The 72,089-nt window shown below is 35.0% G+C and overlaps 1 protein-coding gene and 1 pseudogene across 3 annotated transcripts; one reads left to right on the forward strand and one right to left on the reverse strand.

The window, feature by feature from the left end:
* Positions 1-1,621: 1,621 nt before the first annotated feature.
* Positions 1,622-19,697, reverse strand: POU1F1 (POU class 1 homeobox 1). 3 transcript variants are annotated; one of them, XM_003893807.5, is made up of 6 exons: positions 19,413-19,689; positions 16,417-16,566; positions 7,741-7,965; positions 5,493-5,657; positions 4,678-4,738; positions 1,622-3,510 (listed from the first exon to the last, which is right to left on the reverse strand). In XM_003893807.5, exons 1-6 carry the CDS (start codon positions 19,552-19,554, stop codon positions 3,300-3,302), a joined length of 954 nt encoding a protein of 317 aa, XP_003893856.1. In that variant the 5' UTR covers positions 19,555-19,689; the 3' UTR covers positions 1,622-3,299. The 3 variants fall into 3 exon arrangements, with proteins under 3 accessions (XP_003893856.1, XP_003893855.1, XP_009196624.1); XM_003893806.5 differs by having other exon boundaries at positions 16,417-16,488; positions 19,413-19,688; XM_009198360.4 differs by lacking the exon at positions 5,493-5,657 and having other exon boundaries at positions 19,413-19,697.
* A 44,359-nt stretch (positions 19,698-64,056) lies between these two features.
* LOC110742467 lies at positions 64,057-65,827 on the forward strand (annotated as a pseudogene).
* The last annotated feature ends 6,262 nt before the right edge of the window (positions 65,828-72,089 follow it).

Genomic DNA, 72,089 nt, shown 5'->3' on the forward strand with positions numbered 1-72,089 from the left:
GGTACTCTTATTTTAGACACTCCTCTGTTAAAACAGGAGTTTTAACATGTTAAAACAGACCAGGTTTTCCTGGTCTCAAAAGAGACCTGTGATGACTTGTCCCTTTGATGCCATTACTGTGCATGAAAAGGTGTTGGCAACTTCAGAAACAGATCAACCTTCCAATTTCCTCTCTGTAGAAGGTGAGGATTCAAAACCATTCTAAGCTTAGTTGTTTTAGTAGTCAGCTGGATTGGTGTTGCCTTAGAGGAAGCCTGAAGATTGTGAAGCCAGATTTCAGGTTCCCTATTGTTGGAACACCACATTCCCCCAACAATTTGAAAATACACACATCCCCCAACCATCCCCAAACACTGAAAATATTTCTTTGACTGGACAAATCCTTTCCACCTTTAGAGATGGAAAGGTAAATTGTATGAATGAGTTTATCAGCTACCTTTACTAGGTAAAGTTGAATGTACCAAACTAGTAGAAATGACAAACATCTTTCTTCCATTTTAATGGACAACTCTGCTGAATTCCTGAAGACTTAAAGAGCTCACAAATATATAAGAGGGAAAGACTATGGCTAAAGTCAGCCTTTGTCATTTATTCCCCAAAGTATGAACGTACCAGTCTACACAGGGAATTATATGTCATTTGTTTAATTGAGGTTTAGCATTCTAAATGGCATTAACCATTTTCTGTTCTGAAAATTAATCAAAATATATTAAAGTATTATTTTAATGTAGTTAGAAAGTAGTCTCAATACAAATGAGCTTTGTATAATACAAAACAATACAAATGAGTTACTGGTACTTACTGGTTGGGAAGGCCTCAGGAAACTTACAATCATGGTGGAAGGTACCTCTTTGCAGAGCGGCAGGAGAGCGAATGAGAGCCCACCTAAGGGGAAAGCCCCTTATAAGACCATCAGATCTCATGAGAACTAACTATTGTAAGAACAGGATGCGGGAAATCGTCCCCCTAATCTTCACTTGGTCCCTCCCACCACACGTGGGGATTATGGGAACTACAATTCAAGATGAGATTTGGGTAGGACACAGCCAAACCATATCAGTTAGCAAAGAATTGCTATTTCACTGGGCACAGTGGTTCATGCCTGTAATTCCAGCACTTTGGGAGGCTGAGGAGGGAGGATCGCTTAGGTCTAGGAGTTCAAGATCAGGCTGGGCAACATAGGGAGACCCCCGTCTCTACAAAAATTTTGAACATAACCAGGCATGGTAGCGTGGCAACTGTAGTCCCAGCTACTCAGGAGGCTGAGGTGGAGAGGCCAGGAGACTGAGGCTGCAGTGAACAATAATCATGCCACTGTACTCCAGCCTGGGTGACAGAGCGAGATTCCGTCTCAATAATAATACTAATAATAATACTAATAATAATAATTTGCTATTTCAATAGTAAGTATTAAAATAATTTATTTTAGGGAAAAACATAGTTCCCAATACTGGTAGTGTCTAAACTTGAAAAGAATAACCTTATGGATGGATGTTTAATGATACTGATTATGATCTAAAATATATTGATGATGTAAGCATATATACATGCTTATTTTTGTTACATAAAGAGTAAACATTACCAGAGGAATCATATTTAAAATGCAAAACAATCACTAATCTAGATTTATACTGCATGACGTTTTATTTCTATTTGCAAGTTTCAAAGTGCATATATACATTTTTGCATATATACATATACATGTATGTATACATGATCTGGCTTTTAGCAAACTAAAGAATTCCTTCCCCAGTTAATGTGTTTTAAGTAGGCGAAGAAATATTGAGTTATCCAGAGAAGGAACTTGAATGGCTGTGTGGCTGAATAATTTGGAATTTACTCTTAAATAAGAATGTTGTATTTCATATCTTTTGGATGCTAAATGTGTGCTTAAGCATGGATGATTAGGCCACTGAAAGCTGTTTTGTTAGTTAAATGTCTATCTTTGTTAGTAATATATCAAATTTTACCCATCCAATTGATGGTGATTATGTATGAACATACATACATAGTCTATGTAGATTATGACCCATAAAAATGCTGGGTCTTTAATAATATCATAAAAAGAGACTGGACAGTATCATTTATTTTCTAAGCATTCTAATTCAACAATAAAATTTGGTCTAATTATTACCACTTTTGTTATATTAAAATAAGTTAGATAAACATAGCCAGCAGATTTACATTCCAAATGCAAAAAAAAAGTCACTATTCTAAGTTAATATCACATTACAGTTTGCTTCTACTAGCATATTTCAAGGTAATGCATTCTTAAAATTTAAATAAATATGTTCTTTTCGATACAATTCTCAGAATTAAAATTAAAATCTCAATATGTCAAACATTCTTACAAATAGTAAATCAGATTCTAATCAATTATACCAAAAGTGATCATGTCTTGTTATAGAAACCTGGATGATTTTCCAGATTGTGAGATTTCAAAAACATTATAATTTAAAATTAGGTGATGCCGTTCACATTTGTAGCTATTGTTAACATTGCACTCCTTCATTTAACAAATATTGCATGCCTAATATGAGCAAGAACTTTCCCAAGTCCCGGAGAAATCACACCAAACAAGCCAGATCTCTTCCTGTCCCGTTGCAGCTTATAGACTAATGGTTTGAGGCTCAAGGATCCATAAAGCATTCTTTTCTATGGCTACACATCAAAAAGCTAATATTTAGGAAGAATAAAAAGATCAAAAATTAATGTTTCTACAAATCTCTTTTGAAACAGTTCTACTTCAAAGTATCAATTCTGATTGAAGCTTATTCCTTAAAGGTAGTAATAAAACTATAAGACACCTCCGGCTCTAAGTTCAAAACTTTTAGTTCAGACAAACTAGTAGAGTTGGTAGAAAGCAGAACATTGGCTAATTAATTTTCGAATTGGATATTTCTGGCGATGTGCTTTACATATGTGTCATTACTGACTTAAATGTTAAAAAGCTAATACACATCTTTGGAAAAGGAATCTATAAACTCATATGCACACTCATATGTCAGTGTGTGTGTGTGAGAGAGAGAGAGAAAACAGAGAGAGATCGTTTTATTACTGTTAATATATTTGGCTTAAAATGTATAATCTGGCTTCTGAGAATAATTATTTCAAGTAAATAACATCACTATAATTTAAATTGTTGGTTTCTTTTTTAAAAGAAGTGGAACAGCAAAGCTTCTGTAAAAGCTATTGATATAAAAGGATTTTAAGTCAACCAAGTAATTTCTGTTTTTCTTGAGGAAGAGAAAGGAATGAAACAGGAAAAAAACAAAAGGCTATTATGCAGTAGAAAAATCTTATCTGCACTCAAGATGCTCCTTAGAAATAGAAAATAAACTCTGATTCAGACTTGTTTTCACCCGTTTTTCTCGTTGCCTCCGGTTGCAAAACCAAACTCTTACTACTTCTTTCTCCAGATTCAGTTCTTCAGCCATCCGCATGATCTCTTGAGAAGAAGGTTTATTCTGTTCTCCAAAGTGTCGCTCCAGAGCATCTTTAGCAGCGATGCTGGGGTGGGGTGGACATAAGGGGTGAAATTATGTTGTTTTTAGTGAAGTTTGTGGCAGATCAAAATTAAGGTTGAATTTCCTAAATATTAACATGAAGAGGAAACTAAAAACTCTGAACATACTTGCAAGACACTTTACAAGGAAAAACGTATAGTTTGTTAAATGTGTAGATGTTTGGTCTTAGGCAAGGTAGAGTTGCACCAGAGTCACAGAAAGAATTAAGTAAGGGACCCAGGCTTTCTATGTGTATCCCACTTTGTGCCACCAGAGGGCACTGAGTTCATGAAAAGAAAATGAACATTTTCCTAGCCATTTCTAAATATCTCCCCAAAATCATTTAGGGCTGTTTTCAATAAAGAAAATCTCTAGTGAACAACTGACCAACCAAAACAAAACCTGTCTTTTAGTATTTCCTAAGCATGTCTCACAAAAACTACAAAAAGATCAATGAACAATCTTTCTGGGTTGAAATGCAAGAGGTCATGTTGAACTTTAAGAGACCGAAACACTGATTACTAGTGTCATATTTTTAAATACTACAAACACCGTGGATACTACATTGCCAGAGCAATAAGTTATATCTAAAAGGGCAGAAGATATGGCCATTTCTCTTAGAAATGATTGTTTTCTTTCTGTTTGTATTCATAATTTCTGGAGCAAAAGTGTTCTTGAATCAAACAATACATAATTTTCCATCAAATGTTAAAAATTATTAGCTCTCCATTTCTCACAGTTATTACATTTTTTTTATAACCCATCCTGTTTCTTCATTAGACTGTATTTACTTTTATTTTATTTTATTTTATTTTATTTCATTGTTTGAGACAGAGTCTCGCTCTGTTGCCCAGGCTGGAGTGCAGTGGTGCAATCTCGGATCACTGCAACCTCCGCCTCCCGGGTTCAAGCCATTCTCCTGCCTCAGCCTCCTGAGTAGCTGGGATTATAGGCACCCGCCACTATGACCGGCTAAATTTTATATTTTTAGTAGAGACAAGAGTTTCACCATGTTGGCCAGACTGGTCTCGGACTCCTGACCTCAGGCCCACCTTGGCCTCCCAATTCGCCTTACATTTCTATGTTATGTTACACCTGCATTACACTCAAATGCTCATTCCATTTATAAAATATCAGTTTTGTCCTCAGTAACTTTTAATATAAAGAATACCTTATAGTTGTTCTTCGTTTTCTTTTCCTTTCATTTGCTCCCACTTTTTCATTGTACAAAGCTATATTGTGGAAAAGAGAGATAATTACAAATACAAAGTAGACTCTTTATAAAAAACTATCTGATTTGGATTTCAATTTGTTTTCATAAAACAATGCAAAATAAAAATGCCAGACATTTTTGTCTTAAATGTTTGCAGTCTAAGTCATTTTCTATTACAGACCTTAGTGAAAAATATCAACGCAGAAATAAATGTTAACCTCGCAAAGGCACTTTCTACAAATAATATCCTCATTTACTTTTGTTGGAATGCTTGCTGTAACTACTCTCAAACCTCACTGTTTATCCAGCTCTGACATTTGTATGAGTAGATAATTGTATCTCATTAAGTTGCATATCTAGCAATTGCTTATATTATTTACTCGGAAGACTCGTGTGTGCAAATGTTTTGTGTACACTAATATTAGGATACAAATGTGATTCATATATAATTTCTCTAGTATAAAAGAGAGGAAAAAAATGGATGTGTAAAAAAATAAGCATTTTACCCCTTCATGCTAATGCCAACTTACCTTGTAAGCTTTCCTTATATAGGTTATTCTCTCCTCAATAAATTTATTTCCATACTTACATTGCCCTTCCTTTTTTGTTGTTGTTTTTAGTGTGATATAACAAAATGTTTGTTTTTCATCTCAAAGAGAAAAGGAGGAAAAAAAAAATCCCTCAAAATTCCTGCTTTAGCATTAATCCTACTGATTGAAGCCATTATTTTTAGGTTAAAACATAGCACTGCCTTCAGAGACACAGTTTAGTACCTCCTACTTGCTCAGCTTCCTCCAGCCATTTAGATAATATTGCTTTCAGTTTGCATGCATTTTTAAAGCTGAGCTGCAGATTTTCAAATCGGCAGATTGTTGTTTGACTGAATTCAGAGCCATGCACAGCTGCCAGGGCCTCCCCAACATTTGTTTGGGTGTATCCTGTGAAGGGACAATAAAGACCATCAGCTCCAACTTTCCAAAAAATGTTAATTTTGGTTCATTGTCACACAAATCTTTGTATCTTTGTCAACTATTACATACTGTTTTTTAACTATATAGTCTTGGCAAATCAGAATTATTTAGTAAGATTCATTATACTTTCAAGTACTTGTCCAATACTTCAAAACATATTTCTTCTAGTTAATAAATTACTTTTATCTACTCACCAAAATAATTCAGATAGAAACATCTGCCATTCATAATATTTAGCCAGTGTTTAGGTGTATCCTAAACACTTTATAAGGCACTTGAAAATTACAGCTCTTTTTATCATTATTGTTAAATATCAAATAATATATGCTCAAAAATCTTTAATATATTAACTATAATGCATAAAATATATGGTTATATATCATAAAATTTTTTATTTCAACTCTAAAAGATTCAATGATATTGTTGAAGGGTACTAAATAAAACGAAGAATTATTCTGCTTTCCCTAAAACCGTGTTTATTAAGAGGTTATGATTACACATTTCACATATACCTCTGAGCCCGTTTTATAGTTTTTGGTATTGCCTCTGTCTTCAGACTAATGATCCTTATTGTTTGTCCGAAACATTTTTAGAGTACAGCTGAAATAATCAACATATAATTTGAAACATTCACAGTAATATAAATAGCAAACTGAAAATGAATTTCACAAAGATTCCTACTACTGTGTTTATTACATGTGATAGCTACATATTATTTCAGGACCTAAGGCTATATACCTATATGTATAAAATGGTTGCATATGATGCCCATCAATAAATATTCTTATTAAATTACCTATGGTTCATTCTGCAAGTGCAGAGTTTTGAACTGTTATTTCAATCCATTAAAAAATATACACAACTTTATGCAATTTAACCAAAGTTAATTGTTATAGTTGTTTTATTTTAAAAACACTTCAATAGAAAATGAGCAAAGACTCTGAACAGACAGTTCACAGAAAAAGAAACTTAAATGATTGTCAAGCACATTAAATAATACACTTTACAATCATAATAAAATAAATTTTAAATGAAATAGCAGTGAAATGTCACTTTGACCTGTCTGATGTGCAAAGATCTAAAAGATTAACAGCATATTTTTTCCTTCAACCACCATTTATTTATTTTGTGTTCTAGTTACACTCTTCTAGATGCTGGAGATACCATTAAGCAGAAAATAAAAAGAAATAGATTTTAAAAACTCATGCCGTTTTGGAGTCTATATAGCCTGAGCATGTTGAAAAAGATTCTCACGGTGACAGTAAAATTTGGTACAGCTTCTCTAGAGACCAGTTTGACAACATCTATCAAAATTACCAGTACACATACTTTTGATCAAGCAATTGTGCTTCTAACATTTTTCCTGCACATTTATTTATATGGGTGCAAAATAACATTTATAGGGTTAATCATCGTGGCCTTGTTTCTAACAGTCAAAGATCAGAAACCACCCGAATTTCATCAGGAGAGGACTGGTCAAATAAATTGCAGTATATTCATAAAGTGAAACTTGACAGCTCCACAAAGGAAAAAGAGCTCTAGAAAAATTACTACTGAAAACTTCAAATCATACTTAAGTTGGGCACAATACATATATTTGCATATCTATCCATGAGCTATCATTGGAAAGATACACAAAGAACTAACAACAATGATAAACAGAAAAAACAAGCAGAAGGATACATGTCACTTATACTCTTTTGTACTTTTGAATCACATAAAAGTATGGCCTCACACATTTCACTACATATTAATATATCAGTATGTATGGTTCAAATAAAATATAGATAAAAATGGGCACTTCGAAACTAAAGTTGAGGTGGGTAAGTTTTGAAAGAGTATTATTAATTTAAAAATTATGTATTTAGGCTCTTAAGAAATTATCAATAAACAAAGGTTTTTGGAGGATTTCCATAACAATTAACTACGTCCACAGTAGAGATGAAGAATGACAATCTTCTTATACATTTGAGTAACATATAAGAGATTTAACAGCAATAAAGATTTGCAAACCAAGCTCTTTTTCCTGTTGCCCTTAACAAGCACATACCTAACTTAATTCTTCTCACTTTAAATTCGTTGGCAAACTTTTCGAGTTCTCTGATTTCTGGAGAATCCATGTCTATTGGCTCTTCCACCAATTTACTTTTCCGCCTGAGTTCCTGCTTGAAATCAGCAGCCGTGGGGTCCTCTGCCAGGAGAGGCTGGTGTATAGGAGGAAATCCATGACTCAAAGTGTGGTCAGGAAATTTATAAAGACAAGGGGTTAAACTACCTGTGAGCAAACAAAGAAATAAAATGAAAAAGACCAATTGTAATTCTTCCTTATTTCTATATAAGAAAGGATTTTGCCTGATTTAGCCCATTATTCTGCTCTAGCCTGTCTCAGTACTTAAAAGGTTACCTTACATGTAGTCTTCTGAAGAAGAAGTCAAAGTAGCTTAGTAGAATTGAGATTATTTATCTTCTACCTTCTCCAGAGCAGCAACACCAAAGATAGGGTTAAAGGAAAGAAGCAGGGGACTGCGAATAACTAAAATAGAAACAAACAACTTCTCTCGGAAGTGTACGTTTTCTGTCATGTTTTTCTCTTAAATGACACCTATTCCTGGGAATCTGAGGTTGAACTCTAACCAGAATCTATGCATGGAACTCTGTTTTCTTAATTCATTGAACAAATAATGGGTGATGTTTGTTGTAATCATGGCACTAAATGCTTCAGCTCAGTGCTATGCTGAGAAGTTTTCTTGTGATTGGGAAATTGATTTCACAATATAAAAATGCCCCCCTATTTAATCAGTAAAAACTTGATTTTATTAGGAAAAATCACATCTTTTTTAATTAAATGAAGGCAGGCAGAAAAAGAATGATAAGAATATAAAATATATTAATATGGCTAAATAGGCTTGAGGAATGATTAAACATTAACAAAAGGTAACCTCGAAAGTTCTATTAAAAAGTCACTAACAAGATTTCTTGAAAAATATACAATAGAATGGAATAATTTCTTGATTATTATTTAAGGAAAAGCAAAAATAAGTAGCAAGAAAGTTTGCAACTTTATATATGATAAGTAATTACCCATAAATGATAAAGCATTGACTCTATTGAGTGGATACGTTAAATCACAAAAAATGTAAAAAGGTCTGAAATTATTACACAATTGCTTCCAGACTTCCTTCTTCATTGGAAGAGTCTATCTCAGTTGGGAAGTATAGGTGAGAGAGTCGTATATAAGCCAAATTCCAACACATTTTGTTTCTTGTTTTCTTTATCAATGCATTACAGTTTTTATAGACAAAGATTTTACTTTAATTTATATTAAATGACATGTCTAGTGTGCCTTCTGTATCCATGGGTTCTGCATTCATGGATTGATGCAACAATGGATTAAATACATTTAAAAAATAAAGTAAAAAATAACAACACAAGAATAAAAATGATACAAATAACCCAGTATAGTATAACAATTATTTACATAGCATTTGCATTGATTTAGATATTATAAGTAATCTAGAGACGATTTAAAGTAGAGAATGTGCCTAGATTATTTGCAAATACTACACCATTTTATACCAGGGACTTGAGCATCCAAAGATTTCAGTATCCTTGGGGGTCCTGGAACCAACGTGCCACATACATAGAAGGATGATTGTGTAAGCAAGGCATTTTTATACAAAAATATTGAGTAATTAATCCTTTTCTTATAAGTATAAATATTTTAAAATAAATTACTATGGAATACATGCAATAATGATTCTTAGAAACTTACTGAAAAAATGCATCCAGAGTTCATGCCACCTATAATTACTCTACACATACATTCTCAAGTCAAAGACATGAGTAATAGTGTATTTTCCAGAATACATAAATCTTACATTAATATATCAATATGTAATGAGCAAAGAATACTGCAACTCAGCAAATTGTTGGTTTATATTATTTATATAAAAATATGTAATTATAAAGTGCACCCCATCTAAAAGGGCATATTATTTTTCTAAAACAAAGTAAACATATAAATGAGAGGTTAAACAAATCAGCATAAAATAAATTTGTCTGCTTTAAAGCTGGGAAAAAGATGTGAAAGAAACAATTTTTGTCTTTAAAAAATTCCTGCTACTTTTACAAACTAAAATTATCCAGGTTTACTTTTGTAAAAGCCAGTCAACTATCCAGTGTATGCTTTATTGTGTGGCATCTTGATCAGACCAGAGAACATTCTTAAAAACAATTTGACCAACTTTCCTTTTATTATATAGCTTTTCTTCAAAATGTTTATTGCTGTGGGGTTCATTTTTAGCTTTTTATTAATTTTAGTTTTCTGCTAAATTAAAAGAAGGACTAATAGATGTAAAAAGAAAACTGATGACATTTATGTTAGCATCTATTTAATCTGATATTTATCTGAAGAGTTGTTTTGTGCTTATACTTTCAGAATTGATTTGCACATATATTTATAAAACTTTCACTTCTTTTATTATTAAGGTCCATCAGGTATCACTTAATACATTTAATGATAAAATACCCTGAGAAAGAGTACAAAGAAAAGCCAGGCTACTGTTAGATTTTGTACATTTAACATATTTTAAGACACTTTAGATGACTCATTTAACCTATGTCAAATTATGTTTATTTTATATAAACAATTTGTGTGTTTTTTACATATGCATACTATAAGGTCTGAATTTGTTATCAAATTTTATTATTATTTTCAATTTCTCTTGCTGATCATAATCATGTACTGCTACAAATCTTCTATGCAACACTTTGTGTTGCGTTAATTTCACATTTGTCATCATATTTGTCTTTATACAAAAAAAAAAATGAGTCAGGAAAGATATATATTTTTCCCCATAATTTACAATGTAGAAAATTTAAGTAGAAAGAAATTAAACAACTTGCCTTCAGTGCCCAACGAATTAACTTTGCAGTTTAAACCAGAACTAAAGTCTAATAAGCATTGCAGCAAGCCACATCAAAATAATTGCCTGGTTCATTTTCCAGGCAGTTTATACTCACTAAATTAAATAACTTCCCTTTAAAAGGTTTTCTCTGCATTTAAACACCTTTGGCTATTTTAAACAAATGCTTTTAGACAAAATATATTACAATAAAATGTATATAAAGTGTGTCATCCCTATTTCCATAAAATTATTTATTTATTTATTTATTTTTGCTTATTTATTCTTTATTTTTAGAGACGAGGTCTTACTCTGTCTCCTAGATTGGAGTGCAGTGGTAAAATCATAGCTCACTGCAGTCTCAAATTCCTGCCCCAAGCCGTCCTGCCACTTCAGCATCCTAAGTAGTATCTACAGGCATGCGCCACCATGCTCATCTAATTTTTTAAATTTTTTGCAAAGATGGGATCTCACTGTGTTGCCCAGGCTGGTCTCAAACTCCTGGCTTCAAGCAATGCTCCCACCAAAGCTTCCTAAAGTGCTAGGATTATAGGTATAAGCCACAGAACCGAGCCACAAAAATTGAAAGGTAGTTTACACATTGTAAGTACTCTGGTGAAGTGGACACACAGAAGACAAATTTGAATGGAATCCATGGAAAGTACACAGAAAATAGCATTCTCCAAGGTTTGGCATCCAGAACAAGAAGCAAAATGTGATGTGTGATACAATTTTTCTTTTTTTCCTTTTGCTTTTGGTTTCTTTTCTTTCTTTTTTCTTTTTTTTTTGGAGACAGCGTCTTGCTCTTGTTCCCCGGGCTGGAGTGCAGTGGTGCCATCTCAGCTCACTGCAACCTCTGCCTCCTAGCTTCAAGCAATTCTCCTGCCTCAGCCTCCTGAGTAGCTTGGACTACAGGCGCCTGCCACCACGCCTGGCTAATTTTTGTATTTATTTATTTATTTTTTTATGTATAATTTTATTTATAATTTTTTGTTTAGAGACAGGGTTTCACCATTTTGGCCAGGCTGGTCTCAAACCCCTAACCTCAGATGATCCACCTGCTTCGGCCTCCCAAAGTGCTGGGATTACAGTTATGAGCCACTGCACCCGGCCCACTTTTATTTTTCATTATATGAAAATATCTACAATTATCTGCAAGGTCACAGATTTCCTGGAACTCACTTCACACAGAATTTCATCATAACCATTTAAAGAACAGCCAAATGAACTTCTGTTTCTAGCATCTGAGCCTGCATTTGGGGGAGTGTGGAGAGTGATTGGGATGAGTATGTTTCAAATCTTTTTAAAACCTAGATTACTGAAAAAGGTGGAAATAAGATGAAAGATGTGGTGAGTCATGTGCAACAGAGGTCTCATCAACATTTTCTGAAACATGGGTAAAGAAAAATTATCTTGAGGCCTGGACAGCACACACACACATAGCTTGGAAGTGTTTGCACACTGTAGTTCCAAATACATTTTCACATTGAAGATTAATTCACCAGAGCCTTTCTAAATTGCTGTGTATGCATTTCTGTGTGACAGAGGAGGGAGAAGAACAGAGGTAAATCTTTTAAAGCAGGCAATGGGGGTCAGAGATAGGACTTGCCTTACTAGGCGCTGACTCAATGTACCATAGCATGGGACAAATTGATCTTTGCAGCATGTGGTTAGCTTACAACATCATCTCAGGTTACTGGCTTGATGCCTTAAAAAAACAAACAGGGGAAGCAGAGGGACACAGTAACATACACCACCCTGCTGTGCTTGTAACACGCACAGGAACATGTATCTGAATATTTGCATATATTCCCCTGTGCTCCTTAGGCATAAAAATTCAAAGGAAATTATATACTTCCACTGTGATCTTTTCACTAGTGTGCACTGGTAAATTCTATCCATGTACAACAGGGGCCCATTGGCTGTTTGGTTTAATTTGAAACGCCTATTTCTTTACATACAGCCTGTGACTGCTTTCCTGCTACAATGACAGAGTTGAATAGTTGCAACAAAGACTAGAAAGGTTGAGATATTTACTGTCTGGTTTTTTACAGAAAAGGGTTGCCAACCCCTAGTCCGGAAGTGAAAATACATCATGTTACTGCTACCAAAAGACCTTTCATGATGCGGAAGTGAAAGATCTTCAGAATTACTTGTTTCCTTAGAGTTATTACAACCAGAACAATTTAGGGCCAAATAAAGCAAAGAACTAAGGAAAATAAGTAAATTAAGAGAAAAAAAAATTCAAATTTCAAAAAATGAAAAGATGGGTTCCCAAATAGACTATACCCCCTGTCATTTGTCAGGCTGATTTCCATTTTCTTTTGCGTTAGCCCATGCAGCGAGAATATTTTCAGCCATAACAATCTTTTCTTTTAATATCCATTTCTCATCAATAAGAATTGGATGCTCATCACCTTGTTTAAGTCCCAAACTCTTGGGACTTAAACCTTGTTTAAGAGTTTGGGACTTAAACGAGGTTTTCGTTTTGTTTTGTTTTCCCCTTGAAATTAATTTTTAAAGCAAGGACTTTCACACCACTTCTTGGTTTGACCACTACATCATGTAAAGAGGGTGGGTTTAACATTCATTACAGTGAGGTTGATTTGCTGTTTCCACAGGACAGCGGAAAGGGTGAACCCTCATTGAGCTTGTTTCCTGAATTGTACTCTGCTTCAGATACTGGAGAACAGAAACTATCTCTCAGAAACCCAAAAGTCAGGGTTTTGAGAACTTTTTTCTGATATTTTGTTTTGTTTTGTGTTTATCTAGGAGAGACTTTGAACAGCATTTGTAATTCTCGATTTTTTATTATTTGTACTGTAAGGTGTTGAATTTGAATTCTCTAAGTTCTCAGGAGTGAAAGGACAGAAGGAATGTAGCTGCAAGAGTATCTGAAGAGAAGGTCAAAAGAGAACTCATTTTGAGCTGACACAAATTTGCTACTACTCAATCCCAATAGAGTTGTAGTACCCACCACAACTTAGATATGAAGAGACTGAAACTCAGAGGTGCTAAGTCATTTGAACAATGTTAGTAATTAGTTAATGGTATGGATAACTCATTACTCTCAATTAGTCATTCTCTTTATTTTTCCTGCACCTGGACTATTAGGTACGGTGAATTCATCTGATCATTAAAATTCTACCTACCAACCTGACAAAATATTAGTTACAGCTCTTCTTTTCCTGTGAGTTATTAATTTAATGAAATGCTCAAACTAAATGTAAGCATCAGAGTATGGGTAATGACATAACCATATGAAAATAATTTCATATCTTTTAGAAATATAGTTCTTTCTGTAGTTTCACTTTTATATAGAGTATGTGACACCATGTCATTGTTGTTGTTAAGACACTTCTGTGGATTGTATGGAAGCGGCTGATTTGATTAATGCCTTAAGACTTCTCAGAAAATTCAAACGACATAATCAAGTTTCTATTGTGTACTTTATATATTTCTCTCTTATTTACCTTTTTTCTCTTATTTCTGAATTGCTGTATTTTGTAACTCAATTTATGCAGGTTTACTGTGGATAAAGGCAAGAGAGTTCAGATTCTCCTAGATTTAATCTCTCATGAGGCAAATGCTAATACTGAATGATGTCCCCGTATAGACATTCTGACATTTAAAGCATATCACATTTTAACAAAATTTTTGAGAGAGATTTAACAGTCCCTCTCAAAAATATTCAAATATCTTTTTGCTTGTGATGGTGAGTTTTTCTTTCACTCGTAAAATATATTTAATTTTAGACCACAGTGATAGCTCCAGACCTTGGTGTAAGACTCGTGCTGTTGATGTCACTAAGCCAGGGTTTTGAATCATTTTGAAAGGCTCTTCCGGGGGCCTTTTCATTTTAATTGTAATGAGGAAGCGGTTCATGGAAGAGGGTTTGCTGAGTTCCTGCTGGAGGAAACTTGTATCAGAAAGACATGAGCTGCCAACACTCTCCATGTGAACATTGGCATATTGGCTCCAGTCCTGGGAGCAGGAAGGGTGTTAGAATTCTGAGGCCAGCAGCAAACTCCCGAGGCCAGGGGTGGCCCTCTCTGATTTGGCGGGGTGGGAGGTGGTAGCAAAACTATCTGACGGTATTTGGGCAAGAGATTATTGGCTGCTGGTCTGTGACTGGTTTTAATCTCGGTGCCAACCTCAATCAACTGGCAGGGACTGCCTCTGTGCTGGGTTAAGAGAGAAACTGACGATGTACCTTGGTTCCCGGGAGTTCCTGTAAATGAACTGTGAGGTCTTTCCTCCAGGAAATAACAGCATGTGTTTGTCATTTCCTGTCTCCTAATCCAAATGTTGTAAAGGCCACAGAAAGCATTCCACCCGCACCTCTAGTAGCTAAACACATTTGTTTTACTATTTTATAATGAAAGTAGTTCATCATTGAGGAGGGCTCTTCTCATTAACTATGAATACTATTTAAGCATGTTGATCATAAATAATCCATTTCCAGAGAGGAAGAAAAAATATGGCTTTATTTCTTAATTATTAAAAAAAGATATCAGAATTTACAGGTCATCATTAAGAACCCCGATCTTCATTTAACCATAAATGTTAGGATACTGGTTTATTAAGGAGAAACTAATATTTTCCTGGATTATTATTTTAAAGTTTTAATGTTTTATTTAGTCTTAAGTAGACAAATTTTGAGACATCAAAGGTTAAACAATTTAATTAAAATTAAACTATTTGCTCCATTTTACTTGAAAAATTATAGGAATAAATCAATATTTGCCTGCTTGTTTTTTTTTTTTTTTTTTTTACTGCTTATCTGGATGATAACAAAACACAAGTCAGTTAGAAAAGATTTCCCTAATAGATGATTCCTTTATCCAAAGTGTCTCCCTCATTATCACACACATACACATGCACACACACATTTTCTCACACAGCTTTAGTTTATCATCAACAAGAGTTCTTTTCAAAGAATTTCTTTAAAAATAAACCAACAAATGAAAATCCTGTGCATAATAAAACTGCACTTTTTAAAAATGATTAAAATCTTATGTAGCCATGCCATGAAATTAAGCAAGAATTTTTGATGAATAGATCTCATAAGCCAGATCTGCCTATTCCTCAAAAACTGTGCTTCGATGCCTTTCTAGAAGGATCAATAAACAGGTAGCTATACTTGATACAGTCATACTTTACTTATTTATAGGAGAAAAGTATGTAACTTCAATGATTTCAATCTAAGACTCATTCAGAAGCAATTCAGAAAGGGCTGCTAAAGCCTGAAACAGCTATCACTAAAGCCCCTGCCAATCACTCTTAGCTTCAATCAATGTCTTATTTACCTTTATGGACCAAATGTCCAGAAGGAATATAATGATGAGGGGAGGTGTTCTGTACACCTGTGCTGTCTGATATGGGAGTCACTAGCCACATGTGGTTATCGAGCACTTGAAATATAGCAAGTGCAACTGAGAAACTGAATTTGAAATCTTATTTTATTTTACTTAGTTTACATTTAAGTTTAAATAGCCACATGAGGCTAGTAGCTACTACATTTTTAGTGAAGGTAAGCCTGCCAATAGCCTCAAGTTACAATTAACAGTCTTTGAATAAAAACCATACAAAGCAAACTCAAGAAGCACAGCAGTTCAGGGACATGTGAGTAGGGAAATTAGGTATAACCCCTATGGTCTCTGCGGGTGTCACAGGAAACAAGAAGTGGTGATTTTTAACGGTAATTTTCAAAGTTAAGAAATTGAATTTCATGCCACACTCTGATCACAATTATTTCAGGCCCAGAAAATCCATCTAATTGTCCCCAAATACAATAACATGTAAAAGACAACTTTTCTTACCTGCCATCACTCCATAGGTTGATGGCTGGTTTCCATAATGACAGGAAGGAACAGAATAATGAAGTCCCGTTGCTGTGTTTCCCAACGTTGTCACCAAGAAATGCGTGCACAAACATTTAGGAGTTTGGATCAAAGACAAAATAGATGGGACTGGTAAGAAAATGTATAAGGATTCAAGACACATTCATTTTATTTCAAAAATACACATTTATGTGGTTCTTAAAGTTATATACCAATATTTTTTCTCATTTTGGGTAAGTTCTGTGATGAATAGGTTAAAACTAGGGGGGATCACAGTTTGTCTCATGTAATGAGATAATAAATCATCAAAACGAACTTCATTAATTATCCTGTGCTCTGTGCTGTAGTGATGAGTGCCTCATGAAGGGGTGACTGAGCAATTTGGACCTTGTTTTTTGGGAGTTGTAGAATTCTTGTAGGTTCTGTTCAATGCAAACATTGCAACTTGCCGACTAGAAGAATAGTCCTTTAAAATTATTGTGTTGCATGATATTATAAAGCAGTCTGTATGAATGAATACAGAAACTATCTCTTGAACAGTGTATTTTTGCTTATTTGTCTGATGAATTTGCTTCATCCAGGTGGAAATGGCAGAGCAACTAACATTTTATTAGATACAATCATAAAAATCTCACCAATTCAGAGTGCTATTAAAAACCCGTAACAATATATGATCTATTTATTTTGATGTTGAAACCATGAGGTTGTAAGTTGTCTGCATATACACAATTGATACAACCATTCCAATGATAAAGCTGGTCAAAAAATAAGTTCATTCATTGGGTGACTTAACATCCATAAAGCCATAAAGCCATATATAAACGTAACTATTCATAAATGGTTGTATGCTTCAGGAAATCAATGTGTATTTTGAAAGTAAATTGGAATTATTAGACTTTTATTAAGTTTTAAACACAAATCATCAAGTTGAAAGGGAGTGCAAAATATTGACAATAAAACCACTGGTCAGTATTTCCTTATATATTTTATTTTCTCAATTTTTTCCTTCATATTTTGAATATATTGGTTAGTTTTCATAAACATAACTATCTTCTTTAATAAATGAGATGTTATAAAGTACAGTTAGAATCCTTTGAGAACACCGATATACAATCTAGTGATTAAAGACAGACTTCTCTTCATAAAGTAAAATATATTACTTTAAAATAAAGAAAAATGTTTAATTTTTAAAAATCTGTATGGATTTTTATTTTATAACTTATAAGTCAAAAGAACTAAAGTCATTTTGCAATATAATGATTACATATAAAAGTCTTACTGTGCATTCCAAAATTAAACAAATTATCATTAAGCACATTTATACTCAAGTGTTCCCATTTAAGTCAGTGTTTCTATAATAGTTCCTTAGAAAATTAGATGTATATGATTAAAACTTCATTAAAATATTATAAATCAATGCTATTATCATTTAAAACATTTGTAGGTCACTTTTATTAATTATAATTTTTTTTTAATTTTAAGGCTTAAATAATGTTTGTGTTTCAGATTTTAGGAAGTTAACTACAGGATAGGTGAATTTACTAAATAAATTGTTACTTATTTTTAAGTAAATAAATGGCATTTTGAGCATAAAATTAGATTTTACTAGATTATTACCTCAATTCTGAATTTTATTTTCATGCTGGCCAAATTATCTTCAAACACAGAAATAATGTATTATTCTCATTATCCTCAACCTACAGGATGACCTACTATTTAAAATATATGATTAGCTATGTGTTAATTGCTTAAATTTATTCATAGCATATATTTTTGATAAAAAATCTTTATTATCTTTTCCAAAAATTATGCTGGAGGATACTTCCTATATTACCCTTTACATTAAATTATAGAAATCTTTGGTGGATTTCCGTAATTTAATTTAAAAGGTAATATTGAAAAATTTCTACATTAAATGATTTTACCAAAGTCTAAATATCTGGCCTCTAGATTCTTTAAAATCCAGAAGATTGGTGCCAAACTTACACATATATTTAGAAAGTGCTTAATAATAATAAAAGATAGAGCTTAAATCCTTCAAATCAGAATATAAATGTATCAACTCTAATTTTGATTTCTAAATGTATATAATTTCATTCCTAAATATGAGGCAGGTTGCATTTAAAACAAATGGAATGTAAATATTATATTGCTATTCAATGGAAGAAATTTACTCAATTCAAGTCTTTGTCCATTTGTAAATCAACTTTAATACACTTTTTTACTGCATAAAGAATGAACACATTGGCAAAACATACGTATTTGGCTGATTGTGTTGACCCTTTGAATTCTTAAGTTTCATTTTTGTTTTAAAAAGTTATGTGACATAAATGTTAAAACATGGTTATAAGTGAAGTAAGTCTCTTCAGAACGCAATCTTGAGAAAATTTACCTTAGTTAATGGGCTTTAAATGCCATGTTATTCGTGGCTATAATTTCTTATCTTATGCTAAAAATATGTTAAATAAAACTCCATTATTTTATTCTATGAAATCCATTGTTGTTGATATTTGGATTTTTCTGTCATGTTTAATATAAGGTTTATAGCTGTTTTTAGATTGTAGTAAATGTAATTTAACAACCAAATAAATCTTTAAGATAAAGAAGTAGCACCTTTTAAACATTGCGTTATTTTATAATATTCATCTCATTTGCTCCTTATTCTATAAATATTTCCATTAAATGGCTTTTAGATTTAAAATGTCCAAGTTCACTCTTTCCTTATGTAGAAAACAGATTTTCTTCCTTATAACAAAGCCAACAATGATTTAAATGACTATACTTACTAATATTTCTTTAAAAAATCTTTGGCATGTTGACTTTTTAGATATGCTTAATACTTACTTCACTTAAGACAAATTAAATTGGAGGGGTAAAATGAAAGAAGCAAAAAGATTTTTAACTACCAAGATTCAAAGCATTCATTCTGAAATCTTTAGGCCCCGCCAGCTGTAAACTGTCATAGGACTCAGTACCTGTAGACATCACATTGGTGGCATGGTTGGAGACTGGTAGACACTCGGCAGCACTGTGATGCATTATCAGAGGCAGGGTTGCAGAGGCGTCAGAATTCAGGGGTATAAAGGTATCAGCCGAAGTAAAAGCTTGGCAACTCATTCCCACAAGAGAGTAGAAAAATAAGGAGAACCGCTGCTCCCCAAATCAGAGTTTTATTATATTACTGTCTCAAAGGGCCGATTCAATTCTCACTACCTGCATATATACATCAGGAAGGCTCTGAGGCACCAGGAGGGTGCGCGCTAGTATTTATATTGCAAGGAAATCCCTTTATACATGTTAATAGTCTTTTCCCAGGAGTATTGCTTTATCAATCCGAACCGTCTTCCTTTTTTACCCAAACATAATCCGTGGCAGAAAAGGAAGCTGATTCTGGGGTATAGATGGAGGGGAAGGGAGAAATCTGAAACCTTATTTGACAACTTCAGTAGTTCAGACCTTTTAGAGAGGAATCAACAACTTTGAAAACGTGTCCCTCAAAAAAAAAATGTCACTGTAAACTGAAAAATAGTAGGTGTCTTTTTGCTACTAACACGATTGCGAATGTATAAATATGAGATGTTTTTAAACAACTTCTCATTAAATCTGTGATATAACATGAAACAAAGTGCACACTATTATACATAACTTTAAGAAACTGAATATTTAAGATTATATTGAGAGAAGCGTATAAGACTAAATATGAGAAAACATGTTGTCAATTACTGATTCATACTCAACAATGCACAGCTTTTACAATGAGATCACTTGGACTCGGGAAGGGGAACATCACACACCGGGGCCTATTATGGGGAGGGGGAGGGGGGAGGGATTGCACTGGGAGTTATACCTGATGTAAATGACGAGTTGATGGGTGCTAACGAGTTGATGGGTGCAGCACACCAACATGGCACAAGTATACATATGTAACAAACCTGCACGTTGTGCACATGTACTCTAGAACTTAAAGTATAAAAACAAACAAACAAACAAAAAACGATGACAACCAATATATGTTTTACTATATTAGAATTGGAAAATGGAAAAAAATTGGATAAAATACAGTAATGATAGGTTATTGCAAAAGTGATTACATTAATGGCAAGAACCGCAATCACTATTACACCAAAGTTAAATACAAATAAGATATGGGTAATTGTATCTTTACCTCGATTTCAATTTACTCATCAAGAACCCAACATTTAGTAAGCTGTAACTAGATGCTGACAGTATTCTAGGTATTTATACAGTTATGTCATGCAAATCTCACAACATCTATGTGAGTTATGTACCTTGCCATTCTCACTAAGCTAGACTCTGCCAGAGGCTGAGATCTCGGTGGTTCCTCCACAAAGCCTGAGATAACCATGGTAGTTGCTAACTAGATGCAAACTTCTCACACAAAATATATTGACTTTATATGAGAATAAAAAAAAATACGCTACAGCCAACTATTTCAAAGATAAATATCAGCATCAAAATTTTACAAATTATGAGTATATAATGAGTAAATAAAGTACTATTTATGTATTGTATGTTAAGGTAATATAGCAAATAGAAGTAATTGAACAGGAATAGATATTATTGATGTGAGTAGACACTAATTTTGTACTATGGAATATTTTAAGATAATTTGGAATTGGTTGCTTTGTGTCAAATTTAACATTAATATTGATATGACATTTTCAAAAAATTGAACACTTTGTCAGTAAGTAGCTGGTATTTTGAAGGAAAATATATAAAAGCTTGCCCAAATCATTAGATATGGAATGAAAATATTTATTCTAAAAATGACATTTTTTTCATTCCGAATTCTATATCTTTGAAGCTCTATTAGTCTTTTCTAATGAGAGAAAGTTTCAAGTAATCAAAAGCATTATTGAACCCTCGCAGAAATCTGATCGTTTTCAGACTTCACATATACAAAAAAGTGATTCTCAGTATTCTATTTGGAGTTTCTGTTAAGAAAATTAAATAAAATATGTTTATTGGGTATCATGTATGTTAAAAATTAAATATTTATAGAAAATAGATTTTGAAAATGTCCCTTAATAATTTTACTATTGTTATATAGAGTCATTGGAATATGTTGTTTATGTATGTTGTTTATGTTTGTGAAAAATATACTTTATGAAGTATACTGAAGATACTTTATGAAGTAGCATAAAATCTGCCTAGCAAACAATATAAAAATTTCCCAGTTATTTACCATGATATCTAAAAATTTTTAAATTGCAATCTTAGAATTTCTTCCATAATGATTTTTAAAAATTAAACACCTGTTCTGTTAAAATGAGGTAAAGTCAGGAAATAAATGTTTTCATTACAGTCTTCTACTATATAATATGTCCATAGGATTACCTGGAATGTACCCCTTTAAGATAGATTCTTAAAAGTAGAAATACTAAGCTTAAGTCTTACAAACTTTTAACATCTTGAAAACATTACTAACTTGCATTTTCGAATAATTAATTATATTATGAATATGATGTAAAATATCAGGAATAAGTCAAGCAAAAAAGAATTGCTTATTATTAGGAGACTCGGGAGTTCCTTGGCACTCACAGAAAAGAAGGAAGTCAGGCCACAGAGAGAGACTGAATAGAAAATGAGGGCACACCTCTCTGACTCTCCTAATTGCTTTTCTTTTTTTTTTTGGTCTCTCACTTTTTTCCTTCTCTATGGAATAGCTTATGCTGATTCTCCATCCACGATCACCTCAAAAATCTCCAGATCACGCCTTAAACTTCAAGGAGACAAAGAGACTCTCTTGTAGCTTCTCAGTCGACATTTATGAGATTTTTTTTTTTTTTTTTTTTTTGAGAGTCTCACTCTGTCAGCCAGGCTGGAGTGCAATGGCGTGATGTTGGCTCACCGCAACCTCTGCCTCCCGTGTTCAAGAGATTCTTCTGCCTCAGTCTCCCAAGTAGTTGGGATTACAGGCGCTTGCCACCACACCTGGCTAATTTTTGTATTTTTTGTGGAGATGGGGTTTCACCATGTTGGCCAGACTGGTCTTGAACTCCTGACCTCAAATGATCCACCCACCTCGGCCTCCCAAAGTACTGGGATTACAGATGTGAGCCACTGCGCTGGGCTGAGAGAAATATTCTTATTGGCTATGACTTTTTGGTAAGTTCCAGAAGTATAAAGGTGGCTCCCAGTGGTCCACACTTATGAATGGGGAGGATTGTCCTGGATACATTCAGATGTTTGTAGACAAGGAGGGATAGAGCATTGTCTTGGAAGACACCCTTAAAATATGACTGATGCTCTTATACCATCTTATACTAGCATTAGTGGTGCAAAATTCACAATTGTCTGGCATTCTCATTGTTAGTAATAAAGTGTAAATACATATGCCTTATTAATCTGATACGATAATATTTTAATCTGAATTTTTAATTGCTAATATGCTCTGTTTTCGTATTTATATTTGCTACCTGTATTTATCATTTCGTTAATTAACAGATTCTAAATTTTTTCCTTTTATTTAAAGGCCATTCAGTTTTATTATCCATTTGTGTCTTTTACAAATACACCAAAAATTTTAATTTTCATTGTTTTGATCATTGTATGATTAAAATTTTCTTAATGTCTCATCTTCTAAATTTATGCTGGACCTTGGTATACATAGTATTTTATGTAAGAGCTAAACATTTAGTTCATTTTTTGCATGCATTTTTAATGATTTCAGACTTTAAAATTCTACCTTATCCAAAGGCTTTTTAAATTATTTTTACTTTTGTTATTTTGGCACCTTAAGAAATTTTCTATTGACATTTTAAGCTGCCATATTCAGTATGTTTCTAGAGCTCATTTATAATCACTTACATAATAATGCAAATTGTAGCTCAATTTGAAAACTACCAGATAAATAAGAAGAAAATTCTGCTTCAATCTAAGTTGATAAAAGAAAATATACAGAAGAGAAGTCTTCACCAGGTGTTTTTAGCCTAATTCATTCACTGTATTTCCTCTTAAATTAAGCAAAGGATTGATTTTTTTAAATACTCTGAGTTTCCAAAAAAAATCACATTTTGAGAAAAATATATATAACCCCAGAAAAAAATCCTATGTCATTCTAATATAAAGACACATGCACACTTACGTGTATTACGTGTATTGCTATTCACAATAGCAAAGACTTGGAACCAACCCACATGTCCATCAATGATAGACTGGATGAAGAACATGTGGCACATATACACCAGGGAATACTATGCAGCCATAAAAATGAATGAGTTCATGTCCTTTGTAGGGACACGGATGAAACCGGAAACCATCATTCTCAGCAAACTAACAAACAGAAATCCAAACACCGCATGCTCTCACTCATAAGTGGGAGGTGAACAATGAGAACACGTGGACACAGGGAGGGAAACCTCATATACTGAGGTCTGTCAGGGGGTGGGGGCTAGGGGAGGGAAGGCATTAGGAGAAATACCTAATGTAGATGACGGGTTGATGGGTGCAGCAAACCACCATGGCACGTGTATAACTATGTAACAAACCTGCACATCCTGCACATGTATCCCAGAACTTAAAGTATAATTTAAAAAAAAAAAAAGGCTGGGCGCAGTGGCTCACGCCTGTAATCCCAGCAGTTTGGGAGACTGAGGCGGGCGGATCACCTGAGGTCACGAGTTCCAGACCAGTCTGGTCAACATGGCAAAACCCCATCTCTACTAAAAATACAAAAATTAGCCAGGTGTGGTGGTGGGCGCCTGTAATCCCAGCTACTTGGGAGGCTGAGACAGGGAGAATCGCTTGAACTCAGGAGGTGGAGGTTACAGTGAGCCAAGGTTGCGCCAGCCTTGGTGACAGAGCAAGACTCTGATAAAGTCTCTGATAAAGTCTGATAAAGTCTCAAAAAAAAAAAAAAAAAAAAAAGAAAAGAAAAGAAAAGAAAAAATAAAAATATATAACCTCAGAAAAAAAAATATTCAAATCTAATTATCTCTGGGTTATATATAAAATTAAAACCTCTTTTCCTCTTTTTATTATTCATATTTATGTTTTCTAATTTTTCTACTTTTTTTGAGTTCAGAAGCAGTATATATATTCAACATGGAGAGAGATTCTGTAATTAAACTGTCTGGCTATAAATCCAAGCTTTATATCTTAGTAGCTACATATTGATGGATAAGTAATTTTACCTTTTAGTGTTTTTGGGTTATTTTATCTGTAACACGGAGATAATAGTAATATTCAACCCACTTACAACAATGTCTGGCATGTAATAAACTTTCAATAAATGTTAGCAATTACTAATTGCAAAGCTTTTTAACTATTGGTTATGGTTAGTGAGTCTATGTGCTTTATATGTATTATCTCATTTTATTTTCACATTAACCTGGTGAGATAGGCACTAGTTTACAGACTGGGAAACTTGGACACAGGGTAAATTCTTACCAAAGGTCATTCAGTAAGTGGTGAAGCCGGTGTAGTAATATAAGCCACTTAAAGCTTGAGCAAGCTACCTAACACTGTCCTCTATTGTATACGGAAAATCTATATTGATATTGAGATTTGTTTAAGTCTAATTTGGTATCTCATCTGTGTATCTTCATATGCACACTTTTTGTTTGTCACATAGATTCAGAGAGAAAACGTAGAAAGAAAGCTGATTCTTAGTGATGTAATGATCTTTTCAACTGTATCTCGGTACCGTAGTGTATTAGTATTGCGCTATAGTAGAAGAATGATATGGGCATTATTCCTTTCAGAGCGATGGACTGGAAATGCTGAATAACTTAACCCCATTCAATAATGTGTTCACTTGATGCTAATAATTGTTATTTCCACTAACTTGCAATTTAAATTACTTTGAACTGATTACAAGTTGTGGATAATTCATACACACACATACACACACACATATGATATAAAGACAAAGGAATTAAGACGGGGGCTTCCATTAGGATAAGAAAGTGAAAATGAATCTAAATTAATGTATTCAGTTAGCTTAAGTGGCAATAAAATGTTGTATTCCCACAATTCCCATAACTTTTGAAAAGATGGTAAGTTTTACTCAAAGTAGTTTATTAAGGAAAAGATTACTCAGCCACATGGTTTAAAAAAGGACTCTGTCACACGGGAAGCAGACATTATTTAAGGCACATATCAGTCATGCATGCCATGTTGGGCTTTTTATTGATAGTGAAAACAACAATGAATATACACATTATGTAGATTTCCCTTGCTTAAATTATTTTGTATACAGAAATCAAGGTTCTTTATTGCCCAAGGAAGAGATAATGTCGACGGTTTGCCACCTTGCTGAAGATGAATGCTCTCTTAATGCTGTCTAAAGGGTAAATTTGTAACTTATGGCAAATAAATGTCAAGGTGAGACACTGACTTAGAAACGATGCTCGCCCTTAAGGGCTATCTCCCTGTTGTATTATAGTTCGTGGGCAGATTTATCATTTGTCTCTCTTAAATAGATCCAGCCTTGTCCAAACAATATACCACTGTGTCCGAGTTAATTTAGTTGGAAAATCTCTTTGCTCTGAGTTTTCTTAGACCACATTAATAGATAATGCATAGAGGTACATTTTAGAGTGTGTAAATCTTTCACAAGAGATACGTTTGCTATTGCACTTGAATAAGAAGTCAGATTTTCATTCCTTATGCCCACGATGTAAATAAAAGAAAAAAAAAAAAACCGATTAGCTCTTTAGTAGTCTTACCGGGTGACACAAGGATATCATATGGTGTAACAAGAAATGAATACAGAACATTGCAAATTAAATGACATTGTGCTGAGTGAGTCTGCCACCTTTTTTCATTTAGGCATCTCTAAAGATGAAAGAAGCAGAATGCGTTCTTAGTTACTGCAATAAGATTATTTAATTATAATCATCTGGCTATGGCTTAGTTCATGACACAAGATAATCTAACGGAGGGATTGCAGAAGGGAGACGAGGTAAACAGGGGTGCAAAGCGGGAAGAAGAAAGGTGTTTCATTTCCTCTGATGGAGATCAAAAGTTATATTTGATTATTTGGGATTTCCCAGTGTTTTGTTTTGTTTTGTTTTGTTTTGTTTTGTTTTTGAGGGGACCTGGACTATGTTAACCAAAAAATTCAGCCTATCAGTATTGTGTAAGGAACACTCAGTCATGTCTCTATAAACCACAAAATTTGGTAAAACAATTTCATAAAAGTGAAGGTAGGCAAAACTTACCATAGATCACAATGAAGAATTAGAAGGCTTTCAGAAGACAGATTCATCCCATGTTCTACTTTAAGACAATCTATGCTAGGATAAATTGTTTATACAATTTCTGCCTATCCTTGTTTATTTTTTAACTACTATGTTTCAAAGTATAATTTATGCTGTCTTCTTTTTCCCTACCCAATATGCAGAAATGTAATGGGCAGATGAAGTCTTTATAAATGTTTGTTCCTTCCTTCGAGAAACTGGGGATCTAATAAATTAAACTTTCATAAATCACAGTTATTCTGAATCACTAAGGAAAGTAGATGTGGCTGAATCTTACTTGATTTATGATTCAAGCAGGAAAAAAATGAGTGGTTTGATGGATGTGAGAGAAATAAATGGCAGCGTAACTAAATGTATTGAAAAATCCCAGTGACTGGGGGACATTACTTAGTGCTTAAGGCTGTTCCTGGCATATAGGCATAGGAATGTAGTACTCTTTTTGATTATTTAGTGATTAATTATTTAGTAATTAAGAATGTACTACTCTTTAGTGTGTACTCTTTAGTGAAAAGAAAATTGTTTCTTTTGTAGTAAGATAGTTCTTTCTGAATTCAAAATCAGATTCAGTTAATGTTTATTGAACATCTACTTTGTGACATATTTGTACAATGTGCTTTAAAATACATTGTTATTCTAGCATATGTTATTTACATTGTTATAATTTTAGTGCTTTCCCAGTAATCTGCTCATCTCTGTCCTATATTTTCACAACATTGTTGGAGAGATTATTGTTTGTAAATTTGTCATTTACCTTTTTATTAGTTTTGAAACAATATTTTCCTAAATGTTTCTTATGGTGTTACTATCACAGAAATATTCAATATTCTGGTTTATATTCAATATTCTGGTTTATATTTAATTTGAAAATCATAATATTCCCACATACTTTTTTATCAAGTACTAGAATTCTTTCAGTGCAGGAACTGAACAATTACTGTGCAACTAAATGTGGTGATATATTCAAGTTTAATTCTGAAGTGTTATGCGGAACAAGTGAAATATGCTGTCTATGTAGGAGAAAATGGAGAGAACAGATTAAAGACAATTTATATGAGAATATTTCCTTATGTCCCAAATAGCAATGAAATATGCATGTATATGTGTAGGTATGAATATATGTATGTGTATATATGTGTGCATGCATGTGTGTGTATATATGTGTGTATATGACTAATTGCTGTCTAGATAATAAAGCTCTGAATAAAACAAATATGATTACATTACTTTTGATAGGAGCCTGGAAATTTAAGAAAAATTGAAGGATTCAATAATGGGTAAATAAAATGATAATTTCTCTCACTGAGACACCTGCCTTATACTACATTGATTCTGCAAATGAAAATTGCCACTTTGTGCCCTGCAGAAAAGGAACTGTGTCTGCAGCTAAAGCTGTTCTTCTCACGGTTCTCAGAGAACACGTAGGATGTAAACAAAGTGCTTTGACAGAATTTTTTAAAACTAGGTTAGTTAAATTCTGAATTTTAAAGGATGATAAATAATCAATCTGAGTAAAACAGCTGACCTGAAAATGTTTGTGGACAATATATTTAAATGCATAAAATAAATGAAATCAATGACATTGATATTATTAAGATACTACAGATAAGTGAACATTAAAAAGTGAGTTTTCATGAAGTCAGGTAAGGAACTGTAAAATCAGAACTGACTAGAATCTTCTAATTACTTCATCCTATGAAGTAAGATTATTTTTAAGTACATTACATGCTATAATACATACGATTATTATTTTTCTAATGAAAAATTGAAAAGCTGATTCAGAAGTTACAAATGATTAATAGTTAAAATGTTGGTAATATTTACAAAATATAAAAACACATGACAATGTTTTCTAAAATACATTCCCTCTTAATAAGCCTACGTATTGACTATTTAATACACAGTGAAATAAACATGTACCTTAACTTGTCTTACTTTAACTCTATATACTTTCAAGGAATTAAATACACTAGAGAGGGTGAGGGGAAAGAAAAGGATAAGGAAGAGAAGAAGGGGTCTGGGGGGAAAGGTGCAGAGAAAGAGAAAGATTGATCATATACCATAAATCTAAAAGGCCCATGTGTGTATCATGGGAGGTAGGAACATCCACATGGCACATATACAGGATAAAATATTGTTCATGTTTCATATGTGACATACGCAAAAGAAAAATATACCATATATAAAATTCAGTTGATTGTAATAGAGATAGTACAAAGGAAAATATTGTAAAGGGTTTTGTTTTTGTATTCTTAAATTATTACTTGTAGTATCTGCTCTATTTGCACTTGATATTCTTAATTTGGAGAGAAAAATTAGGGAGATGGGAAGGATGAAAATAGAATGCGTAGAACAAGTTCTTAGGATTAGTCAATTACGCAAGTTTGTAAAGCTAACTACAAAATTCTAGTTTAAAAATGACTAGTAATGAGAACAAAAGTTCTTTAGAGTTCATGGGGGCTTTGCAATATTTTAATTGCTTCTTTTGTATTGAAGAAAAAAGTACAAATCATAATGATGTTGAGAAACGATGACCAAATGGAGATTAACGTGAACGCACTCAGAAAATCCTTTTCATTTTTATTCATACCTGAACTTTGGGCCACATACTTCTGTTTAATGAATATTGATGCAATAGACAGAAAAACATCATCTGTTCAAACATAGTCGGTAGTTTAAGGTTTCATTTTTCTATCAAACATCTTGCAGACCAAGTGATTTCATCAACATATTCAAACCAAAGTCTAGCACTTACTAAAGGTCATTTGTAATAATTTGAAACGTAAGACAGAGAAGACAAGATTTTAACCTAAAAACATTATAATGGAGTTTTTTTCTAATAAAGTAGTAATTAATATTTCATATTTATAATGATTCATTAAATTCTACTAATAATTTCAAAATCACTTATACAAATCTCATTGTAAACATTTAGTTTCTGATGAAAATGTTTTTAAAATGAGGAGGAAAAAATGTTATTTAATAAATGGTACTGTGACACCTGGCTTACATTGAAAAATATTTTGAGTTTCACTTCCGACCATATACTATATAAGCACACATAGACTAAAATGTATTTTATAAAAGTGCAGTTACACAAGTAGAATTTATAGGAGATTATTTCATCTCATGTTGAAAATTGACCTTTAAAGAAAAAAATAAGGATTCTCTTTGGAAAAGACATATAGATTTGTATATATACACATATAAAAATGTCTATACATTAAAATCACCCTAAACATACTAATTTTAACACTTTCAGCTCTGAAAAAATGAGAGTCTTATTAATGGAGAAAATGTTCTGCCACAACTAGGAATGCTGTATAAAATAAAGTTTTTAAATGTATAACTGGACTCACATACACACACAAAAGAAACCACAAAGAAAAGGAAAAAAAAAAAAAAGAAAAAAGAGAATGGGAAATCTTCAGCTATTAGGGAAAAGGGGGGTAAATATGTTGGTGAATCTATGCCACACTTGGGTTACTGGTGTGGTAGAACAAATGCCTGGCTTAGCAATAGTTAGCAACTTGGGTTTTAGTCGCACATTTAATGTACAGGAAACAAAGGCATGGATCCATACAAGGTGAACAATTGGATTCTAGACAGCTCCATTACTACATCATCTTCTAAAGCCTGCACTCCCACTGGAAAAAAGAATTAGAGAAAAAGTATCTGCTAACAGAGAAAAAGAAAGATGACAAGAACAACAACAACAACAACAACAACATCAAGAAGCCTATCTTTGCCTGGGCTACTGGTGAAACACACACACACACCCAAACACACACACACACACACACACAATCTTCCCTTTATACTTTTCCTAGAAAAGAGGTATTTTTCACTCTAAGAAATAACAATAAAAACTATTCCTGTGAGAGTCATAGTCACACTCTCTATAAAACTACTAGAAGAAAACAGGGAAAATACTTCAGAACAATGGTCTAGGCAAAGATTTTACAGCTATGACCTGAAAAGCACAAGCAACAAGAGCAAAAATAGACAAATAGGACTAAATGAAACAAAAAAGATTCTGCACAGCAAAAGAAACATTCAGTAGAGTGAAGAGGTATCCTGTTGAATTTAAGAAAATGTTTGCAAATTATTTATGCAACATGGGACTAATATCCAGAATATACAAGGAACTTGAACAACTCAATAGTACAAAAAAGTGGACAAAGGACACGAATAATTTCTCTAAAGAAAACATACAAATGGCCAACAAGTATGATATGTTTTGTCTGTGTCCCCACTGAAATTTCAACTTGAATTGTATCTCCCAGAATTCCCACATGCCGTGGGAGGGAACCAGGGGAGGTAATTGAATCACAGGAGCCGGTCTTTCCCATGCTACTCTGGTGATAGTGAATAAGTCTCACTGGATCTGATGCTTTATCAGGGGTTTCTGCTTTTGCTTCTTCCTCATTTTCTCTTGCCGCCGCCATGTAGGATGAGCCTTTCACCTGACCTCATCACTCTGAGGCCTCTGCAGCCATGTGGAGGTTTTTGTACATTAGGAATACAATACGATTGAAAGTCCAATTAAACCTTTTTTGCTGTTGTTCTCAGTTTCGGGTATGTCTCTATCAGTAATGTGAAAATGAACTAATACAAGGTATATGAAAAAAATGCTCAACATCACCAATCATCAGGGAAATGCAAATTAAAATCACAATGCCACAGTTACAAAGGTTATTATTAAAAAGACAAAACAACAGATGCTGGGAAGGATGAAAAGAGAATTCTTTCATCATTGGTGGGAATGTAAATTAGTACAACCACAATGTAAAACAACATGGAGATTCCTCAAAAAGCTAAAAACACAGCTACCATATGATCCAGCAATCCCATTACTATTTATTCAAAGGAAAAAAATTAGTATATAAAAGGGATACCAGCACTTACATGTTTCTCGTAGCACTATTCACAATAACAAAGATATGAAATCAATCTAAGTATCCATCAATGGGTGAATGAATAAAGAAAATGGAGTATATGTTCACAATGGATGACCATTTGACCATAAGAATGACATCTTGTCATTTGCAGAAACATGAACAGAACTGAAGATCATTATACTAAGTGAAATATTTCAGGCACACAAAGACAAATAATGCATGTTCTCACTCATATGTCAGAGCTAAAATAATTCACCTCATGGAGGTAGAGAATAGAATGATAGATACCAGAGGCTGTGAAGGGTGTGTGGGTAGAGGGGTAGATGAAGAGAGGTTGATCAGTGAATATAAACATATGGTTAGATGAATATTTTTTTTTTTGAGACAGAGCTTCACTCTGCTGCCCAAGCTGGAATGCAGTGGCACAATCTCAGCTCCATCTCCCAGGTTCAAGCGATTCTCGTGCTTCAGCCTCCCGAGTAGCTGGGATTTACAGGTGCCAACCACTACACCTGGTTAATTTTTTTCTATTTTTAGTCGAGACGATGTTTCGTCATGTTGGCCAAGCTGGTCTCGAACTCCTGGCCTCAAGGGATCTGCCTGCCTGAGCCTCCCAAAGTGGTAGGATTACCAGGCATGACCCATTGCACCTGGCCTCAAAGAAATAAGTTCTAATGTTTAATAGTAAAGTAGGGTGACTATGATTGGCAACGATGTATTGTATATGAAAGGGGCTAGAAGAGAGAACTTGAAATGTTTCCATCACATAGAGACACTAAATACTGAAGGTGATGGTTATCCTAAGTATCCTGACTTGATCATTATATTAATACATTCTAAGCAGGTAACAAATACTCACATTTACCCATAAAAATGTAAAATATAATGGATCAGTTATAAAAGAAAAATCTGGGCCTGAAACCGTGGCTCATCCTTGTAATCCCAGCACTTTGGGAGGCTGAAGTGGGTGGATCACTTCAGGTCAGGAGTTAGAGACCAGCCTGGCCAACACGGTGAAACCTCATCTCTATTAAAAACACAAACATTAGCCAGGTGTGGTGGGGGACGCCTGTAGTCCCAGCTACTCGGGAGGCTTAGGCGGGAGAATGGCTTGAACTTGGGAGGCTGAGGTTGCAGTGAGCTGAGATCATGCTACCACACTCTAGTCCAGGCGACAGAGCGAGGTTTTGTCTCTAAATAAATAAATAAATAAATGAATAAATAAATAAAATATAAAAAAGGAAAATCTAAGCAATAAACAAAGTCAGCAACTATTAAATCTGGTGCTAAATATGTCAATGTCTGAGATTTTTATACATTAGGAATATAATAAAATTGAAAATAAATTAAGATATAAAATACAGTTAATAACAAATTAAAGTGTGTTCATGTCCTATTATGTTTCAGTTAGTTTTAGGCCCTGGAGATATAACAAGAAAGGAAACCCTGACAAAGCATACACATAGTCATTAAACAATATAAATAATATTCTGTTACACTAATACTCAAAGGAATAAAAATTATAATAATGAGATATGATTGATCATATATTAAGATTGAAAGAATAAAAAAGATAACAAATTGAAAAGGTTGTTCTCATAACTGTGTATAGAAATGCAATCTGTATTACATTTCTTATAAGTATCACATGCTAACTGATTGAGCCACTGGAGCTACAAATTGGTATTACATATCTATACATCTATTTGGCATCGTCATCAATATGATGATGAATCTCAAAGTGTTAATGCAGTCTTCTTGCCCGTATAAATGTATCATAAATATTTAGAGATGCCAACAAATATTTCTGTTTGTGTTTTCATAAAATCAATATTTTCTTAATAAGAAATGAAAAAGTCAGATGATAGGGCAATGTTCAAATAAATAATAGTATTTTCACCTGAGGAATACAATGCAGCAGTTGAAAATATGTTTTAAAATAATATTTAATGGAATAGGCCATAAAGCTCATTATAGAAATATGAACAAAGCAAGATGAAGAGATTTCATAGAGATTTTGGACAAGTACTCTGAACCATGTTGATAGTTTAAAATTTTGTTAATAAGACACTAGAATTCTTAGAAACTGTATTTTTTCTTTTCTAAAATGATGACGAAATAGATGTGAAAATTCAATAATTTTATCAATCAATCAGCATAAAATAAAAATTTCAGTTTTCTGGTGAATCAGGATATTATTATAGAAATTGGTATTCTCCACATCTGCTTCACCTGGAATGCAAAACAAACAAAGCAAAAGGAAACAACAAACAAAAAAAAACAACTCTAATGAATTGACATTTTGGGAGGACTTAATGGGTTGTTTCTTATTTGTTTATCTGTTGTTTGTCATCTGGCTCTACTGTCTTTACCAAGTGAATTCATTCTTAGTTGATCAAACAATCCACTTCATGTCACAGTATTGAGCATAAGGTAAATTACCTTATTTATCATGTAATTTATCAATTTATCAATTTTGATTTTTTTATGGAATACTTTTTAAAAGGGCTCTCAGATTTAAGGAGAGGTTTATGAATTGTTTAAGTAAGAATCTAAGATTAGAAGGGGAATAGTTAGAATAGAGGAAAAGCATTGAGGGAAACCATAAATATCCCGATATGGTGTGATTGCAGCCTCAACTGGGAGATGGAGGGCTGACAGTGGGCAACAGGAAAGGCAAGTAATGGAGCATATTTGTACTAGATTACACTATCCATATATTTAAGTTAAAATCCATATAGAAAAAGAGATACAAACTAATGGCAATTGGAGAAGGCGTAGAATAAACAGTGTTATATATGTCCTAGGAATTCCAGAATTTCATTCTTAAAATTGAAATATGCTAAAACATGCATACAACATGCCTGTGTTTGTTTACCAAACATTTTTGCAAGTGTATTCCAGAGGTATTTCAATTACACCTTTCAACAGACAAAATATCATTCTACAAAACTATTTTTTCCACAGAGAAATCATTTTGAAGAAATGAAAATAATTAAGTTTTTCAAGAATTATTTACTAAACATACAACATACTAGGTACTGTGATTCTTGGTTGGGAGAGAAACAGAGATGCATAAGATATTGTCCCTGCTTGAGTTTAGAATGTTTTTTAACCATCAAGAAATACTATTTCCTTCATTGTTGCTGGAAGTTTATTTCATTGTTTTGGAGAAATTGAACTGGTCTAAAGAGACCTGGAATAAGAGTTCTTCCTCAGTGCTCGTATAGCCAGTCTAATTTCAGCACTGTCACTCCTTAATGGCCAGATTCTCATATCTTCAACAGAATCACTTAACACCGAGTTGAAAGACACCTTAGAGATCACATAGTCCAACTTGCTAATCAGTTAATAAAATAATTTAAGGATTTATTGAGATCTAACCACATAAGACACTATAAGACAGTAGGGCTATACATATATGCCCTACTAAGAAGCAGTTCATGATTTTGAGAGAGTCCTAACCTCAAAACTAAACAATGCAATAAGGCAGGACTATAATATAATTACATATATCACACCTAAGGATTACCGAGAAAAGAGTAATTCATTTGTATTTACAAGTGTGGTCATGAGAGGGGGGAATAAACTGTGGAAGATTTGGTAACATAGTAGGTAGGTGATATTTTAGCTAGATATTGAGATATTAATAGAATATACCAATAAAGAAACAAAGAGAGCAGAGGAGTGTAAAGACGAAGATACAAGAAACAGCATGGTTGTCTGCAGAACTGAGTTGTTTTCATTTAAGTAGACTGAAGGAAGGTAGACTATCTTGATTCACATCTATATTCTATGAACAGATGGTATAGTTACCTAAAGAAATATTTAGGTTAAATTAAAGAAGAAAACAAAGACGTTGGTCAGGAAAAATCAAGAGCTATTCAATACAGAACTAAATTAGTCAGTAATGAAGGGAAATCAGAAATTGGAGGCTAAAACACAAACAGGTTTTTTAAAAAGGAGTTTGAAGATAGTGATAATTTCTGTGCGGTGAGATATTTAAAAGAAACAGACATTATAGAGACAGCTCTAGAAGGGAGCCTATGAGTCTTTGGGCTGCTCCTCTTCCACATTTTCTTTCAACCTCTCTATTGTATTACAACGACCCAGCCTCATCCTGGGCCTTGTAGAAGCATCTGTGGTCTGAGAGAGGTTTCCTGGTTGCATCCCGGAAGGGTAACAGCGCATTTGACATTGGGACTGGGCATATACAAGCCAAAGGAAGTTGTCTGAATAGCAATCTCTAAATAACACAGAAATCTTTGGTGAAGAGCTCCGAGTGTGGACTGAACCTTCTTCAGCACTTATGCTCATCCTTTCTGAAGTCCTTGAGTTCTGCTTAAGAGTTGCCTGCAAGTCTTCTCTTCTCCAAGTAGCCACACCACTGTCCTCTAAGGGAATCAGATAATAAGTAAACTCATGATAACAGAAGCTTAAGCTGAAGTGTCACTGTGAAACAAGAATTTGCAGTAAAAATATCAGTCCACCAATGTGCTCATGATATCCTACAACTTGACCCTGTAAATATAGTGCTTAAAATGAAGCATCTTCCAAAGCTTGTGTTTAATCCCTTTTCATAAGTTAAGACCATCTTAGTATAGGCTATATAGCCCATCTGCACATTTGCTTGAAATGTTATTTGCAACTTCCTCTTAAATTGCAAATATTGCTACAGCATTGTCGTATGTCAAATGCAACCCAGGAAATATCCAATTTGTGAATACAGAAGATGTCAGAGAGAAAATAAGTATATTTATAGAATGGATAGTTATGGCATAAGAGAAAATCTATTAACATTATCACATTAATACAATTTGTATTATATCAAGATTTGTTTGAAGTATTAATAAGAAAATTGTTTAAATACTCCATTTCATAGTAAAAAATGTTTTATACTATTCTTAATGTGCATATTTATCTAGGGTAACTGGAAGTTTTAAACAACAAAAATCTTGATCAGTAAACACTGAAGTCATTTCAGAATTAAGGGTTGTTTACATCATAAGCTGTTATAAGTTTGGTGAAGTCTAGTTTTAACTATAATGTCAATAGCAAGTACTGTAAGTAGGTGTTAAAACTTTATATACTAAATACGTATACCAAAACTTCACATACTAAAGTCAGGTTAGGTAGGCAAATGAACTGTGTTAGTCTGTTTGCATTTCTATAAAGGAATAGCTTTGTCAGATGTATAGATTGGGAAGATTTTCTCCCACTTTGTGGGCTGGCTCTTTACTCTGCTGACTGTTCCTACACATCTGACAAAGGATTAATATCCAAAATCTACAATGAGGTCAAACAAATCAGTAAGAAAAAACCAAACAATCCCATCAAAGTGTGGGCTAAGGACATGAATAGACAATTCTCAAAAGAGGATATACAAATGGCCACCAAACATATGAAAAAATGCTCAACATCACCAATGATCAGGGAAACAAACACAATGTGATACCACCTACTCCTGAAAAAATGGCCATAATCAAAAAATAAAAAACCAGTAGATGTTGGCATGGATGCAGTGATCAGGGAACACTTCTACCCTGCTGGTGGGAATGTAAACTAGTACAGCCACTATGGAAAACAGTGTGGAGATTCCTTAAAAAACTAAAAGTAGAACTACCATTTGACCCAGCAATCCCACTACTGGGTATCTACCCAGGAAAAGAAGTCATTATTCCAAAAAGATACTTGCACACGCATGTTTATAGAAGTACAATTCACAATTGCAAAATCATGAAACCAACCCAAATGCCCATCAATCAACAACTGGATAAAGAGACTGTGATATAGATAGATAGATAGATAGATAGATAGATAGATAGATAGATAGATAGATATACACACACACATATAAAATCATATATCATATCATATATATCATATATATACACATCACATATATATATGATGGAATACTACTCAGCTATAAAAAGGAATGAATTAACAGCATTTGCAATGACCTGGATGAGATTGAAGATTATTATTCTAGGTAAAGTAACTCAGGAATGGAAAATCAAATATTGTATGTTCTCACCGATATGTGGCAGCTAAGCTATGAGGACACAAAGGCATAAGAATGCGACAATGGACACTGGGGACTTGGGAGGAAGAATGGGAGGGGGACAAGGGATACAAAACACATATACGGTGCAGTGTATACTGCTCAGGTGATGGGTGCACCAGGATCTCACAAATCACCACTAAATAACTTACTCATGTAACCAAATACCACCTTTAACCCAATAACTTATGGAAAAATAAATTTTAAAACAGGAATACCTGAGACTGGGTAATTCATAAAGAAAAGAGGTTTATTTGGCTCCTAGTTCTGCAGGCTGTACAGAAAATGCAATGGTGGCATCAGTTTCTGGTAAGGGCCTCAGGAAGCTCACAATCATGATGGAAGGTGAAGGGGGAGCAGGCATATCACATGGCAAGAGAAAGCAAGAGAGAGAAGGGAATAGGTGTCAACCTCTTTAAAACAACTCAGTGCATGACCTCATTACCACAGGGAGGACACCAAGCCATTCATTAGGGACCCACCCCCATGACCCAAACATTTACCACCAGGCCCCATCCCCAACACTGGGAAACATTTCAACATAAAATTTAAAATTTTAAGCATGATGGTTTGAGTGGCAGTTTTTCTATTCAGACTGAAACTATGTCTTAAAACAGTTCTTTAGAGATAGGAAAAGCACTTTTAGCAAACATATACAGAGATAAATTGTTTCAGGAAATAAAAGTAGGCTTTCTCAATGTTATGTCAACTCAAATTCTCAAGAAATTATCTTCAAATAGAATTAGACACTTTTCCTGTTGCTCATTCAAGCCTATGGTCAGCATTGACCATCATTTAATGATAGAGCAACACAGAATAACAATATGAATTTTCTCCTTAAAAAAATATCAATACTTTGAATCAATTCTCTATATAGGTTATATAGTATTCTCTATATAGGTTAAGTAATGAGTGTCTAGATACATCTCCACAGAAGTATGTGATAAACTACGGTCTTGGTGATAAATTATGGTTTTTCTATAGTTTAGTAGAACATATAAGCATTATGGGACATTACTTTTTTTGCCATAGAAATTACATTAAATTTGTTCTACGTTAGCAAAGCCTACAAGAGTGTCGAAATTGTTCATTTGTTTGTTTTCTTGGTCTGGATGGCAAGTAGAAACTTCAATCAGAGTTGTCTTGGCAACTTCACTATTAAATTCCTGTAGGGTCAGCCCTGACTAGGAAGCAAAAAAGCAATAAACAGATTATGAACCTCCAGGTTCCCAAAGACTTTGCAACTTTCCCATAATTTGGCACTAATACTAGGTAGATAAAATGCTCAAATACGTATTACTCCTTTCATTTTAAACAAAGTTTTGAAAATGACCAACCATACGAAACCTCAACCAGGAATTCTTTAAGTCACTGGTAAAACTGATCATTTTTCCCAGAAAAAGGTCTTCAAGAGAATAAAACCTATAGTAGATATTTTTATTGAATGTACTTCTGCTTTGTACCCAGGCTATTCTTAAAAAATTTTTTAAGTCACTTACAGAAACAAGTATTTAAAGCCAGATAATTACAAATGAAGTAAGAAAAGAAATATCCAAGTTATGTAGCGGAAGGGACGCAGAGAGGGGTACTGTGGCCTTCAGTTCAGGGCAGGCACATGGATGACTGCATTAAGGGAGACAGCAAATATTCCACATACTAAATGTTTTCATGGCAGCACTGTGCAACTAGAGCACGCCATAAAAACATGAGCATTTCTAGAATCCCCTCTGGCAAATGCTCAGAAACGTGACTTTATACAAACTTTGCTTATTACACAATTTCACCTTCAGGGTGCATCTGCTTTGCCATTTCTCTCCTACTTTGTTTTTCTGCCCCAGGAAAAGAACAGTAAACTGTTATCCAGACTATGTTTGGAAGGATGAGTTAAACAAAATTAAGAGCAAATTGCTGGGAGTTAATCCAGAGTGATAAAACTTGTATTTCATTTATTCAATAAAAACAAACAAACTTTCTAGGCAGGGATCTGTCATTCCTGGCCTCTCCCCATACAAACACTCTAGAGGTAAATTTCAAGCCTTTCGTAAGCTGGCACTGATACTTCCACTCTAATTATTTTTATTTTGAATGCAGTTTTACATTTCTGTTAATTGTTTAAGTGATTTCCATGAATAAAAGAGGTTAGAAAGAGAACTTGAGAGGGGAAGAGACAGGCCTGTATTGTGGGCTACTCTGACTATAGCATGCAGTGCTCATTCACCAACAGACTCAGGAAATATAATGGAAAAGTGATTAAAGGCATGTTTATTATTGATGAGAGTGCCTCGCACAAATTGCGTGCAAATATTCTTAAAAATCTTAAAAACTTTTTAAATTTAGAACAATTTCAAACAAAAAGTTGAATTAAAAGCATTTCTTGTGCCTAAAGTCAAGTCCTCAATAGAAACTTTTGCTATTACAAACGTTTTCCAGGTCGTGGATGGACACTTTTACTGCATTTTTAAATGAATTTTTACATTTCTACAGCATTTTTAAATGAATTTTAAAAAGTAAAATTCAAATTAGTTAAAGTAACTTTACAGACTTTGCATAGGGTACATTACTTAACTTTCTAGATTCTCACAGTCCACTTTCACACTACGCCAACTATGTTTGCTTTCTCCCCCATTATACTGCCAATTTCTTTAACTGCACCAGCAGGTGGCACTATGATACACTGAATCAGGGAAAACATTTAGCTGTTAACATTTAGCTGGGTCGATTGATTACTGTCAGGAAAACCAACTTCTCAAAGTCAAGTCATATTTTAGTATTTTTCTTTAGTAAAACCTGCAAATAAAAAGTCAAAGCTTGATTTCTGGGTACTTTTATGAATTATACAGAGATGATGAAAGGTAGATATCTGTTTCTTCAGAAAATTTAAAGCTACACAAAAGAGAAGCACCCAAAATACACATTAAGTGTGTTTCTAGGGCAAATCTGCCTAAGATAAAGGCAGATATTTATGAAAAGCTTTAAAGTGGCATTTGCTTAGAAGGTTCCAAATGTACTTATTTATTAATAACAAATTATTCTCCAAAATGAAACTGTTTAAAATCAACAGTAAATGATAATTCTGTCAATTTTCAAGAAATATGTAACAACTATTTATTTTATTGTTTTATCTAATATTACCACTGAAACCATCGATACATGAAAGATTATACTATTTTTAAAATAAAGCTATGCTGTACTGCAAGGTTTTTTCAAAATTAACAGTACCAAAGATTACATTATATATGTTTGCTAGCATAAATTTTGCTGAATATCAGAAAGTGTTTAAGGAAAATCTACTCTACTGAGGGAATATTGCTTTATTTACTTTATAAAGTTGTATCTCTACGTACAATTGAAATAAGATATGTTTTTAGTTTAATATATTCTCACCAACACTCTAGAACAACACATTAGCAAAACTCTTTAGGCAGCCAAATCTAGGCCACCACTCATTTTGTCAACAAAGTTTTATTGGAACGTAGCTATGTATATTCATTTGTTTGTGTATTGTCTATGAATGTTTCACACCAACAGCTGAGTTGAACAACTGTGTTAGAGATGGGCTGGCCCACACAATCCAAAATCCTCATCTGCCCTTTACAACACGGTTTGCCAAACTAATTTTTTTTTGACACGGAGTCTCACTCTGTGGCCCAGCCTGGAGTGAGTGGCGCCATCTTGGCTCACTGCAAGCTCCGCCTCCCGGGTTCCCGCCATTCTCCTGCCTCAGCCTCCCGAGTAGCTGGGACTACAGTCGCCGCCACCTCGCCCGGCTAATTTTTTGTATTTTTAGTACAGACGGGGTTTCACCGTGTTAGCCAGGATGGTCTCGATCTCCTGACCTCACGATCCACCCGCCTCGGCCTCCCAAAGTGCTGGGATTACAGGCGTGAGCCACTGCACCCGGCTTGCCAACCTAATTCTAAAATACAAGTTTCATTTATTTTTTTCCCTTTCAAATTATATAAAGAAATTGAATGAATAAAAAGTATAATGATAATCTGACATATGCTTGTGATTGCTCTCTACCAATTATTATACAAATAATTAAATGAAACATCGAAATTGATTAATACTGAATTCTTTTGACTTCAAATAATTTTGGATGGACATCCTGTGAGACACAGGGGATACAAATAGTTATAACACTCCGTTACCCATATGCAGGAGCTGATAGTGTTTTTGCAGAGGTAATACACTTAAAAAAGAGAACGGCTAATACAAACCAAGTTAAGCTAATTTCCAAAGATTAGATATAGTGAATAAATGCTGTAGGAATTCAGGAAAAGGATAGAACATTGTTTAAGATAACTAAATTTGGAGGCTATATTATCAATAATAATTTTAAAGATGGAGAGTTTGCTTAATCATAAGAAGTAGGATTCACAAGTTTGGTTGGCAAGGGTAAGAAAGAATATTCTAGACCAAAAGAATGGGTTGACTCATTTTGATGTAGATACATGTATTCAAAACACTTATAACATTTCATAATTTATTTTATAATTAATATGTTAATATGTTCTTGAGTTTTTGATAGTTCTGTCTTTTAACTTAAAATGGAAATTTGTATCTAATTTGTAAAGGATAATTCCTACCAGAAACATATTTTATAGAGAAGTAATGACTACATGATGACTATAAAAAACTATATGTGGTGTCTAAATTTGTTTCCTTCTAGTCTCCAAAAAAGAGTGACTTTTAAATTCAGTTAAGTATAATTAAAACAATATTAGTAGAGCTTACTATACAATTTGTCTTGCTTTTTACCAAAGTATTTTACCTAGGTATTTACCTAGGCATACAAATATTTTATCTGAGTATGTCAAGAGAGACAGCTCAAGGGAACAGAGTTTGTTAATACAGAAGAGAGAATAATACTATGTATTTTATCTTCAATTTAATCCGTGTGCTTTCATTTCAAGGGCCACAAGTGTTAAGATAATTCAAGAGGTTAGTAAAAATGTATAATGAATTATTATTGGAGTGAAACAGGTATTCAGTGTTTTTAAACACGGAGTTTTGCTTCATATTCAGAGGAAAAGAAACAAGTTAAAAATATTGTTTTAACAATATTTTTAATTGCATAATATATTTTTATATTGTATAATATGTATTATATTGTACAATATATTTTAAATTGTATTAAAGCATATTAAATGTTGTTTCAGTATGAGTATTCTGTCTTCAGTGGAAATGCTGGGCAGTTTTGATTGCTTATTCTTTGCTCATTTTAGAATACATTGTCTATAATTTTCTTAGATAAATTTGAAATTAAGAAAAGAAAATAAATCTTCTTAGGATTTACTTCTGCTACAATTTAGAGTGTGAATATAGAGAAAGACCTAAACAATATGACTTTGGAGTACAGGAATTATAGCCTTAAATAGGATATTGGAAGAGCAGGAAATTCTAATTAACTACAGTAACATGTCAGTTATTTGGCACTATTCAAAGAAATAATAGGATGTGCCAAATAACATGTAATGTATAACGTTACATGTTATACATTACAAATAACATGCCAAATAACACTGTAATAGGATGTGTTCAATAGAAATGTTTGTCTGTGAAACTAGAGACAATCCTTTCCAGTGTTAAAACATTTTTAAAACATTTAGATATCTTAAATAACTAAGATTCTTGAAGATTATATAATTTTTTTTAATTTTTTTAGGTGATGCAAGATCATCATCATCAATATCAGTCATCGTCATCTTATTAGGCATCAGTAGTCATATTTGCCTCTCTAATTGGAAGGACAAACAGATTTGGATGAAACTAGTTGTGGCCTATGGGAATATTGTTTCCCATTCTTTAATTCCTTCCTCTGCCATATGACCTTGAAGGGCACTAGAGTCTGTGAAATGCATTGCTCTGCTCCATCCACGTTGGGCTTAGTCAAATGATTGTTTTAGGCAAATGCAATATGGATAGGTCTTAAGAAACACTGTGTGTTTCTACTTGCCTTCTTATGCTCATGTTAAATGTCAAAAGAAGAATATGCCCTCGATAGTTGCTGGTCCCAGAGACCTGTGGAGCTCCCTGGAACCCAACCCATACCCTGGAACCCCACTCAACTGACCTACAGCCTGAAGCAGAGCTGCCCCACGTAGAAGAATAAATGTTGCTGCTTTTCTGAGCCATCGAATGTAAGTAATAGCTCTGTAATATACAAGGTATTCTGCATAAACCAAAGACTTTATTTTTGGTGACTTCAGCTTTTATTAATCTATAAGTCATGAATAAAGCATAAGGTTTGTTTTTGAAAATTGATGGTGGAAAACTCACTTAGTTTTTTATATGTGCATGATGCGAGTGAAGCTGTAAATTGTAGAAATTTCTGAATCTTTTCTAGATGAGTGATCAGTTTTTCCTGTATCTGAAATAGATGGTTCATGGAAGCAACTATAGCCACAAATGAATTTTTGTACTTATTTGATAAGGTTTAGAATTTATTTAACAGGGTAGGGAGATGTGTTTTATTTTACAATTACATAAATAATTTTAAATGAATAAACTCATGGGAGAGAATCATTTTTTGGTAGCTTGTCTCCAAAAATGGGAACTAGCCATTCCTCCCAACTGTATTCTGTGTATGCTTCTCCTTTATCAGACGGTGAGGTCTATGACTCCTCTCCTTTACTCTGTGTTGGCCTTGTGACTTGCTTTGACCTTTTATCAGTTTTGGGTCTAGAGCTTAAGAGATCTGACAGTTTCCACTTTTGCTGTTTTGAAAGCCAAGCACCATGTAAGAAGTTGAATCTTGTTGGAGAGAGAGGACCAGCCAGTCTCTGGCTGTCCAACTTGCAGCTAAATATATTTGCTTAAATTACCTCAAGTAATGTTCTCTGAAACTGAGGGTGATCCAGCTGACCCAAGACAATCTGAAAAACATCATGAAATCTAATCAACCCTTTTTATGCCACTAATTTTTGCAAACCAAGCGGCATTATGTAATTCAATTATAGTTTCATAACTTTTTTGGAATATTAATTAAGCTAAATTAGAATTGGAAAGAGAAGAAAAGTATACTAAGGTAGGGAACAAACCAAGAATTCTGATCCTCCTCTGTCTGAAGTTGAAATTTACTTTCTTCTTAATTTCTTTTGGTATTTTGTTGAAATTTCCTATGAAGAGAGACTGACTTGGCTCTTGTCAGCACTTGAATTTCTGAGCCCTATTCCATGCACTTCAAATATTTCTAACTCTTGTGTTTTGATAGAGTACATTTAGTGTTTTGTATTTAAATTGCTAAGTGATATGAAAACTACAAAGAAAAAAGAACCTAACTTTCTTCGACTTGGCCAGCATCCTGCTTGAAATACTGTGGAGAAAATTTTATCTGAGTTGAATAGGAGAAACACTAGACTCAAAGTGCCTCAGTTTGCCAAAGCTGCCATCTTCCTGTAGGTTTCTTATGCAGAATAACTTGTACTATATTCAGGACGTGAGTATCAATGGTTTCATAAGTGGGTATCAATATAGGATTTGACATATCTGTTACCTTATTCTCAATAAGATTATGAGAATGTATGCATTAACTGTTTTTGTTTTGTTTTTGTTTTCTTGGCTTTAGGGACTACAACTGTAAGTCAACCATATATAAAAGCACATTATAATGAAAGTGTAAAAGAAACCATGCTTTAAAAAGAATAGATCAGATATTTATAGTGACTTGCTTCTAACTTACTAAGAACCAAATAAAATAATATATTTTCTCATAACAATTCAGGGTCTTGAGAATTTACAAGTGTTTAAACAAGTTCTAAATTTGTTGCTCATCCAATTCTCAGAGAAGTTTAAATTTGAAATACAAAATACTTTTGCAGTCTTCTTGTTGCAAGCATACAGATTTGAAACCATCTGCATTTTCCCTGTAAAAACAGAAATTGGTGAGAAAAAAAAAAATCTCAGATTTAGGTGGGCATTTTAACAACACATGAAAAGAGTTGGTAGGGATCTAAAAAAATGGCAATGACACAGCAGTTACTTAAAAGTTAAAAGACTTGTAACCAACCCAAATGCCCATCAGTGATAGACTAGATGAAGAAAATGTGGCACATATACACCATGGAATACTATGCTGCCATAGAAAAGAATGAGTTCATGTCCTTTGCAGGGACATGGATGTAAGGAAGTCATCATTCTCAGCAAACTAACACAGAAATAGAAAACCAAACATCACATGTTCTCACTCATAAGTGGGAGTTGAACAATGAGAACACATGGACCCAGGGAGGGAAACATCACACACTGGGGCCTGATTGGGGATGGAGGGCAAAGGGAGGGAGAGCATTAGGAGAGCATTAGGACAAATACCTAATGCATGTGAGGCTAAAAACCTAGATGATGGGCTGATAGGGGCAGCAAATCGCCATGGCACATGTATACCTATGTAACACACCTGAACATTCAGCACATGTATCCCAGAACTTAAAGTAAAATTTAAAAAAATAATAAAAGTGAAAAGGGATCTTCCCTGCATTAAGAATTCCCAGCCACTATTCACTTCACCATGGTAGCATTGGAAAAGGGGGAAAGCTAATGCACTTAACACTCTTAACAAAGAGTGATTTAATCATATTTTATACTAAGAACAATGGATGCTAACAGGGACTTTTAGAAAAAAGCCATAACCATATGTATGTTTTAGAAAGATCATTCTGAATAGAGCATAGAAAATGGGTCAGAGACAAGCACACTTGGAAGGAGGACTTCAGCACTGGGCCAATACTTTAGCTCTGGTGGCAGAGATGGAACCTCTCAGGCAGCTTCTGCCTGGGATCCCCCTTTCCTGCATTTCCAAATGACTCAGCCCTTCACTTCTTATGTGTCTCAGCTCAAAATTTGCCTTATCAGAAAGGCTTTTCCCAAGCACCCTATAAAATAGCTCAACTATCACTCTCTACCCCCGCTTCATATTACATCCCTCTGCTTTATTTTTTTCATAGTATTTCTTTTCTTCTGACATTTGTTTATTTTGTCTTTCTTCATTAGAATGTAAGCTGCTTGAGGAGAGAAACTCTGGGTCACTGGCATCCATGGCTCCCAAAATATTTCAAACAACTTGCTACTCCAAGTATGGTCTATGGATCACCAGCAGTATTGCTATCACCTGGGAACTTACTAAAAATGCAAACTTTTAGACCCGATTCCAGAACTACTGAATTAGTAGCTAATTCAGTTTGACAAGATCAAAGGTGATTCATGTATGCATTAAAGTCTGTGGAGCATTAGCCCAGCACACTTTAGATTCTCAATGAATTCTGAATGACAGCATGCTATTAGAATAGGTAGAAGGTGGCCATTGGATGAATGTACAGACAGAGCTACAGGAAAAAGTCAAGGATGATAATTGAGTTTTGGGGCTTCTAGCTTATGCAATTAGTGGGGTGGTGAAGCAACTCAAGAAGATAGGAAGCCCAAGTCTTTATCTTGGGTTTAGATGAAAATTCAATTTTTTTAAAAGGTGAAAATTCAGTTTTGGATATTTTGAATGTATCCTATGAACAGCCAGTAGATAATTAAATATGGAAACCTGAAATTCAAAGGGAGATCAAGATTAGGCATATAAATCTTCTACAAATATAGGTGGAATGATTCAGAGACTTAAACTTTAATAGATGTCCCAATTATACCGTGGCCAGATGAAGACAAACTGGAGTGTTCACAAAAACATTTCTATTTCAATGTTGAACTAATGGAAAGTGGTTTTAGTTAATTCTCATTAACTCAATTTTGCCCCAGTCAGATGCCCTTCATGATTTAGAAGGAGTGCAAACTTCTTGCTTCTTATTACCCAAGATGTTTAATCCTTTTAACTTACAGTTCATATTATTAGTCAATATTGGCTGATATTAATTACATGTTGTGGTTATTATTAACTGCTTACAGTAAAATATAGGGAGACCAATCTGCTAAAGACTTTCTTTCTAAAACTTCTGCCTTAGCGATGTGTACATTATATCCTCTTGGCAGGTAATCAGAATAAATATTTAGGGGGCATTTTTTCAGCTTCACTGAAGCATTTAACTTAATTGATTACACTTGGCTGTTACAGAGAATGAGGACTCCCTGGCTGTAAATTGCTCAGATGACTGTTCTCAGTGGAAGAGGATATAATTAACCAGTAATTTCTGTTTCAAACGATAACATACAAAAACAATGGGCAGCTTCCATTTGCTTGGGGATAAAATAATTTAGAAAAATTACAGACTATGACTATTTAAAAGCAGCAAGTGTAAAAGAGGGGACTAATGGTTTTCTGGTCAGTTTTTTTACTATTAAGTCAGAGAATTCTCTAAAACGATAATGCTAGCTGTGTTGAAGCACACTAGTGTGTTTATTGGCTTCTGTGAACACCTGTAAGAGGTTCAGTTTGCAAGGGTATATCAAACATGGGGGAACTTTTTTTTATAATTCTGCTTTAGTATTCCACTTCTCAGAATCTCTCTTAAATAAATACTTTAAAATAATTCAAAACAAAACAAAGCAAAAAAACCCACACAACTATCTTCAACTGGTTATTTTGTCACTATAAATGAATGAAGAAAAACATTATTTTAACTGCCTCTTCTCTCTCAGAAGTGTGACCAGATTTTGGAATCTTTCTTCTGGGATTCCTCTCATAAGGGAGAGCAAGTTGAATAAAGAGAAATTTCCAGGCTTTTGGAGAAAACAGGCAACAGGATGCTATTGAAGTTGGTCATTCAATAGTTGCTTCAGGAAAGTGGAGGCCCTGTGCTTTCAAAAGCCTAAGACGGAGATAGGAATAAGTGAAGAGTTGACATGTTATGGGGGACCCAGACCGAAGTTAACACAGAATGACTGGGGGTCACTGGAGAGGCACACCCCACCCCTCAGGATTCCTGAGCCCACGGACTATGCTAGTGTGATGCTCTGAGTCACAGAGACCATCCTCAGCTTCCTCGATTACTTACTTCTAGGGCTCTTAAAAATTCCCAAAGAAGGTCACATCCTCCCTGTGTTCCTTACAAAATGATTAGAATTGTTACAAAATCTTCAATATCTAGTGGTGATGGTGAGGCTGCGGGATCCACTACAGAAACCATCATTACTGCTTAATATCTTAAATCTATTAAACATATTTGATCAAATTCTCCTAAATATTCATTTGAAACAACACGACTAATATATCAGGTTCTCTTAAGTGTTTGAAACCTATAAAGGTACACAAATAAAACATAAACGATCACTGTAACACCTTATTTCTATCTACACACATACACATATATAAACTGGTCACAAAATACTACAATTGCATGCTTATCTTAGCATCCTCCAAAAGCAGAGCCTGAAACAAAGGCTTGCAGGCTGATGGTTCATTGGGAAATGATTCCAGGGAATGTCAGCAAGGAATTCTGAGCAAAGTGAAGAGAGGCAAAGTCAATCAGGGATGCCTTATGAGGTTGATCATCACTCTTGACAACTAGTGGTGGTTCTAAATTAATTTATGAATGCGTCTGAGAACTATTAGCAAGGAAACAACAGCTCTTTCATCCTCATTGGTCAAGGGAAGCTACAACAGTGTTAACTATCTCAAACTTTCAGGGTGCACATTTGTGGACTCCCAAGTAGGTTCTCTTGAGGACAGGAAGTGAGAGTTATGTGACTTGAGCCCTAGTTACAAATCCTGTGTGGATCTGGTCATTATGGTAATGTCTAGAGGAATAGACTAAATCAAAAAGTTTCAAAATCATCTCTAATAATTTGCCATCGTCAATAGAACATTATGTTGTACTCTTTCACCAAATGGGTTCCTGGCTGACTGCCACTTTCTATAATAATTATGACTCCTGCCATAATTCTTGTAGATTTCTATATCCAGTTAATGATTGACTCTAGGATACTGGCCATTCAGTATCTTGATCTTCCTTCCATTCTACCTTCACCACTAGTGGGCATATATTAGACTATGTTATTACTAATAATGGTAACATCTCTACTATCTCTATGAAACATCCAACTTTCCATACCTCACCTACTATATTTTTGATAACTCAACTTCAACATTGCATATGCCTCACAAGGACCTATAACCCATCAATACTTTGGATTGTTTCTCCATTTCTTGTGTTCTCATTCCCCGTCTTACCCAAATGAACTTTCTTACAAAATGTTCTAATTAGTCTCTGATATATGTCTTCAAATGTCTGTCCTCTCCCACAGTTTGATGAAATCACACAGATAAAGTCACTCGTCCTAATCTGTGCATCCTCCCACACAGAGGGAAATCACAGGACCAGGCTGAGTGGTCTCACTTTAAACTCACCCTCAAGTGGGCTCTTAGTGCTGCTCAGGAATCAAACATTTCCTTATCACGTTTACTCTCCCACTCTGGCAATGATTTCCCCTCATTTCCTCATTCCTCAAGCTTCTAACACCTTTCTCATCTTCATTCTCTGCTAACCACTTTGCCTCCCATTTCACTAAGAAAACTCAAGCAATTGAAAAACTTCTAGGAGCTCCCACTACCTCTTCTACTCTCTTCCCTGTATATTTTCCTGTGTACTCTACCCTCTCTCCAATTTCAGAGAACAAACTCCTCTTCTTGTAGTCTAAACTTTATTACTTTGAACCTCTCAAAGTCAACTTGAAAACAGAGTACATTCAGGTTTTGTGGGGCCTGAGCTTATAAATTTTGGAGGCCCTCTTTAGGAAAGCGTACAAAATTATACATATAAAATTAGGTACAAATGTGAATATTTATTTAAGATAAATCTCCACATACTTGAAATATAAAACAATTGGAAAATTCTGTAAGAATCTTTAAATTAAGAAAAAGATTTTTATTAACAGTCTAGTATGTTTCTATAATGCATTTTTTCTTCTACATTTTGTTGCATACTTGTTGTTTGCCTTTGCATATGACAAGAATAAATTTTAGAATAATTTAAATAGATTAGAGTGGAATAGAATGGTAATCCAGCCATTCTTTTAGTATGATTGATTTTGAATTTATTGTTAATATTTTAGAGAATTTAATTTCAACTTGAATATTGGTAATGTCATGTATATTTTTAAAGACTGTTGTCAATATGGGACAATATTAGTTTTTTTCACATATGAGTTATAAAATTTTACTCTTGTGAGTGACAACTTTTAAACACCTGTATTCTTTTAGTGGATGACAGTAACCAATTTGTGATTGGTTGATATCATTATAAGTTGCATATTTCTTTATCAATGTCATTATTTTGTGGTAAACTATCAAGAAACAATTTTTTTTCAACGTGTTCATATGAATTATTTCTTCTTATAAATTTGGTTATCAAGTAAGCTGAGTCTATACATTAATTCCATTAGGAAGTGTCTACTTACTTATTGATTTTTATAAGATTAAAAATATTAAAGCAATTTGGCTTCTTTGATGTCAGAAATAACTTACCTTGCTTTAATAGAGGAATATATGAAAAATGATTTTATTGGTACAATCATAATTTTACAGATTGTATTGTCATATATATCCCAGACAGAATACTTGTGTTGTGACTAGTTATCAATGAAAAGCAAATTCTCTACCTCCAATTTTTGATATTTGATAATTTGAAGAATTTCCCAAAGACTAGCTTCTGATTCCACACATTGTAAACTTTTTCCTTATCCATTACTAGCGTAATTCAGGTACTGGGCATGGCAGGTCACTTTCATATTGAGATGTGGCCTCTGATCCTGCCAGGATGCCAGGTGAGTCAGCACTGTGGTAAGAGATAGGATTGCTGGAAGACATTGTACATGGAATCATGCAGCAGTGACTGGCAACTACAAAAACATATCTTGCTAAACTCAAATCAATTGTATTCCCTAGTTACATCTACCCCTAGCCTAATCTGCCAAAATGCTGGTGATCACTCTGGCACCACCTAACATGAGTGGATGGGAAGCTGAAGTGGGAAGAAATACTAGTCCTAATCATTTTGAGGCAAGATAGGTAGTCAAGGAAGTAACTGAGTTCTCAGCATGCAGCAACCGTGGTGACCATACAGCCAACACAATAGATCTAAGAATTCGCATTGTAATTGAGCTCATTCAAGCTCCCTGTCTTCTGTAGGCAATTTCCCCTGTAGAGAGCACATGCACTTTGATTTTACCTGTCCTCAGAGTGACTCTTCTCTCTTTTTAATGGTAAAAAACACCTCTGGGTGAAGATTTAAAATGCTAATGAGACATGAGGTATGAACAAGCATGTATAGCTACTGTAAGTGTGTACCCAGAGGACCACCCAGAACATGCTTACTATAACACCTCTTTCCACCTCCTTATGGATAATCCTATAAGACTCCCATAAAGATTGTTTCCTGGCCAGATGCAGTGGCTCACACCTGTAATCCCAGCACTTTGGGAGGCTGAGGTGGGAGGATCACGAGGTCAGGAGTTCAATACCAGCCTGGTCAATATGCTGAAACCACGTGTCTACTAAAAATACAAAAATTAGCCGGGCGTGGTGGCACGTGCCTGTAGTCCCAGCTACTCAGGAGGCTGAGGCAGAAGAGTTGCTTGAAACCTGGAGGCAGAGGTTGCAGTGAGCCGAGATCACGCCACTGCACTCCAGCCTGGCGACAGAGTGAGACTCGGTCTAAAAAAAAAGGTTGGCTCTCTTTGCCCGTCTTTGCTGTTTCACCTTTATGAGCAGCTTGCCCTGAATTCTCTCTCTCCGTGTACACAGGGTATGCTGTCTATTCTGCACTTACTTAAAATTTTTTTTTTAAATAAATTACTTTATCTTGCACTTCTTTTGCTGTGTCTGTTATTTAAATCCTTTAAATTAAGAAGACAAGAACTGAGGTTTCACATCAGCCGTCAAAAATTTGTGTTTAAGATTTCCTTGCATTTGAAAATTTTACAAGAAAACATGTGACAATATCAACCTATTGCTTGGGTACGTTTTACGGCCTTGGGAGTAGCCTGTGAAAGTGAGGACCCCTGAAACTCAAACTTCATTAGCTTTATAGCACATCTGCCTACACTTACCAAGAATTTTGTTTCCTTCTCCAACAAAAATATTTCCCTACCTGAGGTTTTTCTCATCAGTAAACAAATATTCTTTTACATATATCGTGAATAAAATGTCTTGACAATTCTTTGCTCTCAAACTATTATCTCATTATTTTTCTTTCCTTTACAGTAAAACTATTTTCTAAACAGCAAAACTGTGTTGGATAAATTCACTCTAATTCCTCCCCTCCTAGGTTCTTCAAATTTGCTACATGCTTCCTTAATCTTTACCTCTCCTTTCAAACTGTTTTTGTCAACGTCACCCGTGACGTAACCTCAAAATCCCACATTCACCCACTCCTACCTGCAACTCCGGAAAACTTTCTCATCTTGATTATTAATAACTTCATGCTTCCACTTACTCAGGCCAAAATACTAGAGTCATCTCTGATTCCTTGTTGCTCTCATAAAATTGTCAGAAAATCCTGTAGGCTCTCCCTTCCAGTACCTCTTGGTATAAGTCATCATCCTCTATCCCATAGAGTAACGCTACAGTCTCCTAACTGGTCCGTCTCTCTTTATTCTCAACAGGGCTGTTGGAGAATTTGAAACTGTAAGCCAGGCCCATCCACTGCTCAAAACACTTCCGTGGCTTATACTTTTACTTGGAATATAAGCTGAAGTCTTTGCAATGGCTCAAAAAGCTCTTGCCAATCTGTCCATGACCTTCCTGCCCTAATTTCTACTCCTCCTTTGCTCACTCAGCCTTCCTCGTTAGTCCTTGAACATCCGGGTCGTCTCCCAGGCAGGGCAGTTCCTCTATCTGCAGTGCTCTGGCTTGGACTATTCATGCTGCTGGACCCTTCTCGTATTCAGTCTTTACTCAAATTTTATCTTCTCAGTCGTGCTTCCCTGATCATTCTATTTAAAATTGCACTCTACAAATTTCCTATAGACTTCTGCTTTAGGAGTCTATAGAACTAATATACAGCACTAATCTCTACTCATACTCTATAGATCATGATTATCCTGTTTATTATCTGTGGATCCCCTGGACCCCACCCCCACTTTCTAAGAACAGAAGCTCCAAGAAGGCAGGGTACTGCTGGAATGAGGAATATTAGCCAGCACACACACAAAAAGGCACTCTGTAAAAATTTATTTGTTGAATATATGAAAGAACAAATGAATGACTAAAACTTTCTCTTATGTTTCTGATGTACCTCTCGTCAGTAACAGAGAACTGGAATATTTTTTAACTCAGTATAAATTACTTATCTTTTTTTTTTTTTTTTTTTTTTTTTTTTAAAGATGGAGTCTTGCTGTTTTGCCCAGGCTGGAGTGCAAGGGTGTAATCTCGGCTCACTGCAATCTCTGCCTCCGGGATTCAAGTGATTCTTTTGCCTCAGCCTCTGGAGGGGCTGGGATTACAGGCACATGCCACCATGCCTGGCTAATTTTTGTATTTTTGGTAGGGACGTGGTTTCACCATGTTGGCCAGGCTGGTCTCGAACTCCTGACCTCAGGCGATCCACCCGCCTTAGCCTCCCAAAGTGCTGGGATTACAGGTGTGAGCCACTGCACCCTGCCGACTTGCTTATCTTTTGACTATCATGTTTTATTCATTTATAGTAATAGTAATTGATTGTATATTTTTGATTTTTTCTCCCATCTTAGTATTTTTGAAAATGTTGCTATTTCTACACATCTTTCACTTTTCTTCTTTCTTGTTTTCGATTGGATTGCTGAGGAATTTTTTCTCATTTCCAATTTTCCCCTCTGCTGACTTGGAAACTATTATCAACTATCCTTAGAGGCATGGCCACTCTATTCATAGGTTAATTTGCTAGTCTAATAAATGGATTTTTTTATAGCTAAAGAAAGCACTAAGCTTCACCCTTTACCATTCTTCCTTGTCCATCCGTAAAGTTCAGAGGTATAATGACAAATTTTTAAGTGTAACTTTTAAAACTAAACAAAATATTATACTCAAGCATACTTCAGTACAAATGGAAACCTGAAAGGTGAAACTTGAAAGGTGAAGCTGTTCTCTTATATAGTTAGAGAACATGCCTACTGTTGATAAAAAGAGTCAAACACTGTAAAATACTTGAAGATATTTATTCTGAGCCAAAGCCTGATTAATGGTCCATTACATAGCCCTCACAAGATCCTGAGAACATGTGCCCAGGGTGGTTGGGTTGCAACTTGGGTTTCTACATATTAGGGAGACAAAAGACAACAATCAATACATGTAAGATGTACCTGGGTTTGGTTCAGAAAGGCAGGACAACTGGAAGCCAGGGCTTCCAAGTCATAGGCAGATTCAAAAATTTTCTGATTGACAATTGGTTGAAAGAGTTATTATCAATAGAAAGTCATGTCTAGGTTACCATAAGGGATTATGGAGACCAAGGTTTTGTCATGCAGATGAAGCCTCATGGTAGCAGGATTCACAGAGAATAGGTTGTAAGTGTTTATTATCAGACTTAGAGAGTCTGTTCTGTCAGCAATTCCAAAAGAGAAGAGGGTATAATGAGGTATGTCTAGCTTCCCCTTCCCATCAAAGCCTGAACTAATTTTTCAGGTTAACTTTGGGATGCCCTTGACTGAGACGAAGGTCCAGTCTGTTAAGATGGTTGAGGGGTGGGCAGTAACACTTTATTTTTGGTTTACACTACCGTAAGACAATCTGTACTGTAGAATTACTTCAGAAACGTTAAACAACACTGATTCCTGGACCTCATTTCCACCCAATGAAATCATAAGCCTCAGTGAGGAACAGGTAGCAGGTACCTCTAGTGATTCTAATGTGTAGTCAGAGCTGAGTGTTGCTACCATGAATCATTCATATGCCTGACCTGGCAACACCTGGCGTTTTATATTCCAAATATCTTTCCGTATTATTCTCTATCTCTAACTTTCTATTTATAGCAGATAAAAATTCACAGATTCTTATTTTCCACAAAGTTTTTCTTCTCACTATTTGAAATTCTTACTTATTAGAAATTATGTTGAATTGACAAACATTTTGTAAGTCAGATATCATCTATAAAGGTACAAGCTGTGGTGAGTTGGTATTTAAGTCTGATTTTCTCAAGGGGAAGAGGACTGGTTTGTAGCATTTGCCAATTTTCCTGGTGTAAACACTCCCACAATGACTAGTGTTAAGCTATCAACTAGCTGTCACTAAAATTGGAATTCAAAAGAGAGGTGCACAGTTAGCTTTCATGAGCCTGTGAGCCTGCTCCAGGACACGATTGAGTATAAGGTTTTCAATCACATTACAGAATGATAGATTGACCACCTCATTTCGCAAATGAAGGATCCAAGATGCAGAGGGTTTAAGTGACTTGTTCTAAATGAAACATTTACTTATGAGAATATTGGTAATTAATATTGAAACAGAATGTGACATGAAACTCTAAAATTACATGAAAACACACACACATACATATTAACTAATAAGAATCCCAATTAACCTAACACTATGTATTGACTGACTTTCTTTTCTTTTGCTAAGGTGTGATGTCTCATCATCACACCTTATATATAATAGGCTTATATATAATAGGCATGATCCTGGTTTACATATTATGTAAGTGCTTATATATAATAGGCATGTTCCTGGTTTACATATTATGCTCCATTTTCTCTATTACTCTTCTTTAGATTAAAATTTGTTCTCACATTTACCAGGAAATTCTGCCTCAATTCTCCTCTTTTGAAATTATGGCTTGGTTCTTTCTTACATATTTTTCCAGATATCTTTAAAATATTTTAAATACTTTTCAAATAAATTATTTATAATTTTGTTTAGAATTAATCAATTAAATATGTTATTAAGGAAAAATAACAGTTATTTAAACATTAGGAATTTTCATCAGAAGAATTTTAATGCATTTACTATTTTGGTTGTTATTAGGAGTCAGTTTTCTTTCTTCATTTACAAGAAAATGGAAGACTTTCATAGAAAAATTATTAATTCTGTTTCTTGGCTAATTAACATATTTTCAAGATATGAAAACATATAAATACAAAAAACTATGCCATAAATATGTATACAACCATACAAATACATATATATACACATTTGATGCGTTCTCAAGTTGCATATTTGTGAATTTGCATGCTCACTAAAATGTCTTTGTAACCCCACAATCAATTCTCCTGGTGCTTTAATGGTCATTCAGTGTCAATTGTGACTATGTACAGAGCAGCAAAAACTTTGAGCCACCCAACTCATGCACATTCCCAGCTGAGGTCAAGCAAGGTGATGCTTTGCCTTCTTGTTTCAACTGTATACCGTAAGAAGTGCCCATTTTGTGGTTCATTTAGTGCTGTTCTTTAAAGATTGTTTGTGCTTTTTGTTTGTGATTTTTGGTTTAAAATGACTTCTAAGAATAGGACTGCAGCCTAGTGTCCCTAAGTACGAGAAGGCTTAATGTGTCATAAGAAGGAGAAAATATGTGTGTTAGATAAGCTTCGTTTGGGTATGAGTTATAGTGCTGTTGACCTTGCGTTCAACGTGGATGAATCCACAATACAGTATATCCAGGAAAGGGGAGAAGAAATTCATTGATTTATATGTTAAGCTTCTACAGAAAGTGCTAAAGTGACACCTATAAGTGTTTAATGAAGCTACAGAAAAAAAATAGAAAATGGGTAAATTTGTGTCATCATGGGATAACAATCAATAAAAAAGGTGTATTAAACATCACTATTGTGAAGCTAAAAGCCAAAGAAATTTATAGTCACATAACCAGAGTCAGTAAAATGATAAACCCTTTGTGGCTAGTGTTTTATTATGAAGAAATACTGCATATAATTATTTGTAAGAAATACATATTAAATACTGTCTTTTAATAGAAATATACACAAAACAGGGTTATATATTGAGTGGTTTATGAAAATGTTATGACCAGGGGCTTAAAAGAACCTAACCCTGTATTTTACCCAGGACCAGTAACACAGTATTCAGTAATTCAGTGTTGATGGTAATTTTATAGAAGAACATAATTACCATGAGATGACAGGAATCAACTCTATATGATTACATGTATTTGTGTGTTTTACGTGAGTGTGCATATGTGTGTGTGTGGGCGTGTGCAGGTGTGCTAAAGGAAAGAAACATTACCTAGAATTCTGCAACAGTTATACAAACAAGAGGAATTTTTGTATATTCATTTGAATATATATTTTATAGAGTGTAAGTAGCTGACTTTTATGTACTTCGGATGTTGTGTGTGTGTGCACATATAGATTACTATACACATGAATTTTCTATCCAAACATTTAAGTATTTTCTCATATTATTATAAATTATTTCTCACCATTACTTTTAATGAATACTAAAGGTTTTTTGTGGAAAAATATACTTATGTCACCATTGCCCCTGTGTTTAAGGAGTCATTTTCAAGTTTCTAATGTCTAATATAGAACTAAATGAATTTTATTATCTGCATATAGGATTATTTCTTAATAATAAACTGTAGGAGTCCTTTTCTGCTTTGTCATAATGTTGTAATATTTATTTAAAAAGCTTTAAAAACATGTTCTCATTTTTTATATAAATGTAAAAGTAAAACAATAATTTTGAAACTCCTATATGAAATATTAGGAATATAATATTTTTGTGTCATCTTTTGGAATGACAGAAACTAACTACCCAAACTTAACTATCCCCAATTAAAATTATTAAATGATTTCATTAATTTAACTCAAGATTGAATCTTTATCTGATTTTCTGTAATATTTAAATTTGCATGCAAATTTATAAAGAATTAGTTTAGATCTATATGTTTATTTGGTTTAATGCTCAAAGTCAATTCTTTTCAGTAATAATAACCTGGGTAATAGATACCTGATTTTTATTTTAAGTGTTTAGTGTTTATTACTGTTTTTAGCAGACCTTTTTCCAACTAATCATTAACATGAACTTTATCTTTGCATTTTTTTCTTTTCTTTTCTTTCTTTCATTTTTTGAGACAGAGTCTTTTTCTGTCACCAGGCCAGAGTGCAGTGGCGCGATCTCGGCCCACTACAACCTCTGCCTCCCAGATTCAAGAGATTCTCCTACCTCAGCCTCCTGAGTAGCTGGGACTACAGGCATGTGCCACCATGCCCAGATAATTTTTGTATTTTTAGGAGAGTTGGGATTTCACCATGTTAGCCAAGATGGTCTCAATCTCTTGACCTCGTGATCCACCTTCCTCGGCCTCCCAAAGTGCTGGGATTACAGGCATGAGCCACCGCACCTGGCCTGCATCATGAACCTAGATGATTTACAACTTGATGATGTATGATTGGGCACTGATTTTTTTCTTTTAAGGTTTTATAGATATTGCTTTAGTTTCTTAAATCATTTGGTGTTATAAGATACATTTTGAGGTCAGTTTGATGTTTGTTCCATTATACATATGCTTAGCCATCATGCAACATTAAAACCACAGGCAAATGATGTTCATTAAACGTGGGTATGATCTTTACAATGAGGTACATAGTGTCTTTTAGAGCATAGACCTTGTGGATATGTGCAGAAAAACAGTTAATATTTCCTCCTCATTAACTCCTTAGAGTTTGAGATTTGGCCATCAGCCGTAGTTTCTTTCAACCACCATTCATGCCTTGTTATTTACTTCTGCTCAGACTGTAGTATTTTTTTATGATGTTCTTTATAAAACAATGTGTAGCAATGCCTAATAAGCTATTGTTGCCATCTGTTTTTTCCACTAATTCCTGGAGCATTCACCTGCCCTTAACATTCATAAAATTTGCATTTTAACACCCAGTGTGACAATTTTTCTAGGAGTTTTTGATGTCCCTCTAGTACTATATTTTCTACCTGCTTTGCCAGCCATTTCAGTTTATAACATTTCTCCAGAATGCCACATAAAGGCAGCGACTAAATTAGAGTAAGACAATAGCTTACAAAAAGGCACTAAATTTGGGAAACTCCACAACGGCTTGCTTTCTTTTGGCAGAGAACGTAAGCCATTACTCACTCTCTTTTGTTAACAGGCAATAAAAAAGTGCTTATTAACTATAATCTTCAGTATAATTCTATCATATTTTGGCAATGAACTGAACTTTGATAAATTAATGCTGTTCTACAGCAACAATAAACACATTTAGCCAACATTTAAACCCTTTGCAAAATAACTTCAACCTGTCTTTCCAGATTTTTTTCTTTTTGTTTATGCAGGAGGTAATGTATTGTCGTCACTGGTGTGATGGTGAATGTTTAACAACCAGCTATTTGAAAAAATATTCTGATATTTAGTGTTTGCCAATTTCTCAAGTGTGAATACTTCAACCATGGCTGATTTCAAACATGCTCCTTTGAGAAGAGAGCTGCATAATCAGCACTCAATATTTTATACAAGCCAGCCCAGAACGCCCTTGCATGTGCTAAAATCAGTTTGGAATTCTGTTATACTATTTATGAGTTATGTGATTGAGGTCAAGTTGCCAAATCTTCTTTCTTTATATTCTCGCCTATAAGGTAAAACTTAACATGTAGGGGTTCTTTAAAAATAGAGATGCTATACCAAAGCAATGTGTATGTTAGCAAATAATATATTCACTGAGTAGTATGTATTGTTATTGTTATTACATCCTCCTACATTTCTGTCTTAGCTCAGGCTGACATAACAAAATATCACAGACTGGTTGGGTTAAACAACAGACATTTATTCTTTTGTACGTTTGGAAGCTAGACGTTTAAGATTGAGGTGCCATTCGAATAGGTTTCTGCTGAGACCTCTCATCTGACTTGCAGATAGTTACCTTCTCACGGTTTTCTCACATGGCCTTTTTCCTCTCTATGTTCCTGGAGAAAGATCTCCTGTGTCTCTTCCTCTCCTTGTAAGGACAGCAGTCCTATAAGATTAGGACCCTGCTCTTGTGACCTTATTTAACCTTGATTATTTTCTTAAAGGTCCTATCTCTAAATACAATGTCCATATGAATTTTGGGGAAACACATTTCAGTCCCTAACAATCCCTGCACATCCCCTAGGTTTTTCCTTGTGTACTTGCTATTTCCTAGGCATGCTTTGTTCTTGCTATTTTCTCTAATGATATGTCATGTTGATAGATGAGCTCAGATTGTCAAATTCAAATTTATCAAAGCCCACCATAGCTACAACTATCCTCAGAAATTTCTTCCTGATCACCCTGACAAAAATAATCTTTCTCATTTTGGCACTCGAAAAGCTTTGGTTGTATCTTTCCTATGATGCTTATCTTTCTCTGACAAGTGTTATGCCATATTTCATCAATCTAACATACAGATTTTTCTCCACTTTAACACCCCTGAGATGTTTTGTTGTGATCTTAAGACAGAATAAAGATGAGGACTGTCTTATCAGTTAAAAATACTTCAATAACACCTCACATCATTGACCAGTATTAGTAATATGATATAGAAATAGTTCTCCAAATGCTCATTTTGCCAATGCTTTCATATACATGCACTTAACAAAATTAAAAGTAAAATTATATCTATGAATAGAACATTTTCTTCACATGTAAAAAGTTCAGTTTTTGTGTTCCTTTATTCTGTAAAAATGTATTATTTAGCATATATTTTAGTTTATTTGGCAACTTGCAAATAAGATTCCTGCTCATGTGGACAAATTTAAAATTGGAAGAAATGAGTAACTTTCTATGTGTTGTGATTTTAAATTTTAAGTTAAAGAAGCCTAATTTAAGTTACCTACATAAAAAAGCACATTTATATTAACTGTATTATATTAAAGCATAATACTAAAAAAGGTAAAATCAGGACTCATATAAATATAAAATAAATATGTATTCAAGGGGGTAAGGTGCTGATCTAAAACTGGTTAATCTGGGTAATGTCTTACAGGGCAATAAATCTTTGAGATTTTGTTGGTTTTCCTAAAAGAAAGTGTTTGCATTTGTACTGGAAAACCATTACACGTTGATCTCTATCCTTAAGTAGTGATAAAATAGGCAGTTAGAGGCAGAGCAAGATGGCTGAATAGAAACCTCCGCCAATTATCCCTCCTGCAGGAACACCAAATTTAACAACCATCTACATAAAGAAGCACCTTCATAAGACCCAAAAATCAGGTGAGTGATCACAGTACCAGGTTTCAACTTCATGTTGCCAAAAGAGCACTGAAGAGCGTAGGAAAGACAGTCTTAAATTGCTGACACCGCCCCTCCCCACTCCATGGCAGCTGCTGGCCATGTGGTGTGGAGAAGAAATCTGTGTGCTTGGGGGAGGGAGAGTACAGTGATTGTGGGACTTTATACTAGGACTCAGTGCTCCCAACACCGGGCAAAACTCAGCTAGCATCCACGTAGTGAACATTTAGACCAGCCCTAGCCAGAGGGGAATTGCACATTTCAGTGGTCAAAACTTGAATTTCAGCAAGCCTCCCAACTGTGGACTAAAGTACTGTGGCGTATTAAATAAACTCAAAAGGCAGTCTAGGTCACCAGGACTACAATTACAAGGCAAGTCCTAGTGCTGAACTGGACTTGGAACTAGTGGACTTGGGAGGCATGCAACCTACTGAGACACCAGCCAGGGCGGCTAAGGGAGTGCTTGTGGTACCCCTCCCCAGCCCCAGGCAGTGCAGCTCACTGCTCATGAAGAGATCCCTTCCTTCTGCCTGAGGCGAGACGAGGGAAGAGTAAAGCCTTTGTCTTGCAACTTGGATACCAGCCCAGCCACAGTAGGATAAGACACCAGGCAGAGTCACAAGGTCCCCATTCCACGCCCTAGATCCCAAATGACATTTCCAGATGCACCCTGGGCCAGAGGGGAACTTGCTGCCTTGAAGAGAAGGATATAGTCCTGGCAAGATTCATTACCTGCTCTTCAAAAGGTCATTGGCTCTGAATTTTCAGCAGTGGTATAACCGGATAGTACATGCTACAGGCCTTGGGTGAGATTCTGAGATGTGCTAGCTTCAGGCGTGACCCAGCACATTCACTGCTGTGGTGGCTATGAGAAAAGAACCTTCTGCTTAAGAAAAGCAGAGAGAAGAGCAAAGGAGACTTTCTCTTGAGCTTAGGTACCAGCTCAGCCACAGTGAGAAAGAGTACCAAGCAGGCTATTAGAGTACCTGATTTCAGACTTTGGCTTTTCGATGGCACCTCTGGACCCACCCTGGGCCAGAGGGAAGCCTACTGTCCTGAAGGGTGAGTCCCAGACCTGAAAGCATTCACCAAAAGCTAACTAAAGAGCCCCTGGGCTTTAAGTGAACATCATGGTACTCTGGCAAAAGTCCCTGTGGGCCTGTGGTGGGGGTGTATATGAGGAGAATATTTTCCCTGGGGAAAGGGGAAGGAATAGTGGGAAGAACTTGGTCTGATGGTTTCAGTGCCAGCTTAGCTGTTGCAGGTAGATCTGTAAGGTTTCTGACTCCAGGCCCTGGCTCCTGGACAACATCTCTGGACTATCCTTGGGCCTGGGGGAACTTGCTTCCCCAAAGGAAAGGACAAAAGTCTGGATATCCTTCCCATCTGCTGACTGCAGAGTCCTAAGGTATTGAAAAAATATAAGCAGTAACCAAGCAGTAGTTACAGTGGGTTTGGGGGAAGACCCATTAATGTGCTGACTTCAGGTTTGACGCTGCACAGTCTCAGTATGGTGGTCACAGAGGTTTTTATGTCACATCTGACCCAGCACCAAGCAGCTCAGCAGAGAGGCAGAGAGAGAGAGAGAGAGAGAGAAAGAGAGACAGAGAGAGAGAGACAAAGACAGAGAGAGAGAGAGAGAAAGACAGAGAGAGGGAGAGAGGATCCATTTATTAGGAAGAAAGTAAGGGAAGATAACAAGAGTCTGCCTGGTAATCCGGATAATTCTTCAGACCTTACCCAAGACCACCAATGTGGTACATCTATGAGTCTGAAAGAACCATAATATTACTGGGCTTGGGGTACCTTCTAATGCAGATATGACTGCAGTGAGAAAAAACTTAGATTCAACACCAAGTCCTTTCAGATATGTGGAAAGCCTTTCCAAGATGGATGGGTACAAACAAGCCCAGGCTGCAAAGGTTACAATAAATACCTAACTTGTCAATGCTCAGACATTGATGAACATCTACAAGCAACAAGACCATTCAAGAAAACATGACCTCATCAAACTAAATAAGGCACCAAGGACCAATCCTAGAGAGACAGGGTGACCTTTTACACAGGGAATTCAAAATAGCTATTTTGAAGAAACTCAAGTACGTTCACAATAACACAGAGAAGGAATTCAGAATCCTATCAGATAAATTTAACAAAGAAACTGAAATAATAGAAAGAATCAATCAACCAGAAATTCTGGAGTTAATAAATGCAACTGATTACCTAATTCGTCAGAGTCTCTTAATAGCAGGATTGATAGAGCAGCAGAAAGAATTAATGAGCTTGAAGATAGGCTATTTGAAAATACAGTCAGAAGAGATAAAAGAAAAAAGAATAAAAAATAATGAAGCATTACTACAAGATCTAGAAAATAGCCGTGAGAAGCAACTTCTCCATTCCTCCTTGTATCTCCACTGCATTCAGGCCACCTGCCTCCACTCCTGCCTCCACTGTGTCCACCAGGGTAACCCAGAAGTCCTACAAGGTGTTCACCTCTGGCCCCTGGGCCTTCAGCAGCCACTCCTACACAAGTGGGCCGGATGTCCACATCAGCTTCTCGAGCTTCTCTTGAGTGGGCAGCAGCAGCTTCTGGGGTGGCCTGGGTGGAGGCTGTGGTGGGACCAGCACAATGGGAGGCATCGCAGCTGTCACAGTCAACCAGAGCCTGCTGAGCCCCCTTAACCCAACATCCAGGCCATGTGCACTCAGGAGAAGGAGCAGATCAAGACTCTCAACAAGTTTGCCTCCTTCATTGACAAGTTATGGTTCCTGGAGCAGCAGAATAAGATGCTGGAGACCAAGTGGAGCCTTCTGCAGCAGGAGAATATGACTTTGAGTAACATGGATAGCATGTTCGAGAGCTACATCACAACCTTCAGTGGCAGCTGGAGACTGGACCAGGAGAAGCTGAAGCTGGAGGCAGAGCTTGGCAGCATGCAGGGGCTAGTGGAGGGCTTCAAGAACAAATATAAGGATAAGATCAATAAGCGTACAGAGATGGAGAATGAATTTGTCCTCATCAAGAAGGATGTAGGTGATGCTTATGTGAACAAGGTAGAGCTGGAGTCTTGCCTGGAAGGGCTGACTGACGAGATCATACAGGCAGCTGTATGAAGAGGAGATCCAGGAGCTGTCCCAGATCTTGGACGCATCTGTGGTTTTGCTCATGGACAACAGCTGCTCCCTGGACATGGACAGCATCATCACCCAGGTCAAGGCCCAGTATGAAGAGATCGCCAACCGCAGCCAGGCCAAGGCTGAGAGCATGTACCAGATCAAGTATGAGGAGCTGCAGACGCTCGCTGGGAAGCATGGGGATGACCTGCATCATACAAAGATGGAGATCTCTGAGATGAACTGGAACATCAGCTAACTCCAGCCTGACACAGAGGGCTTCAAAGGCCAGAGGGCTTCCCCGGAGGCCACCACAGATCCTGAGCAGCATGGGGAGCTGATGGTTAAGAATGCCAACACCAAGCTGTATGAGCTGGGGCCCGCCTGCAGTGGGCCAAGCAGGACATGGTGCAGCAGTTGCATGAGTGCCAGGAGCTGGTGAAATCAAGCTGGCTCTGGACATTGAGATTGCCACCTACAGGAAGCTGCTGGAGGGCGTGGAGAGCTGGCTGGAGTCAGGGATGCAGAACATGCAGAACATGAGTACCCATGTGAAGACCACTGGTGGCTATGCAGGTGGGCTGAGCTCAGCTTATGGGGACCTCACAAGCCCCAGCCTCAACTATGGCCTGGGCTTCAGCTTTGGCTCCGGCATGGGCTCCACCTCCTTCAGCTGCACCTGCTCCATCAGGGCCATGGTTATGAAGAGGATCAAGACCCACAATGGAAAGCTGGTGTCCAAGTCCTCTGATGTCCTGCCAAAGTGAACAGCCATGGCAGCCCCTCCCAGGCTACCCATCCTGTGGCTGTCCCAGAGACCACGGGGGAGGCAGCTGTGCAGGAGAATGCAAGACCCACCTGAGGTTCAGCTCTAGCCTTCAGCCCACCTTCAGGGGCAGTTTACTGCCTGTAGTACCCCCTTTGCCCATGACTGCAGCTACAAGACAATTTTTTCCCCAAAATAAAACCTCGGCTAGCTCTGCGCGCGTGCGCGCACACACACACACACACACACACACACACACACACACACACACACAAATCTAAGAGTTATTGGCCTTAAAGAGGAGATAAAGAGAAAGAGATAAGGCTGGAAAGTTTATTCAAAGAGATAATAACAGAACTTCCTAAACCTAGAGAAAGATATCAATATTCAAGTTCAAGAAGCTTATAGAACCCCAAGCAGATGTAACTCAAAGAAGACTATCTCACGGCATTTAATAATCAAACTTCCAAAGGTCAAGGTTAAAGAAAAATTCCTAAAAGCAGCAGGAGAAAAGAAACAACATAAAATCAAGTTCCAATATTCCTGGCACAGACTTTTTAGTGAAAATTTTACAGGAAAGGAGACAGTGGCATCACATATTTAAAGTGTTGGAGGAAAAAGAACTTTTATCCGAGAATAGTATATCCAGTGTAAATATCCTTCAAACATGAAGGATAAATATTTTCCCACACAAACAAAAGCTGAGGGATTTCATCAATACCAGTTCTACAAGAAATGCTAAATGGATTTCTTCAGTATGAAAGAAAAGGATGTTAATGAGCAATAAGAGATCATCTGAAGATTAAAAATTTACTGGTAATAGTAAGCACACAGAAAAACACAGACTATTCTAACCTGTAATTAATTATGTAAACTACTCATATCTTATGTAGAAAGACAAAAAGATGAACTAATCAAAACTAATAACTACAACAACTTCTCAAGACGTAGACAGTACAAAAAGACATAAATAGAAACAACAAAAAGTTACAATGCAGGGAGACTATATTAAAGTGTAGATTTTCTATTAGTTTTCTTTTTGCTTGTTAGTTGTTTGTTTATGCAATCAGTATTGAGTTGTCATCTGTTTGAAATAATGGGCTATATTATCTGCAATACTTATGGTGACCTCAAATCTAAAAACATACAATGGATACAGAAAAACCAAAAAGCAAAAAATTAAAACATATCATCAGAAAAATATTACGTTCTCTAAAAGGAAGACAGGAAGGAAGGAAAGAAAGAAAGGAAGACCACAAAACAACCAAAAAACAAATAACAAAATGGTAGGAGTAAGGGATGAGTCCTTACCTATCAACAATGACATTAAATGTAAGTGGACTAAATTCTTCAACTGAAAGATATAGAGTGGCTGAATGGGGGAAAAAAACAGACCCAGTGATCCGTTGCCTACAAGAATAACACTTCACCTGTAAAGACACGCATAGACTGAAAATAAAGGGATGGTAAAAGATATTCCATGCAATGGGAAACCAAAAAAGAGCAGGAGTAGCTATACTTATATCAGACAAAAATAAATTTCAAGACAAAAGTATAAAGAAAGCCAAGAAAGATTATTATATAATGATACAGGATTTAATTCAGAAAGAGGAAATAACAATTTTAAATATGTATACACCCAACACCGGGGCATACGGATATATAAAGGAAATGCTAAAGAGCTAAAGAGAGAGATAGACCCCAATAAAATAATAATGAGTCTTCCACACCCCACTTTCAGCATTTGACAGAGCTTCTGACAGAAAATCAACAAAGAAACATTGGACTTACTCTGCACTATAGACCAAATGAACCTAATAGATATAATTCACCCAATGGCTTCAGAATACACAGTATTTTTCTCCTCAGCACATGGCTCATTCTCAAAGAAAGACCATATGTTAGACAACAAAACAAGTCTTAAAACATTCAAAAATAAATAAATAATATTAAATATCTTCTCTGGCTACAATGGAATAAAGCAGGAATCAATAACAGGAGAAATTTTGTTAAGTATACAAACATATGGAAATTAAACTACATGCTTCAGAATGACCAGTGGGTCAATGAAGAAGTTATAAGGAAACTGTAAAATTTCTTGAGACAAATGATAAGAGAAACATGACATACCAAAACCTATGGGATGCAGCAAAAGTCATACTATGAGGGCGGTATGGAGCTGTAAGCACCTTCATCAAAAAAGAAGAAAAACATCAAATAAATAATTTAATGATACATCTTAAAGAACTAGAAAGGCAAGAATAAACCAAACTCAAAATTAGTAGAAGAATAGTAATAATAAAGAACAGAGCAGAAATAAATGATATTGAAATGAAGAAAGCAATATAAAAGACCAGTAAAAGGAAAAGTTTTTCTTAAGAGCCTAGCAAGATGGACAAACCTTTAGCCAACTAAGAAAAAGAGATAAGACTATAATAAATAAATTTAGAGATTAAAATGGAGACATGACAATAGATACTGCAAAAGTTCAAACAATCATGAGAGGCTACTAAGAACAACTACATGTCAAAAATTGGAAAACACGGGAGAAATGAATAAATTCCTAGAAACAAATAAATTCCTAACTTACAAAGATGGAACCATGAAAAAATCCAAAACCTGAACAGAGAAATAACAAGTAATGAGATCAAAGCCATAATAAAAATTCTCCCAGCAAAGAAAAGCCCAAGACCCTATGACTTTACTGCTGAGTTTTACTAAACATTTAAAGAAGAACTATTACCAATCCTACTCGGAATATGCTGAAAAAATAGAGGAAGAGGGAATACTTCTTAACTCATTCTACGAGGCAAGTATTACCATGACATCAAAACCAGACAAAGACACACTCAAAACAAAACAAAACAAAACAAAACAAAACCTACAGGCTTTTATCCTTGATTAACGTTGATGCAAAAATCCTCCACAAAATACTAGCAAACTAAATTCAGCAACAAATTAAAAAGATCATTCATCATGACCAAGTGGTATTTTTCTGAAGGATGAAAGGATGGTTCAACACACACAAATTAATCAATGTGGTACATCATATGAACAAAGGACCGAACCTATGTGATCACTTTCATTGATGTGGAAAAACATTTGAAAAAATTCAACATTGCTTCATGATAAAAACCCTTAAAAAACTAGGTATAGGAGAAATGTGCTTCAACATGATAAGCCACATATGACAGACCCACAGCTACTGTCATACTAAATGGGCAAAAACTGAAAGCTTTTCCTCTAAAGGAAACGAAGATGAACACTTTTATCGTTGGTATTCAACACAGTACTGGAAGTCAGAGCTGGAGCAATCAGACAAAAGAAAAACATAAAGGCATCCAAATTGGAAAGGAAGAAATCAAATTATCCTCATTTGCATATGATATAATCTTTTATTTGAAAAAACCCAAAGACTCCATCAAAAAACTATTAGTATTAACAAACAAATTCAATAAAGTTGCAAGATACAAAATCAACCTACACAAATCAGTAGCACTTCTATATGCCAACAGTGAATAATCTGAAAAAGAAATGAAAACATGATCCCACTTACAATAGCAACAAATAAGATAAAATACCTATGAATAAACTTAACCAAAGAAGTGAAAGATCTCTCTAATGGACACTATAAAATATTGATGCAAGAAATTGAAGAAGGCAACCATAAGTTAAAAATTATTTTGTATTAATGGATTCCATATTTATGGATTGGAAGAATCCATAAAATGCCCATACTATCCAAAGCAATCTACAGAGTCAATGCATTTCTTATCAAAATACCAATGGCATTCTTCACAGAAATACAAAAAATCATCCTAAAGTTTATATGGAACCACAAAAGATCCAGAATAGCCAAAGCTATCCAGAGCGAAAAGAATAACACTGGAGGAATCACATTACCTGACTTCAAGTTATACTATAGAGCTATAGTAACAAAAACAAGATGGTACTGGCATTAAAAACAGACACACAGAGAAAAGAAACAGAATAGAGAGCCCAGAGACAAATCCATACATCTACAGTGAACTCATTTTTGACAAAGGAACCAAGGACATGCAATAGGGAAAGATGGTTTCTTAAATAGAATGGTCCTGGGAAAACTAGATATCCATAAGCAGAAGAATGAAACTAGACCCCTGTCTCTTGTCATATACAAAAATCTAATCAAAATGTGTTAAAGACTGAAATCTAAGACCTCAAACTATGAAACTACCACAATAAAACATTCTGGAAACACTTCAGGTCATTGGACTAGGCAAAGACTTCTTGAGTAAAATCTTACAAGCAGGCAACCAAAGCAAAAATGGACAAATAGGATCACATCAAGTTAAAAACTTTCTGTACAGCAGAAGAAGCAATCAATAAGGAATGGGAGCATTAAAGTAATCCATGGAATGGGAGAAAATATTTGCAAACTATTCATCTGATGAGGGATTAATAACCAGAATACATAAGGAGCTCAAACAATTCTATAGGAAAAAATCTAATAATCCAATTTAAAAATGGGTAAAAGACCTAACTAGACATTTCTCAAAAGAAGACATATAAACAGCAAACAAGTGTATGAAAAGGTGCATGATATCACTGATCCTTAGAGAAATGTAAATCAAAACTACAATGAGAGATCATCTCACCTCAGTTAAAATGATTTTTATTCAAAAGACAGGCAATAATAAATGCTGGTGAGGATGTGGAGAAAAGGGAATCCTTGTATACTGTTAGTGAAAATATAAATTAGTACAAGCACTGTGGAGAATGGTAGGGAGGTTACTCAAAACTAAAAATAGAGCTACCAAATATTCCAACAATCCTATTGCTGGGTCTATACCCAAAAGAAAGGAAATCAGTATACGGGAGAGATATGTGCACTCTCATGTTTCTTGAAGCACTGTTCACAATACTTGCATTTGCAAGCAACCCAAGTGTCCATGAACAGATGAATCTTTTCTTGTATTAATAAATGTGGTATGTATACACATTTATTTGGATTTTGTATTTGGAGCCAAATGTCCATGAACAGATGAATCTTTTTTCGTATTAATAAATGTGGTACATATACACAATGGAGGGTCAATCAGTCATAAAAAAGAGTGGGATCCTGTCATTTGCAACAACATGAATGGAACAGGAGGTCATTATGCTAAGTGACATATGCAAGCCAGGCACAGAAAGACAAATTCTGCGTGTTCCCACTTATTTGCGGGAGCTAACAATTAAAAAATTGAACTCATCGAGATAGAGAGTAGAATGATGGTTACCAGAAGCTGGCAAGGGTAATGGGCAGGTGGGGAGGAGAAGTGGGGGTGGTTAATGTACACAAAGATATCGTTGGAATGAATAAGATCTGTTATTTGATAACACAACCAGGTGACTATCTTAAATAATAAATTAATTGTACATGTTCAAATGCCTAAAATAGTATAATTGAATTGTTTGTAACATAAAGCATAAACGCATGAGGTGAGGAATACCTCAGTTACCCTGATGTGATTAAAATACATTGTATGCCTGTTTCAAAATATCCCATATACTCCATAAATATGTACACCTCTCATGTACCTACAACAATTACAAATATAAAAAATTAAGCAGTTAACAGAGTGTCAAATTCAAAACTGCTCAGAACAAACTTTCAATAATCTTTTTTGCCCATTTCTAAATTTTGGATATTTTTCTGACACCTGTTGGCTCCATGAAGAACTGGAATTTGTCACCATGTAACTGAGCCTATATTGTAAAAATCATAAAATGTTTGTTTGCCCTATTTTCTTTTTCTCTTTGTCCTTTCCTTCCATGTACAACTGCTTGAATGCACATAGTAATTTTGGTAGAGGTTGGTTACTGATAATTGGTTAACTTTATAGCTTAACCCTGAGATGTTGTCCGCAAGATTAGTGAACTTCGGTTGTTTTGTTTCTTTTTTTTTAAACATATTTAAAAAAGAACAATGATCTTTAAATTATGTAGACCTCCTTGATAGCTGAGGCATACAAGTAGCTTGGATTATCAGGGGATCTCACCTCACCCAGTTTCCACTTTACTCATTAAAGACTCCAGTACCTGAACATAAATTTGGGGATTCTACAACAGCCAGTGGCCCAGAGGCTGCAAATCATTGCTAACGTTGGAGATATATGGTAGGACATGATGTTAAAGAAAACATTCCCTTTTCTTTGTGAAATCCTGGTAGACGTTAAGAGTAAACAGTTATAATAACATATTTAGGGAGTTTCTTAGGGATAAGTATTTTTTCATAGTCATTGCCAAGTGAAGAGCTACTACCCATGGTATAGTACCAAAGACTTGAACTCAGAAGAAATAGGACAGTGATCTAGGTTAGAGGGCAATGAAGAATAGAAAGTCAGTCTTAACTTCAAATTTTAACTAGAACTTTTTTTCCATGACAAATTTAAACATAGAATTGGAGAATCGTAAGACCTCTGGAGCAGAGTTTTCAAATTATGTGGGATGAGGGACCAATTTTATTTACTTGTATTTTCTAGCGTGTCTGTTCTA

This window comes from Papio anubis, chromosome 2, assembly GCF_008728515.1.
Source record: "Papio anubis isolate 15944 chromosome 2, Panubis1.0, whole genome shotgun sequence".
NCBI lineage: Eukaryota > Metazoa > Chordata > Mammalia > Primates > Cercopithecidae > Papio > Papio anubis.

Coding starts and splice junctions, on each gene's coding strand:
- POU1F1 (XM_003893807.5), bottom strand. CDS start 19,554: ATGAGTTGCCAAGCTTTTACTTCGGCTGATACCTTTATACCCCTGAAT. Junction 16,567..19,412: donor CACCAATGTGATGTCTACAG/GTACTGAGTCCT, acceptor TTTTCTTACCAG/TCCCATCTATTTTGTCTTTG. Junction 7,966..16,416: donor AACCTATGGAGTGATGGCAG/GTAAGAAAAGTT, acceptor GTTTGCTCACAG/GTAGTTTAACCCCTTGTCTT.